Raw genomic sequence first — 67,095 nt, forward strand, 5'->3', positions numbered from 1 at the left:
TAATACATTAATCCAGATTAAAATTAAAAGATTGTGACGATTTTTAATGTTGGTTCTGCAGCGCTAAAGATGCCCCCTCCCACAGCATCACAGTACGTACGCGTATAATGCACATACCGTGCAATAGGCCAATTTGCACAAAAAAACTAGGTGGGTAAAACGCGGAACTCTCATTTTAAAAGGTCTTCCCGGGTGAATTTCGGAAAGAAAAAAATCAGAGGAGTTGTTGAGAATATAATACATTAATCCAGATTAAAATTAAAAGATTGTGACGATTTTTAATGTTGGTTCTGCAGCGCCAAAAATGCCCCCTCCTACGGCATCGGAGCCAGTACGTGTATACTGCACATACCGGGATATCCCACATACCGTGCAATAGGCAAATTTGCACAAAAAACCTAGGTGGGTAAAACGCGGAACTCTCATTTTAAAAGGTCTTCCCGGGTGAATTTCCAAAAGAAAAAAATCACAGGAGTTGTTGAGAATATAATACACTTATCCAGATTAAAATTAAAAGATTGTGACGATTTTTAATGTTGGTTCTGCAGCGCCAAAAATGCCCCCTCCTACGGCATCGGAGCCAGTACGCGTATACTGCACATACCGTGCAACAGGCCTATTTGCACAAAAAACCTAGGTGGGTAAATTAAAACGCGGAACTCTCATTTTAAAAGGTCTTCCCGGGTGAATTTCGGAAAGAAAAAAATCACAGGAGTTGTTGAGAATATAATACACTTATCCAGATTAAAATTAAAAGATTGTGACGATTTTTAATGTTGGTTCTGCAGCGATAAAGATGCCCCTCTTACGGCATCGGAGCCAGTACGTGTATACTGCACATACCGTGCATAGGCCTATTTGCACAAAAAACCTAGGTGGGTAAAACGCGGAACTCTCATTTTAAAAGGTCTTCCCGGGTGAATTTCGGAAAGAAAAAAATCACAGGAGTTGTTGAGAATATAATACACTTATCCAGATTAAAATTAAAAGATTGTGACGATTTTTAATGTTGGTTCTGCAGCGATAAAGATGCCCCGTCCTACGGCATCGGAGCCAGTACGTGTATACTGCACATACCGTGCATAGGCCTATTTGGACAAAAAAACCTAGGTGGGTAAAACGCGGAACTCTCATTTTAAAAGGTCTTCCCGGGTGAATTTTGGAAAGAAAAAAATCACAGGATTTGTTGAGAATGTAATACACTTATCCAGATTAAAATTAAAAGATTATGACGATTTTTAATGTTGGTTCTGCAGCGATAAAGATGCCCCCTCCTACAACATCCGAGCCAGTACGCGTATACTGCACATACCGTGCAATATGCCTATTTGCACCAAAAACCTAGGTGGGTAAAACGCGGAACTCTCATTTTCAAAGGTCTTCCCGGGTGAATTTCGGAAAGAAAAAAAGCAGAGGAGTTGTTGAGAATATAATACACTTATCCAGATTAAAATTAAAACATTCTGATGATTTTTAATTTTGATTCTGCCTTTGTAAAACGCGAAACTCTCAGAGGCCCATACCCATTGATTGCGTTGCCTGGGTAAAACATGGAACAATTGATACAGAAGGCCTTCCCATGAACTTGTGGAGGATATAAGACAATTGTCGACATTGCAAATAAAACATTACGATCATTCCATAATGTTACTTCGGCAGAATTCGTTCTGCAGCGGTACATTATCCCCCTATCAACTGTTTAAAACACGTGCTTCACAGAGCACTGAGTCAAAGCTGCACCCTTGGTTTGTAAACGGCATGTATCCCTGTACAGCATGTGTCCTGCACTGTTCTGCAAATACTACACACAATCATTATACGACGGCACAAACAGGTGGGAAATCTTTTATTTTCAATTCATTTAAGGGCAGATTATGGCGACTTTGGGACTTTTTAATGAGATTCGGCCCTTGCTGTACTTTTAAAACCAGTATTTCATCTTAATTTAGTGTTTTATTACCAATTCTGCAGAGTTCCGCAGAGTTCTGCACGTTCTGCAAGTTCCGCAAAATACCAATTGCCAAGGTTTTTCAAACCAAATGTGCCCATATTTTTCCTGATCTTTTTGATTGTCCTTAATTCATGTAATTTATCTGCATAATTCTGCCGAAAAAAATATTCTGCTTGATTTTCTGTACAACTCATTTTTGTATGCAAATATTCCGTCAAATGTAGCCAAAATTCGGCTAGAACGGTCACTCGATCACAGTAACCGTGCCTGTGGATCACAATACTAATAATAGAGTGTTTTTACTATAGGCCTAGATTGAAGCGTAGCAATGTATATAGCCACGTTCACGGGTCTAGGACTAGGCCTACAAATGGTACAACAAAAGTGAAACGGGACAAAAACAAAAGAAACGAACAAAGGAAAAGAAAAACTCGTGGAGAAGGAATTTTTGATGGAGGTGGGTAGACAAAATACGACATTCGCTTTAGTATAGGGCCTACGCGTAACTCACCAGTAAAGAATTTTCAGAGAAGGACCGCTAAATTGTGAAAGTTTCATCGCTGGCCGTTCATTTGGCGTGGCCTCTGTCTGCGTTAATTCCCGTAATGTGAGAAAACCTAGACATAGGAACACTAAACCGTAAATAAGTGTTCCGTTCGCCATGATTGTGGCAGGATTTGTACGCAAATACGACTCCAGAATTTTCGTCAATTCATCATCTGATCATTAAGTCGATACCGGCGATTAAAAACCCATGTCAATATATAGAGGGCTCCCTCTATAGAGGCGTGCGGCGCAAACAAGAGAGGGCGCTTATTAATCCATACAGATTAAACCACATCTCATCTCTTGAGAAGGTTCAAAGGAGAGCTACAAGATGTTGTTGTGGAGAAACAGTAGTGTGACTAACACGCCGACAACCTTAACCCTAAAGGGGCGGGGGGGGCGGAATCCGCCCCCCCCCCTACCCTCAACATTTTCCGTGATAGCCTCTAAAAAAAAAAAAAAATTCGCGACCCGAGCTGTTATGAGTTTTTAGCCTCGAGCTTTGCGCATCTTTTGATACCAAAAACATAAAAATCGAACCACGGGTTGCCGCGTAGCGAAAAATTTTCCGGCGCTACGCGCCGTGAAAACTGAATTTTCCCATATACGTCGTGTACACAGAGCAGAATTGCCATTCGTACATATGAATAATTAATTAGCCATAATTCCAAAACCCTTTGACCTATAGTCATGAAATTTCTTGGGTATGTTTAGGAAGAGTTGCTCTATGCATGTGCCGAGTTCCAAAATTTTTCGTCACTCGATGGCCGAGATTTTAGGGGGGGGGCGGAATCCGCGGTTGATTGAGCGAATTTCAATATTGGAGGCATCTCTGCGGGCCAGGCAAAAGTGGATACGAGTTAAGGATATTTACTGGTTCGGATCCAGTCATCTGTGAAAATAAAAAAGGAACAGTCGATTTGAGCGAGATGGATCAAAAGTTTTCGGGGTATCAAGAAGTGCACCCGGCCCCAAAGAGGTACGTGAGCCAGAGCCGATCGATATACATTCATCTGAGGCTAACAGGGGCACATCCAAGCCGAAGCGCAAACGCTCTCAGAACCAGAAAGAGACTCGGCAGCTGGCCTGAGCTGGCACCTCCAGTAAAGTGGCTGTCCTATGGCTTGTTCAATTGGTCGGTGAGGTCCACCAAGATCTATTTGTTGATTGACACCGGTGCCAATGACTTGTTCATAAGATCAACACTTGTACGTACTACCCGTACTACGCACTGCCAAAAGAACCGCGACCTGATTTAGAATGATGGAACACTGGGGTGAGACAAGTTGATGGAAGACCACTGAAAGTGCTCCGCGCGGCACGCATAGACCTTCGTGTTGGAGAAACTGTTTCCGACATAACTATCCCAGCTATATGTTTGGGATGGATTGGCTGATATTAACTCAAGGCAGCCTGGATTTCCGAAGACTGGAGCTGTGTGTGCACAGGGCCGAAGAGCCCCGCGGTCACATAAAGCCAGGGAGGATGAGGTCTACTGTTCAGTGTTTTGTGATACAAAGCAGAGAGTGTTTATGCATCGAAAGTTGTTGAGTCAAACTACATTCATGTACTAATTTTTGACCTATACCTCACCGACTTTAAAGACTGTAACCAGGAGCATCTATGGTCATAAGCCAAATGCCAGCTCAAGGGTAAAACGTCATCTGGAGCATATTTTGTGCCCTTCATCTACAAATTGTTGTTGTACTTTAGATGAGTTACAGTATTGATTTCAAAGCATACTATCTTCTATTAAGGGAATAAATGTGTGCTCCGGAGGTTTTTATCACTCGTTTAATACCGCTTAGAGTCTGGGTGCTGATAATTACCCGAGCCGGAGGCGAGGGTAATTATCAGCACCCAGACTCTAAGCGGTATTAAACGAGTGATAAATACCGACCGAGCACATATTTATTCCCATTCATAAATGCCTAATCCGTAAAACAAATTTCAAATAATTCGTTCAAAAAATCCCGATTTTGTTCAACAAGTTCACTTCATGCTTTTTGAAACATCCCTCTAGCAAAATAATGGAGTGTTCAGCTGGCGAGTAAGATGTAAACAACCCTTTTATGGAGATTGACGCGCGCGTAACATGTTCTGCGCGATGTCACGCAGAACGCACCTGGGGCGTTGCGTTTTGAATTTAGAACTACAAAATTCTGACTCGCTTGAAGTGTTACGCATGCCTACGTGAGGATTGTGAACGTTCAACCAATGAAACGGTAAGAGGCACTGGATGTTTAGGAGTCCACATTTTATTGTGACACTGGAAAAGTGTTTAAGACCAGCTAGCCATGTCTTTATCATCCGTTTAATACCGGCCACGTGACGGGCTCTCAACCAATAGGAATAGCTAAACTGTCTGAGGTATTTATGAATAGTGATTAATAACAAGATTTTATTCTAAATATATGAAGGTACAATTTACCGATGGAGTATAAACGCTAGAGAGTTTCCGAATAAAGGAAGCCAATAAATGGAGGCAAAATCATTAATATACCTGTACATGTACCATAAATTCTTGATTACTTACATACATTTTACCGAGCCTAATACCTTTAAGTTACAAAAATAAAAACCGGAAACTGAGTACAGCTATAAAACATGTAAGATGATTATTATAATGAAATAATTTGTGCAATTCAAAGGATAAGCCTTTTTCTTTACAACGTTCATTGTTATTGTAAGGCCTATTGTAAGATGATTATTATAATGAAATGATTTGTACAATTCAAAGAATAAGCCCTTTTCTTTACAACGTTCATTGTTCATGTAAGGCCTACTGTATATAAAATAACATAAAAAATGGCAATTTAAAAAAAGCTGCAATTAGTGATTAATAACAAGATTTTATTCCAAATATATAAAGGTACAATTTACCGTTGGAGTATAACGCTAAAGAGTTTCTGAATAGTGGATATAATAAAAATAGTGGATATTAATATAAAGCGCACGTATCCACCAGGACTGGTGCTCAAGGCGCTACATCATTATTACCCCTGCTCATTGGGCACATAAAACATTCCAAATACCATCTCAGCTCCCTGGGGAGTATACAGCTCGATGCAGCCTGTTAGGCGCAAGGAAGCTAATTCAATCACAATAACCATATCTGCCCTCACAGGTACCCATTTACTCCTGGGTGCAGAGAAGCAATGAGTGACAAAGTGCCTTGCCCAAGGGCACACGTACCATGACTCCGCGAGGACTCGAACCCACAACCTGCAGCTTTACCCGCAGACCACGAATCAGTGCCCTTAACCACGAGGCCACAGTACTCCACTGAATAAAGGAAGCCAATAAATGGAGGCCACATCATTAATGTACCTGTACATGTACCATAATTTCTTGATTACTGACATATATTTTACCGAGCATAATACTTTTAAGTTACCAAAATAAAATTAGAAACTGAGTAAAGCTATAAAACATGTAAGATGATTATTATAATGAAATAATTTGTACAATTCAAAGGATAAGCCTTTTTCTTTACAACGTTCATTGTTATTGTAAGGCCTATTGTATATAAAATTGTAACATAAAAAACACGAGTTTGAAGAAAAAAAAGCTGCAAGAAATTCTTTTTAAAGGTAAATGGCACTGACGTCTTTATCTACATCTATTTTGGCGTTTGAAGTTACACATGTATCTTATTAACCTCAACTGAAGTTGTACTACTCTCGAGCTGCAATATGTACATGATTGCGGAAGACGCTTAGAGTCACACCAAGCCGAAAGAGCAGCACTGTGCCTTGAAAGTCGACATCGAGCAAGCGTGTGAGCCGCAATAGGTTAATTATATTTCGGTATTTAAAAGGTCTTAATTGTCACCGTGACAAGACCTTTAATATACCGAAATATAACCTATTGCGGCTCACACGCTTGCTAGATGCCCTGACTCGGCTGAAGATGGCAATTAATGTAGCAGATGAGGATTACGGTGAAGCACAGACCGTAAACACTTACAACTACACAATACTGTTTGGCCAACGTTGCTTATTCAGACAGATTTTTGCTGTCTGCTATTGGCACAAGATAAGCAATGTGGGAGCTCTCTAAAGTGCTGGCCTCTGCACAGTTACAATCATGGTGAGGTCCTCAAGATGGGTCAGACACGTCTGACGGATGCATGATGACAGGTTCCCAAAACAAGTCCTATTCAGAGAGCTCACGACAGGAACATGTACGTACCGGACCTCATGGAAGATGTTTGAAATACATGTATGCCATCAAAGGGGATCTTAAAGCATTTGGGATCAACCAAAACTGTTCCTCCTCACAAAATATGCAAGATGCTCAGAATCACACCAAGCTGTGAAGAGCAGATCTGCGCCGTGAAAGGCGACATCAGCGTTGTCCGCAATTGTCCACCAGGAAGGGGATGTAACGTGACCTTTTACTTTACCAAAATAAAACCAAAAACTGAGTACATGTGATTATATAGTATATAAAAGACTAGATGCAATATTATAATGTATACATTAATTTGTTGGTATTACTCTGTTTATAATTGTTAAACGTTTTGGAAATAAATCTGGCGGATTAACCATAAAGATCCAGCAATAAGTACATGTTTTATAAACTAAATGACACGGCATCTTACTTTACAGCTATTTTGGGGTTGGAGGAAGTTATATTCTGCATCACCCATATCATCTTTGCTATCGACTTAATTGGGTTTCTGAGGTCACATTTTTCACAACAGGAACATTTGATCGGTTCTCCGAATTGGAACGAGTGCCCTTCATGGCCAGCTCAGACTTCCTCCTTACAGAAGCAGCCTTCTGTTGTTGGTAGCACAGATCTGCAATGGTATAGAGGTAGGGGTTGAGAGAGGAGTTGATAGGAAGGATGAAAACGACAATCCAGGCATAGGCTTCCGTTGGTATCTCCACCAAGCGGGCCTGTGACAGAATACCCATGATGATGACGGGTACCCAACAGACAAAATCCGTCAGGATGATGGCGGCCATCTTGATGGCCAAACGCTGTTCATCGTCCCTGCTACTGCTGCTCACCTTCTTGCTCGATGCCCGGACTCGCCTGAAGATGGCAATGTAGCAGATGAGGATTACGGTGAAGCACAGAAGATTGACCCCGAGGAACAGAGCGATGGAGAAGAACCAGGAAGCTCGGTAATCGACAGGATACGGTATCCCCACAGTGATGTTCGCCACGCCCCCAGCATCAATCTGCTGATCCACCACCTCGTATTCAGTAACTTTAGTCATCAGAGGCAGCCCGATGCAAACATCAGAGAGGCCGTAAAAATCAGATGTAGAGTCGGATGCAAGTATTGTCGGAACCAGTCCAACGATCACCGTACCAATCCAGACACACAATACAGCAATCCGAGATGACTTCGGACGAAGATGGTAATGGCTGAACGGGAAGACAATTGAAAGAAACCTGTCGATACTGATGAGTGTGAGAAAGAACACAGAAGCCTCGGTGCCGATGATGGAAATAAACCCAGCAAACTTGCACGTAGGGCTCGTCCGCCATTCCATAGACACCGTAAAATAGCTCTTTCCGAAATACGCATCAGCACTGGCTATGATCAGCATGTACAACCCCATAAGGGCATCCGACACAGCTAGATTAAACACCAGAAAAGACTGAACGATTCGACTCTCTCTGCCCGCCGTCCTTTCCCGACATCGCCACACCATGACATAGATGTTGCCGACGAGGGCGCTAATGCCAAGAATCCACATGAATACTTTGAGGACCATTTTAGGCATCAGTTCGCTGCACATGAAAAGTGGAGGCTCTGGCTCGAGCGTCTTACACTCGGACGAGGGGAAGAAACAACACAGTCTGTGGTCATCTACATACCTGCCAGAAGACAAACACCCAGAAAAGGTTACATAGGCCAAGAAGTGCAGACTGATTTAAATAATACATTCAATGGTTTCAAGGGCGGATCCAGAGCACTATTTTTTTGGGGGGGGGGCCAAACAATTTTTTGGCCCCCCCCAAAAAAAAGGGGGCCAAAAAAATTACGGCGTGGGGTTCGGGGCCCGCTTAAGGGCCCGAAAATTTTTGGATTCTAGATGCTCTGTGGTGCGATCTGAGGCAATTTCTGACCACTTTAACCTATGTTTCTTTTTTAGGAAAAGATGGTGCTGTACTCATTGCCTGCCTTTATTGCGACGTCACATTAAAAAAAAAAATGGTTTCTTTTTTTTGGGGGGGGGGGGAGGCCATGGCCCCCTTTGCCCCCCCCCCCCCTCTCCCTCCCCCGATACGCCCTTGAATGGTTTGGCGAGCAACTTATTATTATACTTACAACTCTGTCACATTATCAAGTCCTTGAAATGCATTATCTTCTACTACAAGTGGTGGCAGGCCTTCGATGTGGCGGACAATTATCCTGAAATAAAGCATTGATGGTTGGTCAAAATTTGCACCAAGTGAGGAATTCGTTTATTGAAGATTGAATTTATATCAGGAGAAGCATCTAGATAATTATGTATCAAGCTAAAGATCTCCTACTCTATGCTGGTAGATGGACTTTGAACTTTAAGTTTTTACTTCCCCGTTCAAACATGAATGCGAATGTGTGCATTCTTGTCAAGTTTGTGCTGACTGTCACTGCTGTGAATGTTAAGAGAAATAATGATCAACCAAATTTCATTGTCCTTTGTTTATTTGGTCAGATGGTGTCATTTTTGTTCATCGCTTTAGTGATAGATTGCAGTTGGAGGCCTCGACGTACAAATAATTTGTTGTCAATATGAGAATCCTTCAGCAACAAAAGTACTCACAATGTTTTCACCTGGCTGAGACCATCAAATGCATTTGTCTTGATTCTCGTCAATGGCACATCAAAAATTGTACTGAAAGTCAACAGAAGTATGGAAATCAACTTTAATTGGCAAAACAACACCATCCGCTAATTAACTAATAACACGAGTCTCAGGCGTGGCTGCTATGGGGTCTGGGGTGTGCCCCATGCAAATATTTTGAATCTACGATGCGCTCTCCTAACGCCATTACATAATGCATTTGAAATTTAACCATTTAGCTTGCCCTTAAAATCGTGCCCATTTTTGAGGTCAATTTGCAAGCTCAATTTAATCTTGAGTCAACACGGGGGCGGGGCACATCCACAGGTATGCCTTGTCAGACCACCGCTGTTCTTACTTACATTCCGCGTAGACTAGACAATTCCTCCATAGCAGAACCTTGCAGCTCTGTTATCAATGTATTTGATAGGTCCCTGTAACACAACAGAGACAACATTTGAGTGATTTCAAAAGTCCACATGGAGCAACGAGAAATAAAATTTACTAAATGATTCTGCAATCACCCTGAAAATCCCCCAAAATGCATTATTTTAATCATGGATATTCTTTTCTTTGATAATATTTGCCATAAATGAGTACAATGTGTGTTGAATTGTTGGAACAATCACTCTAAAATATAAAGCCACTATTCCCTCAAAAAACACAAACCGCTTTTTCCTGTACTGCAAAATATGCTTTGAAAGGGAGGCCCACAAATAAATAATCATAATTTTGGCTCATTCCAAAGTTTTTATACCCATGCACAAAGAAAAAATCCAAAGAAAATATCAGCTCCCTGTACAGTTTGAAGCTACCATTTCAGTGCAAAGCAGCTAAAATCAATCCCAATGACCACCTCTGCCTGCAGTCACAGGTACCCATTTACTTCTGGGTGGGGAGAAGAAATGAGTGACAAAGTGTCTTGCCAATGGACACACGCACTGTAACCCCAGGCTGGACTCGAACCCACAACCTGCAGAATAATACACACAGACTACGAGTTCAATGCTCCAGACCACAAGGCCACGGTGCATTCACAAAAAACTTCAGAAAAGATTTTAACTTACAGCCACAACAGGTTTTCCAGGCCGTCAAATGTGTGTTCCTGAATCTCGGTTATGCGATTGTTTTTTAATGACCTATTGATTAAAATATATATTTTTAAAAAGTTATGTAGATATAACTAAGGTGACTACAATTTAAGGTCAGAAAGAAACATCATCAAATGATATACAAATGAAGAAGCGAGTGACTGAAAAATGGCAATCCCAAAACTGACATTAGAATAACTGAGATTATTAAAGACAAAAGTCAAAACTCATTTTGAGATTATCTTGACTTCATAACCAGATACAAATTGTATTATTTTATAAGCCAAAAAATCTTCAGAACACCAAAATATTTGCCACTACTCACAACACTTTAAGATGTGATGTCGCTTTGAACATTCCCTGGTCCAGCTTACTAATGTTGACTCCGGAGAGCTGACTATTGATTGAGGAAAAATAAAATTCAAGAAATTTCGCTCCGTTGGAAGTCAGATGTTTTATACAAATATGTAACAACATACTTTCTGGGAACAGACAGTACAAACTTACCACGTTTATTGAAGCAATTTATTAAGGTAGAATGCAACATTTAACAGACATTAACTCAAGGTTTACATCGCGGTATACCTTGGGGCTTAACCTCTAGGTTTACTTCCAAGTTTACCTGGATGTTTGCCTCGAGGTTTAACATGATCAAGGTCTACCACGAGGTCTACCTGGAAGTTTACCTCGAGGCCTACCGCAACGTTTACCTCGCATTTACCTCGAGGTTTACCCTTGGAATTTGCCTAGAGGGGCTAGGTCTACCTGGAGGTTTAATACCTCTATATGTTTACCTCGAGGTTTACGTAGGTTTTATGGGTTTTCAATACGGTGTACCCTGGGGTTTAATCTCAATTAGTTACCGCATAAACTTGTGCATTCATCAGCTCTAAGCAACTTTACTTCAATCTTATAATTAGGGGTTTCAAAAATGTGAACATGAAAAGAGAACATGTGAAACTTAGCCTACTTCAATAATCCCGTAATCAATTTTGTTTGTTCCCCAAATTTGCTTGTTTGCTCAAAAATGTGTGACCTTTACCGAATTGGCAACTTACAGAGTGTGTGTTATTAGTGCCAAGCCCGCTAATGTCGAGGAATCCCAGCCACTGTTGCAATGGACTACCAAGTCTGAGCCCTTGTAGCTACACTTGCAACCAGCGGGACATCGATTCATATCTATGATCGCAAGAGGACAGAGTTTTAATCAAGTCAGTCACAAAGTACAATATCAGGTCATAATTAGTCACGTCACAAGTTGGGTCACAAGTCAGATCACAAGTCGGGTCACAAGCAAGGTCACAGGTCAGCTCAAGCAAAGTCACAAGCAAGGTCACAAGTCAGATCACAAGCAAGGTCACAAGTCAGGCCAAAAGTCAGGTCGCAGGTCAGGTCACAAGTCAGGTCAGAAGTCTGGGTCACAATCGGGTAAATAAAAATCAGGTCACAAGTCAGTTCCGAAATCGGGTCACAATCGGGTATACAAGTCAGGTTAGAAGTTGGGTCACAATTGGGTACATACAAGTCATGTCACAAGTCAGTTCAATAATCGGGTCACAATCGGGTATACAAATCAGGTCACAAGTTGGGTCACAAGTTAGGTCACAAGTCCGGTCACGCAGGTCAAGTGAACTTACCGCACTGAATTTCGTCGTCAGACTCTGGGCAGTTCTCCTCTCCGTCACAAACTTGCGCCAGTGGAATGCACTGCGCCTGAGAAAGGTTGCCAGTGAAGGAAGAAGACATTGAACTGGTGTTGAGGTTGTTGCACTTGAAAAAACCTGGGCAGAAGATGTCGTCTGTTGCAAAAAAAAACGTGGGAGGGAAAACATAATGAAACCTGTGAAGTTGAATACTCACTCGTCGATCTACGTCTTTATGACACAACGTTTTGTTTGACAATGAGGCTACAACATTACAGATGGGTCTCAGTATACGTGGAGTCAAACTGCGAGCGATGTACCTGCGTACAGTGCTGTAGCTGCATGAGCTCATCACAAATTCTATTAAAAGTCCAGTCACAAGTCTCGACTGGCACTGACACTTGCCTTCTACTTTTGTGGCCCAGGTCCCAAGTCTGCATGTGTATGGATTCCCCCGCATTTAAACCATTAGTACTAGTGCTATTATATGTAACTCATTATACCGTCCCCATCCACCCCTGCACTGTATGGCTTTGATGGGTTTACCAAGGAGTAAATACAATGTAATACATGTTATAATGGGTTATCTGAGGCTTGTGAGCTACAGTGAAATTCCTCGTAGAATTTCTGACAGAATCCTATTTTATTTCTATTTACAATAGCTTCTTTACCTATTTTTTGACCTATTTTCTCCTAGAAAATAGGTAAAAAATAGATTGTATTCCTATTACATCAGAATAAGTAAGTACATATGCACTATTTTATATCTTTTTTTCTTGTCGCCATCCTATATTATTTTTTTTATTTTTTTAAACAGTATGCTATTTTTCGACTATTTTTTGGAGACTTTTGTTTTCTATTTTGTGGGAATGAGAATATTTCATGTACATAACGTGTACGTATAACAACTCGCAACCATTATTTGGGAAGACGCCAGTTTCGGAAACAAGCTTCCTATTTTAAAAAAAAATAATAGCATCCAATTTTTAAAAAATAGCAACCTATTTTACCACTATTTTACCTCTACTTCTTTTAAAGCAATTTCTTTCACTATTCATTTTTTCCTATTTTTGGGGTTGACGAAATACAATGGAAAAAAAAGATTTTTAAAAAACATATTTTATAGGGAAAAAACTGTTTGTTTTTTTATGGACCCCTCTTAAAGAATCGTTGGTTCCATTACCGGAAATAAGTAAGAAAACTTTGAGATGACAGACCTACCGCAATTAAGTTCATCTTCGTAATTTATGCAATCAAGGAAACCATTGCAGCGGGAAGAATTGGTGACACAAAAGCCATTGCCGCAATGGAACTCATCAGGTTGACACAGTGCTAAAAAAACCCAAGAATCACATGAATAATAAACTTATGCTACAGCTATTTCAGATTTGCCACAATTTTGGATATTTTGCTGTCATAATTTTTTTTCTTCGCCGCTTGTTTGTTTCTGTTTTAGTGACATGACATAATAGGCAAAGTTTTTTAACAAATGTTGGGTTCACAATGTTTTATCAGAACATCTTTAAACTGAACAGTGGCTTCCTGAAATGACACCACAGCAACAGCGCCCATATTTGTCAGGAAATGCATGGACAATTTGAAATATAAAAAAGGTGCTTTCAAATTAAAATTAAATAAATTTGATGTCGAATAGTTTTCAAAAATTTAAGAGGAGTAGAAAGTTGCACAAAATGTGAGCCCAAATAAAATTCATGTTATGAGCACGTGCTAATGCTCATTATTGTAAATTAAAATAAAACAGTATATGGACAGTTCTGTCAATTAATGCATGTAATTGCTGTCATTTAAAGGGAATGTACATCATTGGCTTTTGCTGTAATTTCAAAAGTGAACTATTTGAGGGGTTAGTATGATAGATCACATATTGGTTAACTGACATGTATGAAATTTTGTGTTCAAAAATGCTGGAAAAACCAAGAAAAAACAAAAATGTTTAAGTTGTCTGGCTCCCTGACTCCACTAAAGATATTAAAAATGGATCAATTTTACAGATGTCGGAAAATTGTAAGGTAAGGGGACCAGTCTAGCTGGCCTGCACCAGCTCATGAACATGTAACCAATAGCAAACAACATTTGGACTGAAAAAAAATGTAATTTAGGAGCAGTAGTTGAAAATAGTAAGGTTTTTCCAACGGTGGTCGGCCGACCACCGTTGGGAATGTATACAAAAAAAAAAGATTCTTGAAAATGACTTGACACCAGGTGCCATAATTTTACAGGATGCTTAATACTGTCACATACCAACAACCTAGTAAGGTATTTCGTAAAAGCTTGGTAGTTTTATGCTTCGATGTTTGCAATATTGTATTTTCCATTTAAAAGTAATATTGTTAAATACGTTGAATTTTATATATGTAGTAATTTTATTCTAAAGCGAAAATGAAAACTAAGGAACATAAATCAGAGACAAAGAAGGGGTTTTGCAAAAACTTCTCACAAGACAGCACACTGAGAATGGCTGTGATACTTGGTACGGGTACAAGATTTATGATGATCTTGAAATCTAGCAAGTATGATTGTGCATTATTGCAATGGAGAATCCCCAACCTCGATCCCCGTGGGTCCGATCTTGCTGCGCCATGTTGTTTCCCATCATGCCTTACGCGATCAGTGAAGGAACGGAGGAACGCACACGCGCCCATGGAGTCGAGGCTGGAGAATCCCCACCAGCCTAACCACTGAAAATGGCCTTGACACTGGGCAGCAGACTTACCCTCCAAATCCTCTTCTTTAATATGATATATCAGAATGGAGAACCCTCGACGTGCGATGATAAGATCGGTCTTCATTTCCAACATGAGAACTCCGTCATCATGACGCCACGTCACCGTCCGCCTCGAGATATCCGCCCCCGTAAGACGGAAGAGCTCTTTGGGATCCTCCCCATTGCTAAGAAAAACGACCTCCAAGTAATCGTACCTTTCCTCCATTTCGAAATCCTTGATCCGCATAGTGACTAGTTGCTTCGACTGACCTTTGATGTACCAGATGCAGTCGTGGTTATTCGGGTACCGGTCTGGGTAGCGCGGTGAATTGAGGTTAATGAGATCTATGTCGACGGAGATGTTATGCGGTCCACAGTCATCTGTTTTTAAGTAACAATAAAAAATAATGGTACAGTTCAGAACTGAATGAATTCCTGAAGTACGGAGTCCGGACAGGTAGAAAGGACAGCAGTTTGGTACAAGTAGTATGGATGCAGTACTTTATCGATTGCCGAAGATCACAAGTGCAATATCACACATTGGTCGCCAGCACATCACACGCCAATTAATTCACAAGTAATTAACAGGGGATGAAAATTAATAACAAAGGAATGCCTTGAATTGTTACTATTCATTGGTATAGCTTTTAGTTGACCAGGGACTGGATGGCATCTTTTCTGTTTTACACATGTAACACAGCTGGGCCCATTTCTTGTCTCTCCTTACCGTATGCAAAAAGTCCCTGCTAACCGTAGCAGAAAATTCTGTGCTTACGGTGAGCGAATTTCACGCGTTACATAGCGAGGAATTTTGGCTTCTGCACATGCGTACATCCCGTAACTAAGGATTCTTACCTACAGGGTTAGCACAAAATTGTTGTGCTAGCGCGGTTATCACAAAATGGTGATCGTAACCGCGGATTTCTGTGGTTAGCAGAGCCAAGAAATTGGGCCCAGATGATGCAGCATGGGCCTCTTCAATGAATTATGATCATTTGATTTAGTTGCGTTTTGTTCATTTCCATTAATAATAATACCACTCAACTCCAAAGAAGAATGGTCACAACTTTACCACGTGAAGTCTAAACTCAGTGGATATAATACTTTTTGAGAAAACAGTAAAAAAGACCATGAACAACCTTTTGATCGCGAAACACGATACCGTCAAAAGAACTTTCAACTGTTGAAAATTTATTTCTTCTAAATAACTGAAAGCTGGATTGAATAATTTCACGGGGTGTTACGTACCAGTGTATACGATCTTTAGTAAGTTTTTTTATAATACTTCTGTATTTTTGAGATAAATGCAAATGATCCTGCATGCTCTTATCAGAAAGCAGTTGCGAAACGATTAATGAATCCATAATATATGCTTACCGCAATGAAATTCATCTGATCCATCTGGGCACAGTGCAAAGCGATCACAGGTGACGTTATGTGCCAAACAAATCAAGCCAGATGAGTTATCCTTGCATTCAAATTCATTTTGTTTGCAAGAAACTGCAGCAACAGAGCAAAGAGAAATACAAATGTTATGCAGTAAATTCTACAAAACTTTACAAAACAGCACAACGCAGTAAGCACTATTTCACAGTGTACATTTCATTCACGTCACATTCTCAAACGTATAGTTGCGTTGCATATGCCTAAGTCTGGATCCTACACAACAACTTGTGGTTTTGACTTTGTCTTTTTTTGGTAGCGGAAGTTATACAGTGTACATAACAGGCTTTCAAACAGACCCGGCAGGTGAGAAAGTCGAACAGTAGGATCAAAATTTCCAAAAAAAGAGACAAGGACTTTGGAGGATAAAATCAGGAAAAAGTGTAGGACTTTTGCAGGCTTTCAGTAGTTTTCGTTGATACTCAATCCACCATCCACGGCATCATAAGCCTCATTTGGCATATTCTTTACTCACAACACTTGTGCTCCATCCTCAACTAGAATCTTGGAAGTAGAACCCTTTATTGTGTGATTTACAAATGACAATTTGAACACTGTTATGAAATTATGAGATTTTATTTTTCGAAGTCATGGGACAAAAAAAGTAGGAAAAAGTAAGAAATTCAAGAAAAAGTTAGGATAAGTATAAGAAAAGGGTAAACTAGAATTATATGTCTGTTTGATGAACAGAACATAGGACTTTTCTGCATCATATTTTTCATGAGTTAATGGTTTGTTTTGTCCATTTGCAATCAGAAAATGTATATGCAAGAACATAGTTCCATGACTAAGTTCTCAAAACAATAGGACTTTAAAATATGCACCTTTAAGATGACGTCTCATGAACCATGATGACGCCATAATGACGCCACTCCAATTTTTGCCTGCAACACGTCCCTATCTATATGTTCATACCAAATTCCAACCCAATCGCGCTTACAGTTTCAAGATATAAAATACTAACATATACACATTTAGGATGACGTCACATGACCATTGATGATGTCATATTAAATAACATCACTTGTCTAGGGCCAACTTAACCTTAGTCTTTGTCTGTGCCTAGTTTGAAGTCAATCAGCTTGCATTTTATGTCATATTTTGCTGGTAGAAAAAAATGTAAAAATTAATAAAAATAATAAAAATCAGGTGATGACGTCATCATTACCACCAAGTTTCAAGATGATCGGACTTAGCATTAATATGTGATTTACGAAATTACATAATTCATGTCATCATCACGTCACAAACTTATCAAATTTGTGTGCAAATCTTTAAGACCCAACATTCCTTTTACAAAAAGAATTTTGAATTTGACTTGTTCTGTTGATGAGATATGGCTGAAAGGTCCAAAAATTCAAAAATCCATATAAAATCACTCGATGATGTCATCATTCCCAACTATGCGGAAAAGCCAAACAACATCAGAACAAAAAGAAAGACTTTTCCGCAACTATGTATGCGGAAAAGTAGGAAAGTACGAATACTTGAAAGCCTGCCCACATACCCATTGCATCATCAATCAAAGTTGAAACTCACCTTCAGATCTTTCTTGTGTGATTGTTACCTGGAATCCGACGCGGGTTATTGAATAATCGCTTGTAAACTTCATCCAGGCTATGTGGTTGTTGCAGAAAACCGCTAGACTCGTCAGGGAACTGCTAAAACTACCAATAATGGAGGAATCATTGGAGGGTGCGTGGCCATTGCCGATGGTAACCTTGTCGTGGTTTTTCTCGGTATGGAAATTGGAGAACCGGAAGGATATCGTGGAGCCTACATCAGTTGTGATGAACCAAATGCACAGTGCATTGTTGGGATAGTCATTTGGGTAATACGGCGAAGTCAGTGTTGCTGAAGTCTGCGTTAAGTCAAGGGTGATGATGCTTTCTCCACATGGAACTGTGAAAGTTAAAAACAATGGACGAAAACATCAGGAAAAGGATCCAAGTTTCTGGTAAAAACCAAACAAATAAGTTATGACTGTGCCACGAAATGTGCAGGATTGCAGAGTGGAACACCGCTTTAACAAACATTGCTACACTAAACATCGTTATATGCCCCGTGCACGAACAGCATATAGTGGCAATGCATTCGAGCCCCTCTTAGCGCTCTCCCGAAACTGCCCCTTTGTCACCGTTGAGGGGGTACGTACTTGTGCACAGAATCTATATGGAGTCTATATATATGGACGAATAAGGACACGCGTGATCACTTTTCACACACGAGGGCCCCTTCCATGGAGAAACCATTGTGCAAGTTATAGAGTTAAGAAACTGCCCTGTGAAGGATTATCTTAACAATAGCCTGCAAAATGCTTTTACCATTTAATGGGGCCTCCGTGGTATTTGTTAGCATGCCTGGATTGGTACATAGGTACTTACAGCAGTTCATCTCATCCCACAGATCTAGACAGCCAGGTATGGCATCGCATTCGTACCCAAACCCAATGCAACCACCTTCTGGACACCGGTACTGATGTTCATCGCATGGCCCTGCCAAGGGACACAAATCAGTATAAACTAGGTTTACAAATCCCTCGATTAAGTACGAGTACAGATCCGACAGTCATACAAAACTGCGCCATTATTTTAGTGGGAAGAAGGGGGTATCGTGCACCCTCGGAAATCAATTTCTAATTGACGTCTCTAGTTCAGAAAAAAATGCGTCGAAAACGATTCGCTAATATGTGTCAGTGGCATAGGAATATGCAAATTAGTGTCGCCATTACTGGAAAAATATGTTTTTGGCATATCTCGGCCAATACTGCACATCACTACACAAGTAGGCCTAAGGTGTCTAAACCCATGTTTTGAGGGTCAAATATCATTCTTAGACCATTCCTGTAATAACGTTAATGGTCATGTGTGTCCTTGACATACTTCCCACCCAACTACATGGGTAACACATGCACGTCAAAAATGCTACACTGCATGTTCAAGCCATATTCGCCATAAACGCACGTGCATTTTTTTTAAGATGGAATTTTGCGTCGGGGTGATATAAATCAAACTAGAGATTCGCGTTTGTTGAGTTACAAACGCAGAGTGGTCGGGCAGACAGCCTTTTTTATGCCCAGGAAATTAGGAATTACGTATATATAGAACAAAGGATCACGAAATTAAATCCCAATCCAGTACAATCAACTATTTTAATACAAAAATGTATCTTAAACGGTGTAGTAAAATGCTTCTGCTTTTGAGTTATATTTGGATTTTATTGCACTTCCGGTAACACCGGAAGTGAAGGTCAAGCGGTTTTGTGTCCGGGGACAAAACATGTTTCTTACGGCATAGTGTATAATCTCATGGAAAAACGAACACGATACTCTATTTAGTTCAAAAGATATAGCGCAAACTATTTTGGCAAAATTTGCCCTTAAATCGCTTGTAATTTGATACCTGATGACGTCATGATGACGTTTCAAAATGTATAACATCTTCTTAACATGGTTCAAGTTCACACTATGTTTTATGATCATACCATAAACCGTTCGGAAGAAATTTTACTTTGTTTTGATTCCAAGCTAACGTCTTCATTTTGAATTCACCTAAATTTGACCTTCCGGTAGCCCCAGAAGGAAAGGTCAAACGACTTTGACTTCAAAATCAAAAATGTTTATCAAGGTATTGTCCATAAGACCTTAAGTATGAACTTGATCGTGTATTTAGTTCATGAGTTATAATTCACGGAAAATTGTCATATTTTGACCAAAAATCGCTTGTAATTTGACACCCAATGACGTTGTCGTGACGTCAGAGTAACATGCACCACTTGGGATGAGGGTCGATGTATATTGAAAGTTATAAGTTCATATTATAAACCGTCTAGGAGAAAACCCGCGGAGAATTATTGTCAGGGGGGAAAAAAAAACCCAAACAAAGAAGATTTATGAGAACAATTCCAGACAGTGGTCGGGTTGTGCCCGACCACTCAATTAGGTTTTGCCCTTCACCGACGTTTAAACACTGTATACACAGTGCGTCACCTCCCGAGTGAAAATCACACGGGTGGGACTCGAACCCACGACCTCCCGCCTTCTAGTGCAGACGTCTTACCACTCGACCACCGAGCCAACTGATCGGTTGGCTGGCTCGAATCTGATGTACATAGCAGTGGGTACCGCACAAACTATTATAAGATGGAATTTTGCGTCGCACCAAGTATACAGTGCATCGCACTGAGTATACAGTGTTTAAACGTCGGTGAAGGGCAAAACCTAATTTGATTTATAATCGAATTTGTTCACGTATGTCGGATATAATAACAGCTTTAATTGATTGGTCAAACCACCATGGGGTGGAGCCTAATGGAGTGTTTGATTATGTTGAATCTGAGTCTGAGTCCCGAGTCACTTGTTCGAGTCTCAGTCTGAATCACAAGTCACTTTAATCGAGTCCGAGTCCAATACATAATCTGAAAACAACATAAGCAAATAGTGTAGATTGAAGATACTAACCACAGCCAAATTCATCCCCTTTCATCGGGCAATGTGGGTAACCATCGCAAACTTGATTCCGTGGTATGCAGGCAAGGCCGGATTGGCAAGCAAATTCAGCATCGTTACATTCTGAAGGGGAAAAAAACCCGCAAAGCAAAGAAAGTAGAAGTATTTCGTCCGGCAACTGCCAGAACAAATGTATTTACTACATGTACAGGTAGAAATACATGGTGCGTGGTTAGGATTCTTGACTCCTGCCGAGTCAAATCCTGCCGATACTCGATCGTATGTTGTATATACTTGACGAAGTGAATGTTTCTGCCCGCAACTTGTCCGGAACTCGTCCCGGATATTAAGACGGGTGCATACCTATGTTCCTCGATATGTTCCCCAACCCTAACCCTTTCCCTAACCATAGCCCTAAGGATTTTGGGGAACATGGGTATTGGGGAACATAGGTAATGTGGAACATAGGTATTTGGGAACATCGAGTAGACCCCATTGAGATGACCCTTAATAGCCATATTGGTTCTCTGACTTTATTAAAAAAAGAGTAAATCTTCGAGTCATCGAACTTACCTACTGGCCTTAGTTCCTCGATTTCCAAGCTCACACGATTGGCAGACGTCATCCTAGCAGAAATGACCAGCCCTATCCACAGATCGTTAGCCTCTGAAATTATATGCAGCTTGGTATACGTGCCATGCCTGCTCACCACCTCAATGTTCGAAAACTGTACTTCCCCGTGACCGAAAAATAAAGCACTGTTTTCCGATAACATGTATTCCCTGAAGGTGATCTTAATGCGATACCCCTCCGATGCGGTGACGTACCACACGCAATGTCGGCCCAACGGAAAGTTGACGTCGTCCGGCTCGTAGTTCATTTGATGAACGAAATAGTGGCCGTTGGTCACATTGATGGTGGAGATTCCACCGCAGTGCTCTATTTTTGACAAGAAACAAAGTTTCGCTTTGTTTTTTTTTGCTACATAATAAATGTATTTGCCTTATCCCTATGTCTGCATGTGCTTCGCAATTATTAGCCCTGCTCATCAGGCCATATGAGACCATTTCTGCACCAGATTGAGATAAGCGCAATCTGGTCTCTACCCCTGTAGATATCCATTTGTCTTGCCCAAGAACACCAACCCCGTCAGGGTTCAAACTCACGCATGTCCACGCAGCAAATCCAAGTCAAAATATGGTTTTGAAACTCACCGCAGCCGGTTTCATCAGTGTTGTCGTCACACGTAAGCACCCCGTCACAATGTTTAGAAGCAGGTATACAAAGTCCAGACACGGAGCACTGAAATTGATCTTCTCTGCAAGGACCTAAAATAGAACACAAACAAATACCCCAACAAACACCCCAACAAACACGCAAACAAACACCCCAACAAACAAACGAACAAACACCCCAACAACCCCCCCAAACACCCAAACAAACAAACAAAACAAAACAAACAATCAAACAAACACCCCAACGAACGGATACAAAAATGAAAGAAAGTGCACGCCTTTTCAGACTGATGTTCCAGAGTCGACCCGAACTAAAAAGGCATTTAGAGTAACATAGGTCAACCAAAATAGATTTTGGTTTCAAATAGGTGAACATTATGTTTCTATATAATAAGACTTTATCATGCACAGGGGGCCTCGGAACCTCAAGTCGCTTGAGGAACGTCAAGTCTCTCCCAGTTACAAACCTGACTTGTGGAATAAAAGTACCACTTGAATAATCCAAAGAAGAATGTTCAAAACCTAACCAGTTGAAATTTCAGCTCAGTGTTTATTATACACTTTCCAAAAAGACAGTGACAAACCATGCAAAACCTCAGTTTTGATCATGAAATACGACTTAATATTACTCTTTATTTCGAACGATCATTCAATTGACTGATCATTTGTTTTATAAAGCAAGTCAGACGGAATAAATTCACGGGTTGTTTTGTACCAGTATAATTGACCTATCACGGTAGAATCGCGTTAGCGTAAACGCAGCTTGTGAAAAATTGTCCAATTACATGACATACAAATGGACGCGGAACGCGCAACATCCGGGACAGACAAAACTTGGCGTACACAATTTCCATAGGGTTGTCTAAGGGGTGTGGCTAACTCGCAAACGGCGATAGGTCAATGAGCTCCGTGCGCTAACAAAAGAGGGCGCTTTTTTATCTAGCAACGACGTCCCATGGGCGGGACATTTCGCTGGTTGACGCGCACTGTTCCTTGTGTGTGACGCTCGTACACCAGGGGATTTGTTCTATGTACATGCAGTTGCCGAGCGCTTTGCAGGAAATGAATTGCAGTCAGGCAAGATGGCGTCGGTCGGTCACCCCCAAAGAGCTATATTAAAGTTATAGTCCATTATTTGTAATTTGTGCATTTTGTTCGTTTGAGGCAACAAAAGTGCTCAAAATCTAAAGAAGGGTACTGAACAACTATATAAAGTTTCAGCTCAGCTTCAGCTGTATATTCTGAGAAAAACAGCATTCTATGATCTCAATTTCAAATCAAAAGTTGCTGAATCATGTTTTGAATTGCGCCTGAATTCAGCGTCCGAGACACGTTCTCGCTGAGCCGAATGCAGCTACGCGATGTCGCGCACTGATCTGACGAATTATTAGCAACCGGGGGTGCGTGTGCGTCGAGCCAATGCTTGCACGCGTTTCGCCGAATAACAAAACGAACTACTAATTTAAATTTTCCTACGGTGCGTCTTAAGAAGCACCATTGGAAAGGCCTTCTTTCGTTGATTACTTCAAAATGACAGCTTGCCAGAAAGAATATTTTCACAGGGAGTTTAGTCCCCTTACTATCTTTCAACCAAGTATGTTTTTCAACAATAACTACGCCAGCTACTTTTAGGATAGCTGCAAATGATGGACTATAGATTTAAATTACTAGAGCGCTAACTTCGTGTACAAAGTAATGCCTGCTGGGCGCATCCATGTTTGTGCACAAACCTATGGAGACCTAGAAATTGTGTACGGCTTTTGTACGGCTATTTGCATATTTGCGTTTGTATTCCATATCGGTGCGTTATCGAAGCCAATGCGCCCAGAACCAAAACGCACGATCAGCAAATGAGCGTGTCATTTTGCTCTTCGCAAACAGCTCAACGCGTACGCGTATTCGCTGCAGATGCTTTTTGCCGTCACCTTTTTTGAATCGTCAATGACGCGCTTAAGTTGTTTGTATGTGTTCTACTTGCGCGTTGCATGTAAAGTACACTTTCAAAATTCAATCCATCTAATTTCATTATGTTCTACAAACACGCACATGAATTCAAAATGTCTGCGCCAAGGACGGCTTCAAAGTGTTTCCGCACGCAGAATGGCGAGTTAGCGCTCTAGTAATTTAATATTATACAAATAACGAATGTTTGTGAGTGCGATGGTAAGAATAATTTCATGAGGTGACAGATTGAATGTTCTATTCCACGAGGCGAAGCCGAGTGGAATAGAACATTCAATCTGTCACCGAATGAAATTATTCTTTCCATCGCACGAACGTAAAACATTCGTTAATTGTTTTGTACAACACCTGAATAAATTCTCGTCATTTGATTGGTAAATTATAAACTACAATTATTTTGATTTTAAAGATGTTGAACTACCCCTTCACGAAAATGTTTGAACCCAACGCTGTAGCGCTGGCTATTTGGAACAATAGACGCGAAGCTGAACGCGCACACCAGCATGCATTTTGCACGCAAATACCGCGTCATGGAACAAGCGCAAAGTGAAACGGTATAACGCATGGGTATAACGCATGGTCGCAGCGTGCATTATACCGAATAATAATATGTCACGTGATCTACAATTCACCAATCAGATGACGGGGATTTATTCAGGTGTTGTATAAAGCTCTATGGTCACCCCCAACTGTACTTCCTTTGCCGGTGAGGGGCAGCCTCGACTCCAGGGGCGCGTGCTCGTTCCTTACACTAACCCCTGGCTGTGATGATGACGTAAATGACACTGAATGGCTATTCACAGCGTACTGCGCGGGCATTTCGAAGATTGCACGCCGGGCGCGCCCAAACGCGCTCGCGCTCGCGTGCTAATTTTTGCACGTAACGTCACGTACGAAAAAAATATATATGATTCGCAAGTCGCGAAGCCTGTACGATACAACCTCGTCCCCAGTGCTTACTTTATTTCCAACCTCGTTTCCAATAGTAAACCCTGGATAGGAAACTTTCATCCTGTATCCTGATTCGATACCTCAATTGGCTAGAAATGGATTTTATCGTGTACTTGGTGTTGTTATTCACAACGTGCAGTACGTGTTTTCGCAATCATTCGTCCACGCCTTCTCGAAAATATTCATTTCCTTTCCAGTTTGTTAATATAAATATGAAATGTGATACTGCATGTTGTCTCGTTAAGATCGTAACAGTTTAATTAAAATGAAATCATGTTTTCGTAACTCACGCCATGCTCGCTGCGACGAATTGACTCTGTTTTTACCCCAGACACCGCATACAAAAACAAACGCAAATGTAACGCACAGGCAGGCACCAGACTACTCCTAATTTGCATACGTGTTCAAAAATCTTGCACATGCAAATGATCCAATACCAGGGTGAGAGAGCAGGTAGTGATGGGCGCGTACTGTTCGACACCCTGGGTACGAGGTTGTGTACGATAAGGATTATGTCAGCCGCGTTTTTCGCTAAAAAAAAAACCCTGTATCTGTGGTTGTAAAGGCACGAAAGGTGTACGTACATTTAATACAAATCTTTGCTAATTAACACAACATCCAAACGTTGTGTTTGAAATATTGATTCTTCAAAATCACAACTTTTAACATTTTAAAGATGGCGCCGGCACGTAAAACGGATAAACTGCAGCCCTAATTATAATGTACCGTATTTTGGTATATTTAAATTACACAATTCCAGGGGTTACGATCGCGCAAGGCATGATTGGAAACAACATGGCGCTGCAAGATCGTACCCACGGGGCACGAGATTGGGTAAGGGGGTACATGTGAACGGAGCGGATAGGTCTCGTTCAAATGACGTCATTTCCTACAGACCATCCACGAACATCGGTATTTTGAGGGTCAACTTTCAAAACGCGCATCAGCTGCGTCGTATTTCGAACACACTTCGAGCATAGATATAGAACTTAAAATAGCAAAGTTCTATATCTATGACTTCGAGCAACAAGCGCGCGTGTTTGGAACATTTTTACCACTGCGCAATGCGTGCTTGATTGTGTAAAATACGCAGTTGCAGTTCTCCTATAGAAATGGCCGTCATTGAACGAGCCCTATAGTTATTCCAAGTTACAGTCCATCATTTGCAGCTATCCAAAAAGTAACTGACGAAATTATTGCAGAAAAACATACTTTGTTGAAAGATAGTAAAGGAACTAAACTCCCTGTGTAATTATTCTTTTTGGCATGCTGTCATTTTAAACAAATCAATGAAAGAAGGCCTTTCCAACGGTGTTTCTAAAGACGCACCGTTGGAAATTTCCGTTAGTAGTTTTTTTTTTATTCGGCGAAACTCGCGCAAGCGTTAACACGGCGCACACACGACGCCCAATTCAAACATGATTCAGAAAATTTTGATTTGAAATCGAGATCCTAAAATGCTGGTTTTTCTCGGAATATACAGCTGCCGCTGAGCTGAAAGTTCATCAGGTTAGTTGTTCAGTGCCCTTCTTTAGATTTTCAGCACATTTGTTGCTTTAAACGAACAAAATGCACAAATTACAAATGATGGACTATATACCCTTTATAATAGTTCTGTAGGCTACTTTTTGATAATTGCCAATGATCTTGTATGAAGTCAGTTATGAAACTGTTAATGAATCTGAATTCTCTTACCGCAGTTCGATTCATCTAATTCATCTGGACACAGCAGCAAGCCGCCACAGGTGTCGTCACGTGCCAAACAAATCAAGCCAGATGATGCATCCCGGCATACAGATTCATCTTGTCCGCAAGAAACTGCAGCAAGGAACAAAATAAATCACATGCAAAATTCTGCAGTCTGATCAAACTTTACACAATAGTAGTAACCTATTTTCAAGCACAATTACACATTGAGCATTTCACTTACGTCACATTTCGCAAAAACTTTTGCGTTGCATAAGTCTGCAACCTACGCAACATTATGGCTTCGACTTTGTCAATTTGTGTAGTCGAAGTCACACTGTACAGGGCGAGTAAAAAAATTCCCTTTGGATACGTTCTTTTCTCCAACAAAAACGGGAAAAGGTTACCAGTGTTTTCTTTTCAGCCAATTAACATTCGATCTGGGTATTGACCGCAGTCAGTAAAGGTTTCCCTGATATTCAACCGTGTTTGAAAAGGATACAGGCCTTTCCTTGTGACTACCCCACAACACTACCAACACAATGCTCAGAATATGCCTTATGCTATCAACACAATGGCAACAATGGACCATTGTGTATAGCTGTGCCCGTGCCCTAACGCGTGTAATAGCTCTGCGGACCAGCTGCGGTCTTCTGAGGATTTCAACAGTAATATGTTGGTGTAGATCCTGCAGGTTGTTTGGCACAGTGCGGTACACCCGGGGTTTTTGTTTTTGTTTTGGTTTTTTTTTTACCACAAGGCATATCTGGGCATTTACAGCTAGAAACACTATTGATTAATAGAGACTGCTAATGGCTTGTCGCCCAGACAGCGATTCACCTCCCTACTGAAGCTGGCCACATTCCTGATAGTGGATATGAGAGAGTTCCATATTTTGGCCGTAGTAGTAAAAAGGACCTTTGATGGCTGACTCGGTTTGATCTTGGTACCTCCACTGCCAGGTTGTGTGGTCAGACAGACTGCTGTAGCCTTGGATCTGGAATATACCTGCTTGGCATCAGCTGGCACAGAAGTTCTGGAGCCTCCTGAGAGAAAATACGATGGGATAGGGTTGTTGCGCCTACTGCTCTGCGGTGACTCAATGGATGGATACGATGGTCTAGGTATTCATCTCTAAAGAGTCCGATGATACGCTTAGCTCTGTTCTGAATGGAATCAAGTTGAGCAAGGGAAGTGGGTGTTGCATTAAGCCAGGCAGTACTCGCATACTCCATCTTAGAGCGTATCGTAGCTTTGTAGATAATGGCTCTCTGGCCCAGCAAGATATAAGGAGAGACTCTTCTGAGAAGTCCCAGCTGCTGACCAGCAGACTTCACCACTTTGGTAACCACAGGGTTCCAAGACAGGTTATTGCTCAGGGTGAGGCCCAGGAGATCCGCTCTATCAACTTCTTCAAGCGTAGTGCCGAAAAAGCTAAGGGGAGGATGAGTAACTACAGCATCCCTACGATTTGAGTTGTTGATCGTTTTACACTTAGCAGCTCCAAATAGCACATTCCACGTAATAACCCATGTCTCGACCTTGTCCAGGTCTCGATTGAGGGACATATATGGTTTGTCGGGTCTAATGAGATGTCATCCAGGAAGATAATAAACAGCAGTTACAGGGGACCCAGTACGGAGCCTTGAAGTACGCCAGCGTTAATCATCTTCTCACCAGATTCATTTCCACTCGAGACAACCTTCAGTAATCGATCTTTAAGATAGTCAGTCAACCAGGCATGCATTCTTCTAAAAAAAACATATGCAGCAGGCTTAGCAAGCAGACCGGGGTGCCAGGCATGATCGAAAGCTCTGCTGATGTCAAGGCAGATAACACGTGCTTCTTCCCTGCTGTTAAGTGTGTTTTTGAGGCTCTGAGAAATGTAAGTTAGGGCATTTGATGTGGAATGTCCTGGTCTGTAACCAAACTGTCGTTGGGAGATCAAACGGTGTTAGTCAAGGTACCTCCACATCTACTTGCTGATGAGCTTCTCCATCACTTTTGAGATGACAGATAGCAGAGAAATGGGCCTGTAGTTTATCTCCTTTCTTATGGCATGGTATGGCATTTGCACATTTTTATTGGGCTGACATGTGTCCGTTGTCAAAGCACAGCTGGAAGAGTCTGGCCAACAGTGTGGCTAGCTCATGTGCAGCCTTTTTTCGCACAAGGGCTGGTATCGTCTGGGCAAAAAGCTGATATCCAGCCTCATCAGTTGTTTTTGTTCACTTTGTTAGGCCAAAACACGATCTCGGAACAGCAGGAGAAAGACCTGGTGCAAAAGTTTTGGAACGGCTTTGCTGTTTACTTCATCGGGTATGGTAGACTTTTCGCTGAATAATAATAAAAAACATTCAGCTTTATCCTCTTAACTGATGTAAATTTGTCTGTTGGCCTTCAAGACCGGGATTTCAGTCTTGCCACCCTCTCCTGCTTGTCTGTGGGCTGTCCACCACCAGCTTTTGGAACCAGATTGAAGTTCAGTTACCATCTTTCCCCTTACTCTGTGCTTCTGTGGAGCGATGGCCTTCTGAGATGTATAAACGATTTGTTTCGAGCCTTGTTGTACTTGAGGCGAGATTCAGGTGTTTGCAGAGCTCGCCATCTTCTCAATGTGCGGTTTTTCCTCTTCAAGGCCTTATCACAATCATCATTCCACCACGCAGGATGTTCAACAAATGAGTAGATTGTCTTATGTTGAAAATAGCTACGCATTGCATTCTGGATGGTGTTGGTTATGTTTGAACATGCCACTTCTGTATCATCTTTAGTTAGAAGCTTATCCCAGGGTGCAGCTGCCAGGTCGTTCAGGAGTCCTGTCCAGTCTGCCTTTTTGTAGACCCATGTCTGGGAGGAGAGGGTTCTGACAGGGGAGGGTTCTGACTCTGGAGGCCTCCAGAGTAACCATGATGAGATAATGGTCAGAAGTTGAATATTGCAGTCGGTTGGTGTAAAGAGGTTTGGAGCATCTGTCATAATTAGATCCAGGCAATTTCCATGTTGGTGAGTGGGGCCATGAACATTGAAATACCCCAAAGAAAAAAATCTAAGGGGGTAAGTTATTGTTATCTTGGCGCCATTTCGTGCGTATTTTACGTTGTTTCTAGACTGTCCGAGCGTTTATAGGCTGCCGTACCTCCGGTAAGTGTTCACCATATTGACCTACCGTGTCTTTTACGTTACCAATATCATAGCGGCGTAAATCCCAGGGTGGGGGGATATATTTGGCCTCCGTAAAATCGAATGGGAAGGGGGGCCCTGATACTTTTTTTAAGGGGACTTGTTCAGAAAAAGGCAACTTGTTAAAAAAGCAGGGCACTCTTGACAAAGATTGGGGAGGGGGGTAAGCGCTGGTGAAAAAGGGCATTGGAATGGAAAAGGGCAGTCTTTAAAAAAATGGGGGGGGGGGGGTAAATACCCCCTTACCCCACCCCCACCCCCCACCCCACCCCTCCCGCTGGCTACGCCTATGCTGATCGGAAGTTCGGGACATTAAAAGCTTTTAATGATAAAGCCAGACCTAACACGAAACTGCGCTTTGCGAAAAGGGCATCATTTTTTTAGCCTTGGCTGCTTGTCCTTGTATTCATCAGAAATGGCACATCGCCAGGCAAATATAATGCCATGTGCAAAAAAACTGCAAATAACTGAAATCATACCTTATCGGATTGTTGAGATAGTGTGACCACAAAATTGCCTCATTAAATATTCATGACGTCGTCACACGAACAAAAAGAAACTGCACGGTAATAAACGATAATAATTGAAATTGGGAACAGCTAACAATTGGCGTGCATTTCCATGAAATAAGCTGCACAAAACTTCAGGAGTCACCACCGGTAGATTATCTATGCAACTCACCTTCAGATCTTTCTTGTGTAATCGTTACGTTAAATCCGATCTTGGTTACTGAACCATCGCTCGCAAAATCCATCCAGGCTGTATGGTTACTGGAAAAGATGGCGAGACTCGTCAGGAAACCGTTAAAACGACCAATAATGGATTCACCATCGAGGGGTGCATGGCCGTTGCCAATGGTCAACGTGTCGTGTGTTTGCTCCGTGTTGAACACGGAGAAACGGAAGGCTATCGTGGAGCCTTCATCAACTGTGATGAACCAAATGCACTGGGCATTGTTGGGATAGTTGTTTGGGTAATAAGGCGAAGTCAGTGTTTCTGAAGTCTGTGTTGAATTGTTGAGAGTGATGTTTCTTTTGCCGCAAAAACCTGTAGAAGATAAATTAAACTGTGGATCACAAAAAGGACTAATAGTAGAGTCATTTTCCTGGAATCCGTGACCATGTTGCAGATACTTTTTTTTCTTGATGGATTGACAAATAGGACCAATTTTAAGGAAAAAAAATAGCTCCTATACACCTCCCAAAAGTGATGGCAAACTTTTGTTATAGCACTTTTATTCAAAATGGCCGCTGACGCCATATTAAAATAGGCCTACATAAACAAATGATATCTCGGGAACCAAATGAGCCATATTGATAATGAGGTGTCGATTCCCACTATTTCTGGCATAACAAATCTGCTAAAATGGTATTCATTACGTTTCGGACCATCGTGATCTCAAAATTCAAAATGGCGGCTGGTAGTCATCTTGAAAAACGGCATCTAGTATATCTCTGGAACCAGATGAGCAAATAGACAAATGCTATTTTCAATTAATTCTGGCATTACAACCCATCGGAATGGTTCTTTTGACGTTCAGGGACTACCATGACCTGCTATTTGAAGATGACTGCTGTCCGCCATCTGTCAAAACGTCAATCTGCAATATTATCTCTTGCGCCAGAGGCTCTTGGTATGAGGAGCCATCCCATTTAAATCCACCACTACCTAACTTATTTGAGTGGTTATTTTGAGTTTTATCTTAATACCTATTTCTTTCTGTTATAACTTCTAACAATTTGTTTTAAATTAATTTGTTTTACTGGCTTTGGTAAATTTGTTCTCCATTGCATGTTTTTTTTTATTTACACGTGTTTTGCCTTACATTGTTGCCATGGGCGTCGCCAGGATTTTTTCTAGAGGGGGACAAAGCACATTTTTTTCCCAAAATCCCTAAATTTTCCTGCATTTTCCTGATTGATAATTTTTTCGAAGGTTGGGCAGGGACATTTTCCCGGCCCCATTAAATTAACCACAATATGAGATCGCGCCTCTCCCCCCCCCCCCTTTTGGCCTGTCGGGGGGGGGGGGGCAAGCACCCCCTCTTACCCCCCCCCCCCCCCTCACGATGCCCATGATAGTTGTCATTTGATGATTTTGATTGTTTATTTCACGTGCGATTGTAATGAATATGTTGCTTATCATTCATTTTGGTTAACAATTCGTTAATGTTAAGTATTGTTTTGTTTAACCTCAGTATACAGTTTCATATTTTTGTTACTATGTATTTACTTTTAAAGTGTGGCCTTCATTTAGTCCAGTAAATTGGCCATATTTATGGGGCTACAATTGACAAAAACATGAAAATACCCGACACTCATGACACTGTTGACACTGGCCATGCTGGCACAGACATGCCAGACATGACAAAATACCATCAATGTTTACCCTGTAAACGGCCGCAAAAGTACTACATACGTCACCTGAGGTACAAGAATAGATCAGAGATTAAGATAGATGTACTAGTGTTTACTTACGACTCGGATGAAAAGTGAAATGTTCCCGTTTATCGGCGAATGCTTCGGTCGCGATAACCGAGCGGACGCCATTTTGAATCAGCTGGCTGACCATTTCCGAACGTTCACAAAAAAGGCGATAAGTTGAGTCCAAACATGGGTTTAGCACTTAAACAACAGTCAAATTACTCACCGAGCAGTATGTCACTGTACACGTGTGTTTTAAATACACCATAGAGCAGTACGCACTGACGTGACAACGGCAAGTAGAACTGTTCAAAATAGGGCGCTCCGTCGTTCTTTCAGGCCGGACGCTGTTTCACCCGAGGGCCGTTGCCAAACTCAACAGGACGGACACGTGTTCTGTTTCGCGCATGCGCAGATCGATGTTTTCGCCCGGCTCACCGTCCTCTTTGTCTACCGTCCCGAATCGAAAGCTTACTATTGACTTTGGGATGGAAATACACCATACGATAGGGACTTGCATTGGTGAATAAAATCTCTCCCTGAGTTTGTACCATGTGCAACATATATCTCATACATACGACACATGTATTTTAACGCGTACGTACGAATTGTATGTCATACATACGACATACGTACGACACGTACGTCGCAGGTATAACATATAAATCGTACCTATATGTCGTATGACATACAAGTCATACATACCAGTTACAATAGATATGTCGCACGTACGATATACAAGTCGTACTTACAAGAAATGTCGTATGTACGACATAATCGACAAGTCGAACGTAGGAGTAAAAATTCATATGTTAATGAACACACGGGATATTAAGTCCTTATATACGACAAAGTCGTATGCGACACATATCGTACCCTGTCGACTCGACATATCGTACGCACGACATATATGTCGTACCGTCACCTGTCGACATTATGTCATATGTTTGATATGTCATACCCTGTTGACATATTATGTCGTACCCTGTCGGTATATTAGTCGTACTCTGTCAACATAATATATGTCGTACCCTGTCAATATAATAGTCGTTCTGTTCTTATTCCTCCATGATACGACATATAACTTATAAGTCGTTCCATGGTCGTTCATACAAGTTAAAATCAGTCTTAAGTTAGCTGAAGGAAAGATCATTTTTCACATATCCCTTAGACAGCCTAGTAGAAATACCCCCCAAAAGTCAGCGGTAGATATACTCAATAGTGTGAGCGCCTTTTTTGCCGCTGACCGAGAAAGCGCAGCGTGTCTTACCGCATAGCTCAAGCCCGGTCGGTGCCTACAGTTGACGGCCCCGACGTGGTCTCTGTGCACGGTAACATCTTTTTTTTGCCGTCGTGCGGTTTGTAGGCCGTTCGCCGTTTTGTGAAAAGTCTCATTTTTGATCATTTCATTTCATTTTCGACCCAAACTATGTATAACTATATAAATATTATTGTACTCTTATTTAAGATATCAAGGGGGTGACCGGTGTTTTACAATAATTATTGTAACCTTTGGTCTCATTATGCAATTTAATAAATATTCATTTTTTGGCAGCCATTATCCAATGAGAGAAGACTATTTACCATTGCGCCTGCTAATTATCATATTGAGCAAACACTGTTGCGTCAAGGCTATCTTCCGCCTCGACTTTCTGTACGGCTGTTTGCGGAAGTGTGTGTGGGGTGTACACAAAGCACACGCAAGGGTCGTTGAGGCTAACGGTATAGTAATAGTTTCGCGGCGCACGCTGTTTGCGGAGCGGGAACAAGCTCGTATGGGAACAAGCTGATAGCCTTGGTGAAGGCTAGGTGTGTAGGAGCTTTTATTAGGTGTTGGGCCTTGAGCCCAACACCTATTGGTTTTGTAATAATTTACTGTTTTTGTTCTTCTCAGCATATTCTCAGCAAATCCTTCTCCAGAACTGTTTGGAAAAATGGAAACATATATGAACTTCATTTGTCAATACATGAATGCCCAATCCACCGCAGACGCGTTTTTTTGCAATTACGTAATCATGACGCCATCATGGGTCACGTGACGTCACTTGAAAGTTTAATAAATTGAATCTTTGAAATTCCATATAAAATCAACCGTGAGAGACCGGAACCTGAAATTTGCGGGAATCGACATGGTAATACATGATCTTCATTACACGTAAAATCACGTGACCCTTCCTTCCGGTCGAAACCGGAAGTGCCTAATAATTTAAAAGTGGAAACAGATATGAACTTGCTTTTAACGATTTAGGTGTCTGCCTGGATTGACCTTTCAAAAAAAGTAATGGGTGACGCCATGAAGTGTTGGAGCGCCCTCTAATGGCAGGTTAAAAAACGTCAAAAACGCATTTTCACTTGATGTCTGTGGCAAAGTTTGCGGTAATCGCTTCAAAATTAATGTACATGATGACCATAATGCAGACAACACCTGTGCGCGAAAAAAATTGATTACGTCATCAGACCGGAAGTTACAATAAAAATACCTTTAAATCTTAAAAAATTGCTAGAAAATATACCGTGATAGATATAATAAAGATTTGGCTGTATACAGCACAGTAAATATAGCTCTGGAGCTTTCTGGTAATGACGTCATAATGACGTCATCAAGTGTCGTATTACAAGCAATCAAAGATTTCTAGGTTTAATCTTTGAAAATCAATGTAAAATCAACCGCTACATATTTGATTTTGTTCTTTATGGCAATAGATACAATATTGCAGGGTCTTCATTTTCGGTATTAAGTGCAAAATCACGTGACCCCTCCTTCCGGTCGAAACCGGAAATGCCTTATAATTTGAAATTGGCAGAAGATACGAACTTTCTTTCAACGATGTGAGTGTCTGCCTAGGCTGTACTTCAGAAGCATATTATAGGTGACGTCATAAAATGTTAGAGCGCCCTTTAGCGGCAGGTAAAAAAAAACGTGAAAAAACACATTATCACTTGATATATGTGGCGAAATTTGCGGTAATCGCTTCAAACTTAACATACCTGATGAACTTAATGCAGAAAAGACCTGTGCGCGAAAAAAAATTGATTACGTCATCATACCGAAAGTTATAAAGAAAAGACCTTTAAACCTTAAACAATTGCTAAAACATCAACCGTGACAGATATAATGAAGATGTGGCTATATATAGTACAGTTAATATAGCTCTGGAGGTTTCTGGCCATGACGTCACAATGACGTCGTCAAGTGTCATATTACAAGCAAATAAAGATTTCCATATTAAATCTTTAAAAATCAATATAAAATCAACTGCTACAGATTTGATTTTGTTTTTTATTACAATCGATACAATATTGCAGGGTCTTCATTTTTTGTATTAAGTGCAAAATCATGTGACCCTTCCTTCCGGTCGAAACCGGAAGTGCCTTATAAATTGAAATTGGCAAAAGATGTGCACTTGTTTCAACAATGTGAATTTCTGCCTAGGGTATACTTTACAAAAATATTACAGGTGACGTCATAAAATGTGACAGCGCCTTCTAGCGGCATGTTGACTAAATAAAACATGGATTAAAACATGCATTTTGAGTTGATGTGTTTTGAAAAGTTTGCGGTAGTCCATGGCTGAACACCGTGTGGTTGTTCCTACAACCTCTAGTTTTCTTTAAATTGGTCCAATTTGTCAAATCCATCAAGAAAAAGAGGTATCCGCAACCTGGTCACGGATTTCAGGACAATGCTTCACTATAAGGTTTCTTGTAAAACCAAACCATATCTTTAATTTCAGGAATGTCAGTGTTTTTTGTGAAGTCTCGAAGTATAAATTGTTTTGGTGCCGATATCCTAAAAGCAACGATCATCCTTGTCCAAGATGTTTGAAATAATTATTGAAACGTTGAATAGCATACCAATTTTCATGAAATCATTCGTAATTATATATTACACAAATGTAATTAGTTGTGTAAATCTGCGGTGAGCGACATAAGTTACATGTATGCACTGTTCCGTAAAATCAGCTGCACAACAACTTCAGGAGACATTCCATTATCTTTTCAAGTTGCTACTCACCTTCATAGCTTTTTTGAGTGATCTCTACCTCGAATCCGATCTTGGTTACCGAAGAATCGCTGGTAAACTCCATCCATGCCGTGTGGTTATTGGAAACGGCGGCTAGACTCGTCAGGGAACCGCTAAAAAGACCAATAACAGAGTCACCATCCGAGGACTCGTGGCCGTTGCCAATGGTCAACGTGTCGTGTGTTTTCTCGATATAGAACACGGAGAAACGGAAGGCTATCGTGGAGCCTTCATCAACTGTGATGAACCAAATGCACCGGGCATTGTCGGGATAGTTGTTTGGGTAATAAGGCGAAGTCAGTGTTTCTGAAGTCTGCGTTGAGTTGCTGAGCGTGATGTTGCTTTTTCCGCATGGAACTGCGGAAGAAAATAAAAAACAGTTAAAGGAAAATCAGAAAAAAAATACTAGGTTTCCTGTAAAACCAAATAATACGCTTAATTTCAGGAATACCAGTGGTTTTGCTCAAGGGACAGAAAAAGACTTAATTTAATCAGAATGTGCACAAGCCCCAAGAACAAAACATTGTCTTTGGATAACATGGATCCGAGGTGATTCTGATGCGGTATCCGGCCTGCGACTAGGCGGTGATGTACTGTACGCTGCTGCACGGAAAGTTGCTTGAAAAACGCTTAATGTCATCTGTTTCAAAGATGGCAGGGGAATAAAGAAGAATTTCATAGGCTATGTTGAGCCAGTGTTAGCTTCTTGATAATAGTCCGGCATGCTACTTTTGGGATAAATTGAAAAGATCACGCATGCCTTTAAGTTTAACAGAGTTTAAGTCAGTTGCAATGATGCTTCATGAATCCGAAATATACTTACGGCAGTTAGATTCATCTGATTCATCTGGGCACAGTGCAAAGTTATCACCATCACAGGTGTCGTCACGTGCCAAACAAATCAAGCCAGAGGATACATCCTGGCATGCAAATTCATCCTGTCCACAGGAACCTGCATGCAGCAAAGAGCAGAATAAATAACAGGTAACGCTTGCAATCGATTCTCCAAACGTTGCACAATGACAGCAACTTATCAAGCAAAATATTGTGCATTGCAATTACGTCACATTTTGCAAACACGTTTGTTTGTTGGGTCTTTTTTTGTAATTATAGTTTGTTTGTTTGTTATGTTTTGTTGGGCTGTCGGGGTTGTTGGGCTGGTTATTTGTTTGTTTGTTTGTTTTTCATTTGTCTGTTGGGGTGTTGGGGTGATTGTTTGTTTTTTGTTGTTGTTTTTTAATGTTTTGTTTGGGTTTGTTTGTTGGGTAGTTGGGGTGTTCGTTTGTTTGTTTGGTTGTGGGGGTGTGTGTGTGTTTGGTTTTTTTTGCTTGTTGGGGGTATTTGTTGGGTTATTTGGGTGTCTGTCTGATGGGGTACTTGTTTGCTTGTTGGTTTTTGTTTTTTTTATTGGAGGTATTGTTTGTTTGCTCATTTCCTGTTTATTTGTTAGGCAGTTTGTAATATTGTCTATGTTGCTTTTTGTTTCTTTGACATGTTCAGTTACTCGTGTGATGTCTTTCTTTAATGGAGTCTATGTATTTCAATTTCGTTGCACCTTGATGTTTGGTCTGTGTTGTTGATATATAGGATTATATTACATTTGCTTGCCATTTTGTTCCAACTAAATTTTTGCTCTGTTTTTATTTTTGTTCATTTACTTTTCATTTACATTTTTATATTTATATTGTATAGATTTTATTTAGTTTTTGTGTAGACATTTCGAGCATGGGTAGTCAGGCCTTAGGGCTACAGTGTTTAAGTACACTTTTGTTTACCCTGGCCGGTTTGGAATATTTTAATGTCCTTGTTTTCTGTCCCTCGATCGCCTCTCCCCTGTCAAACTGTCCACCCTCCCTTCCCTCCCCCCCCCCCCCCAACCCATTCCTTCTCGCACCCTTCAGTCTCATCTGGTCATACTTTTTCAATTTCCAATTATTGTTTACTTTATTATAAATGTTTGCTTTGTCATTGTAAATTTGTTCATTTGTTGGCCGAGTAATAACGTGTGCGTTGCATAAGTTTGCAATTTACGCAACAAATTATGACTTTGGAATATGGACAATCAAAAACAGACACCCTATTTAGGCCAATTAGTCTGTATAGAGTCTAAATTCATTGGTCACTGCCAAACTTATTAATGTTTACGTATAAGAAAAGTAACGTCTTTAATGTACACGAGTAAGTATTATTTTGTCCTTGACAGAAATTTGAGTGAGACCGCCTGCTTCTGAAGAATCACACAATTTTTTTTTCCAAAATGGCAAGCATAGCTGATCCAAAAACTGTTTCGCGATTGATGTCTTAAAAGCAACGATCATTCTTGTCCAAGATGCTTGAAATAATTATTGAAACGTTGAACAGCATACCAATTTTTATGAAATCATTCGTAATTATATATTACGCAAATGTAATTATAGTTGTGTAAATCTGCAGTGAGCGACATAAGTTACATGTATGCACTCTTCCGTAAAATCAGCTGCACAACAACTTCAGGAGACATTACATTATCTTAGTTGCTACTCACCTTCAGATCTTTCTTGTGTGATCTTTACCTCGAATCCGATCTCGGTTAGCCAAAAATCGCTAGTAAACTCCATCCATGCCGTGTGGTTATTGGAAAAGACGGCTAGACTCGTCAGGGAACCGCTAAAAAGACCAATAACAGAGTCACCATCCGAGGACTCGTGGCCGTTGCCAATGTTCAACGTGTCGAGTGTTCGCTCCGTATTGAACACGGAGAAACGGAAGGCTATCTTGGAGCCTTCATCGACTGTGATGAACCAAATGCACCGGGCATTGTCCTTATAGTTGTTTGGGTAATAAGGCGAAGTCAGTGTTTCTGAAGTGTGTGTTGAGTTGCTGAGAGTGATGTTGCTTTTTCCACATGGAACTGAAGAAAATAAAACAGTTCATGAAAAATCAGAAAAATACTAGGTTTCTTGTAAAACCAAACAATAAATTTAATTTCAGGAATGCCAGTGGTTTTGCTCAAGGGACAGAAAAAGACTAAATTTAATCAGAATGTACACAAGCCCCAAGAACAAAACATTGTCTTTGGATAACATGGATCCAACGTTATTCTGATGCGGTATCCGGCCTGCGACTAGGCGGTGATGTACTGCACGCTGCTGAACGGAAAGTTGATGTCTGGTTCGTAGCTAGCTCGTAAGTTTGAACATGATTTGAAGAACGAAAGATTGGCCAAGATTCAACATTCCACAAAAGCATGCTTTTTTGAAATAGAAAATGTGTTAAATTTTGAAAGAGAGGGTAACTTAGATTTATCCAGGGTAACATGTTTTACATGTGCTATTTTAAAACGAAAGTGATGATAACAATAATGCGATGCTTGAATAACGCTTAATGTCATCTGTTTCAAAGATGTGGGAGAGAAAAAAATAGCATATGTGGAGCAAGTGTTAGCTTCTTGATAATAGTTTTGCATGCTACATTTGGAATAAATTGAAAAGATCACGCATGCCTGTAAGTTCAACAGAGTTTAAGTCAGTTGCAAAATGCTTCATGAATCCGAAATATATACTCACGGCAGTTAGATTCATCTGATCCATCTGGGCACAGTGTAAAGCCATCACCATCACAGGTGTCGTCACGTGCCAAACAAATCAAGCCAGAGGATCCATCCTGGCATGCAAATTCATCCTGTCCACAAGAACCTGCATGCAGCAAAGAGCAGAATAAATGACAGGTAACGTTCTGCAATCGATTCTCCAAACTTGGCACAGTGAACAGCAACTTATCAAGCAAAATATTGTGCATTTCATTTACGTCACATTTGGCAAACTCGTGTGCGTTGCATAAGTTTGCAATTTGCGCAACAAACTATGACTTTGAAATATGGACAATTAAAAAAAAACTCTATAGGCCTATTAGTTTGTATAGTCTAAATTCATTGGTCACTGCCAACTTGTTAATGTGACGTAAGAAAATTTATGGCTGAAACGTACATGAGTAAGTATTATTTTATCATTGACAGAAATTTGAGTGTGGCCACCTGCTTCTGAAGAAGCCACAATTTTTTTTTCAAAATGGCTAGTAGCATAGCTGATTCAACAACTGCTTTATGACCGATGTCTTAAAAGCAACGATCATCCTTGCCCAAGATGTTTGAATTATTGAAAACATTGAACAGCATACCAATTTTCATGAAATCATTCGCAATTATATATTACGCAAATGTAATTAATTGTGTAAATCTGCGGCGAGCGACATAAGTTACATGTATGCACTCTTTTGTAAAATCAGCTGCACAACAACTTCAGGAGACATTCCATTATCTTTTCAAGTTGCTACTCACCTTCATAGCTTTCTTGAGTGATCTTTACCTCAAATCCGATCTTGGTTACCGAAGAATCGCTGGTAAACTCCATCCATGCCGTGTGGTTATTGGAAATGACGGCTAGACTCGTCAGGGAACTGCTAAAAAGTCCAATAACAGAGTCACCATCGGAGGACTCGTGGCTGTTGCCAATGGTCAACGTGTCCCATTTTCGCTCCGTATTGAACACAGAGAAACGGAAGGCTATCGTGGAGCCTTCATCAACTGTGATGTACCAAATGCACCGGGCATTGGCGGGATAGTTGTTTGGGTAATAAGGCGAAGTCAGTGTTTCTGAAGTCTGTGTTGAGATGCTGAGGGTGATGTTGCTTTTTCCGCACGGAACTGCGGAAGAAAATAAAGCAGTTAATGAAAAATCAGAAAAATAATATATTGCTTGTAAAACCAAACAATAAGTTTCATTTAAGGAATGCCAGTTGTCTTGCTCTAGGGACAAAAAAGAATAAATTAATTGATTAAGAATGTGCACAAGCCTGAAGTATTAAACATTGTCTTTTGATAACATGGATCCATTCAAGTTGATTTTGATGCGGTATCCGGCCTGCGGCTAGGCGGTGATGTAGGCCTACTGCACGCTGCTGAACGGAAAGTTGATATCTGGTTCGTAGCTACATGTACCTCATAAGTTTGAACATAACTGGAAGAACGAAAGATTGACCATTGGTCACATTGCATGATGGTGGAGATTTCACCGCAGTGGTCAGTCAGTTGCTAAGTGATTCATGAATCCGAATTATGCATATACCGCAATTAGATTCATCCGAGTCCGGGCACAGTGCTTCGACGTTTCCCCGACTTTCTTCGTGCACTGTTGCCAAACATCTTTGTTTGTAACCTTCAAACTCAATCAGTTAAATACTTTCTGTCTTTCTCCTAGAATGCTGTTGCCCCGAAAATTATTCGCCGAAGGCTGCCTCGCAAAGCCACGCAACCGCCCTGTCGTCTGCAAGGTGAGGTGCCGAGAGGCCGCCTTGGAATCGCTGAAGAAGGCAATTTTCCAGATATTTTCTATCGTTTCCACAGTACTGCAGGTACTAAGAGGGGACACTGATGCTCCACTTATGGAAGGTAGACATGCAGGGTCCAGCGCCAGAGCGGAACGGGTTAACTTTGGTCCAAGAGTTACTTGAGAGGTGCATGTCAGGAGTTGAACAGTAGGCTCGGCGATCAGTATACTGTATCGATCCTTACATGGGAGTCCGTTGTTCTGGTTTCTTTATGAGCTGGTTTTTATCGCCAATGTGCACCCCGAATCGCCTGTTTGCATGGAGGACTTCGATTATCTGACATGTCCAGGGAGACAGCAAGTGAGACGGACATTTTGGTGCGCAGGCCCATTGTGCCACATATCGTATGTTGCGGTGAGGTCTAAAAAGAACGCACCGATTTTCAGATTTGGTTGGTAGTCGCTCTCTATAATTATATGTAGTAAATGCCAGCACCTAATCTGCTGTGCTGTGGCCGCTCCTGAATCCTGCTCGATCAGGGGAGAAAAAAACACCGACAAGAATTAGTGGAGCGATGTGGTTGAGGATCACTGTTTCAAGGAGCTTGTAGCAGATGGAGAGGAGCTAGATCAGTCTGTATTAACTGGCTGCTAGCTTCGGGTCTTTCCCAGCTTTGGGTACGGCAATGACAGCTGTTCTCCACGTGTTGGGGATCTATTTGTCATAGATCACCCGGGTGAGGGATTTGCTTAGCAAGTTGATGGCTTGGTGTCCCAAGTTCTTGATGAATTCTGGGTAGGCCCTATTATACATCTGGTCGTACCCTGCGGCCTTACCTGTTTCCAAATTCCTAACTGCGCTAGTGACTTCGAGTGGTGTGAAGGATGAGGTAGACTAGGTCATACGAGTTTAAGCTGTTTTCATGCTTGATGAACCTGTTTCTTGATTTCTTTCTTTCTTGTGTGGACGCTGGGTCTGCTGGAGGTTGGGATTGGCTGTTGTCCCACACCGAGTTAGCATAAGAGTTTACAGCTATTGCGGTTGTATAAGAGTTTACAGCTTTTGCGGCTGTATAATGTGTGAAGTCTACACTGCTTGTTGTTTCTTCCCATGCCCGGCGACTATACGTCTGGCATCATTGAGGGCCGGAATGAGTTATCGGAGATCTCAGCGTTTTCGGTACCTACGTACTGTACTCCGTCAGATGTTGTCAGCATTCTTCATCATATTGAGGCAAGGTGTATAGATCGCGGTCTGAAGCCATGGGGAATATGACGTTTCGCAGCTTTTGAGATAGCCCGGGGGAAGCGGTCATAGGCTTTGTTGATTGGAATGTTCTGGGGGATGCAGAAAATGCTTCACTCCAGGTCACTGGTGAAGCTTGTCCAGTTGGCTTTTCGGACGTTCCATCTTGGTTTCTGGACGGATTTGATGATGGGCAGTCAGATTCCGATGTCGATTGCGCACACGTACGATGGGTCTGTGTTGGACGCGTGGAAACCCAAGAAGGGCATTTGGCTGGAAGCTTAGAGCCATCCTTCCTTCGATGAGACCCAACAGAGGTCTGGAGAGTGATGCGTTACCCAGCGAACCGATCTGATAGACTCGTGTTCGCCATTCCTGTCGTTGCTATTGTAGCGTGATGGGGTGGGCCGACACCAGTCTATTCCCCTTATTTGGTAGTGTTTACTTGTAATTTCTTGGCAAGGAAGTCAGGTCGTGTCAGCGGACAATGTCTCGTGGTTTTGGCGGGAGTGGCCGCCAATCGGAGCGCGCTCGCTGTTGCTGGGCGGGGCGAGGCAGGCCGTGACCGCACTTGCGATCTGTGTTTCCCGTACCCGCGTATGCGTGATTGGTGTTACCGGGCAGAGGTGAAGGGTTGGCGGCCAATCACGGCGTGATTGGGCGTGGCGTGCCGTGGTACTTGAGCGCATGGTCGGCCGGGCGTGAGTCAGTTGCGTGAGTCGGTGGCGTAAGTTGTTCCTCACTTCTGTGTATGGAGCGGGTTCAGTAGTAGTGTACGAGTGAAATTGCAATTGTCCGTGACGAAGCTAGCGTTTGCTTTGGCGAGGCCGTGTGTGGTGCAGTGTACCGGTGTTGACGCTGTTTCGGCCTGACTTCTCGTACCCTGGTTGAGCGATTGTACGGAGCGCAGAGCCCCGTGGTGTGACCCAGTTAGCCTGGTAGGACCGAATTGCTTTATCATGTAATTCCGTGCATTTTTGTACAATTGTTGCAGTTGAGTGTTTGACTTACAGAGTAGGGTGACTAAGTACAGGCATAATGATTGTTGTCGTGGGTTCACAGAGACGTGCGATAACATAGAGGGTCGACCCAGAGGTTGACATAGAGGCCTGGGAGGAATAGTCACAGGTAGTCAATAACTGTACTCGGTCAAGTTTATTGTCACACGGGTTTTGTCGTGTACTGATCAGCTAAGGCGCTCAAACTTATAACAATCCAACGATAATAACCTTATAAATCAAAGAGTTCCCAATTAAGTCAGAATTGTCCGTAAATAAATTAGCCAATCATTTCCTTTCCACAAAGAGAATTGTGTATTCCTGCGTCCAATATTTCTGCAGTTTCTTCGTCTGTTTGTTCATTTCTGTACTAGAGTAACAGGGCCTGGTAATCAGTATCCAACTGGGCGGTAGATTTCCACCAAAACGAGCTTGCATCCCTGGGCCTAGAGGCTGCTCGAAAACTTCCCTAGGTTCGAGGCAGAAAACATAGTTTGGGGTTAACGGAACTTTCACCTCAGTCGGTGATTGCCTTCCCTGACCTCTGGTTTAAATTGACCTCGGGAGATTCCGCCACAAATGGTGTCAGAAGTGGGATAGTTGGTGCTGATTAAAGAGTTGGCCAGTAGAAACAAATTGCGTCTTGTTCTAGAAATCAAGCAGGATTTTGAGTACAGTGATTTCTGTGGTTGAAGAGTAATCATAGAAAGAGACAAACATGAGTCAAGAGAATACTTCGAGTATTGAGAGTGAACTGCAGAAGCTGAGATTAGATGCTCAATTTTTGCAATGGGAGAAAGAGTTGATGGCTAAGAAATTAGAAGCCATGAGAGCCAATTATGAGGAACCTTCCCCGGTGGGAAGTATAGACAAAAAGAGCCAAGAACAGGGGCCAGTGCGGATCGATTCGGAAATCGAGTTCCAGATGCCAAGAGAGAGTTCTGGTTATTTTTCCCAGGGAAAAGTTGATGGCTAAGAGAATGCTCGATGGAAAGCCTCCGAGGTTGGCTAGAGTGTTAGATACCGGGGTGGAACAGAGGATCCACGAATTGGAGAACGGAATGAAAAGTTTGGCTGGACTGTTAACGGAGTTAACGAAACAAATCCAAGAAAAGAGTGACCTAGTGGGGAAACCTGCTGACCAGAAGTCACAAAAGAGTGAGCAAAGTGTTAGGAAATGCTTCAATTGTGGGGAGCGAGGTCACTTTGCGCGAGAGTGCAAGAAACCAAAGAAGAGTAGTCCAAAGCATGATGGCTGGAAGTGTTTCAATTGCGGAGAGCACGGCCACATTGCCAGAGACTGTAACAGACCCTCAGGGGGAGAGCCTGGGGCAGGAAAAGTCGAGCCAGCTGCTCGAGGGGCCCGTAGGCACCTCGGAAGTGCTAGAGGGGCAAAGAGACGATGGAGAGATTGCAAGGGGGCCATAGGAGAGAAGCGGCGAAAGTATGAGGAGGGAAAGGTAATTACGTTACCGAACCCAAAGAGTGATGCCCGCTTTGGTTTGTTTGTAGAGGGTGTAGTGAGAAAAACCAAGTGCCAATTTTTGGTTGACACTGGTGCCACAGATACATTAATTAGTAGTACAGTGTATTATGAGATACCCAAGGAACAGAGACCAGTCTTAGAGTCAGACAATGTGAAAGTGAGACAGGTGGATGGAAGTTCCCTGTCGGTGTTAGGAGTCGCCTGGGTCGAAGTTCAAGTTGGACGAACAACGCACCCAGTCAGGGCGATTTTTACAGAGATGAAGTATCCCGGAATTCTGGGCATGGATTTCTTGTTGCCCACAGGGGGTAACTTGGATTTCCACACCAAAGAGTGGAGAAAAAAATGGCGAGAGAATTAAATGCACTAGTAGTGCTGGAGAGCCATTTGTTGGGAGAGTGGTAATTGCTGAAGCAACTGTGATTCCATCTGGTTCTGAGGCAGTAGTGCCTGGCACTATTGCTCACAGAGGAAAAGAGTGGGCTGGCCCAGCCATAGTGGAACCGCTAGAGGGGGGCGGAGATTTAGCCCAGAAAGGCTTGGTGTTGGCCAGGTCACTAGTGGAGTCAGGGAACCAAATTGTTCCGTTGCGGCTGTTCAACCCAGGAAAAGAGAAAAGAGTGGCGCGAAAAGGGACCACTGTGGGATTAATTTCCACCGTGGACCCTGAGACAATAAGAGGTGAGGCACATGAGTCAGAAGAGGCAAAGGAGGGCTTGCCCCCATATTTGCAAGACTTGTATGCAAGGAGTAGAAACCATGTAGAGATCAACTATCATGGTCAAGTTAAGGAGTGCTTGATAGAGTTTCAGGATGTTTTCTCCAGCAGTGAGCAGGATATTGGTGCAACTGATGCCGTGAGGCATCACATTGATACTGGAGAAGCGAGACCAATAAAAGAGAGACCGAGACGACACCCCGACTGTGTCCAGAGAGAGATACAGAGACAGGTCATTGACCTGGAGAAAAGAGGTGTGATAGAACCCTCGGATAGTCCGTGGGCAGCAAATGTAGTGTTGGTAAACAAGAAAGATGGTACCAGGCGTTTCTGTATCGATTACAGAAAGTTAAACGCGGTAACTATCAAAGACGCGTATCCGGTACCTCGCATTGACGAGACTCTCGATGCGTTAGGAGGTGCCAAGTGGTTTTCAATACTTGATCTGGCCTCTGGATATTGGCAGGTCGCCTTGGATGACGACGCCAGCCAGAGGTCATCATTTGTTGTTAGAAATGGTTTGTACAGATGGAAATGTATGCCATTTGGGCTCTGTAATGCCCCGGCTACATTTGAAGACTAATGGAGAAGGTGATGGCAGGACTCCAATGGGAAATCCTGTTGATCTACCTGGATGACATTATTGTCTATAGTAGAACAGTCACAGAGATGATAGATAGGCTCAGGCTTGTGTTCAATAGATTGAGAAATGCAGGACTGAAGTTAAAGCCAAGCCAATGCCATTTGTTTGAAGAGTCAGTGGCCTATTTAGGGCACATAGTGTCATCCGAAGGCGTGGCCACGGATCCAAAGAAAGTTGAGGCGGTAGCCAAGTGGCCTGTTCCCAAGAGCGTGAAGGATGTAAGGAGCTTTCTTGGCCTTGCATCCTATTACAGAAAGTTCATTCAAGGTTTTGCAGAGATAGCCAGTCCTTTGCATGCCTTGACAGAGAAGTCAAGGGAGTTTGAGTGGAGCGAATCATGCCAAAGTGCGTTTGATGACCTCAAGAGTAGACTTCAAAGAGCCCCCATTTTGTCCTACCCCATTCCAGAGGGAGACTTCATCCTCGATACTGACGCAAGTGGCGACGGTATCGGAGCGGTGTTGTCCCAAATACAAGAGGGAGAAGAGAAAGTGTTGGCGTATGCCAGCCGTAAGTTAACCAGACCAGAGCGAAACTACTGCGTCACAAGCAGGGAGTTATTGGCAGTAGTGGTGTACTTAAAGAACTTCAAACAGTTCTTGTACGGTAGGAAAGTCACTGTCAGAACCGACCATAGTGCGTTGAGATGGATCCTTAATTTTAAGAATCCGGAAGGACAGATGGCGAGATGGCTTGAGGTGATTTCAGAGTATGACATAGAAGTACAGCATAGAGCTGGAAAGAAACACGGCAACGCGGACGGGTTGTCTAGGCAACCCTGTAGACAATGTGGCCGAGAGGAAGTGACGTCACAAGAGGACAAGACATTGGTTAGAGGCATAGAGGCCAAACCAAGTGTCCCACTAGAGGCTGTAAGGAAAGCCCAGTTAGAAGATGAGACGATACGTTGGGCCTTAGAGGCCAAGGGAGAGAGCAAAGATCGTCCGGAGTGGGTAGAGATTTCCCACTTGACGGCGGCCCATAAGACGTATTGGTCCTACTGGGACCAGTTGAGTGTGAGAGAGAAGGTGTTGCATAAAAGGTGGGAGTCTGATGACGGTAGAGTCGTGATATGGTTACTAGTGTTGCCACAGAGTTTGAGGAAAGAAACCCTGAGGGAGGTGCACGGTGGACTGCTTAGTGGTCATTTGGGCATAAAGAAAACCCTTGCCAAAGTAAAGAGAAGATATTTTTGGCCAGGTATGTCCGCAGATGTTCGCTCCTTCATAAGGGGTTGTGACCTCTGTGCAAGAAGAAAGTCCCCTGCGAAGAAAGGGATTGCACCCTTGCAACAATATAGAGTGGGAGTGCCCGTAGAGAGAGTGGCCATAGATTTGCTTGGGCCACTGCCCAAAACAGAGAGTGGGAACCAGTGGATTCTCGTAGTGGGTGATTACTGTACAAAATTGATGGAGGCCTATCCATTGCCTGACGCAACGGCGTGTACAGTAGCACTCAAACTGGTGCAAGAGTTCGTGTGTAGATTTGGAGTACCACAAGAACTCCATTCTGATCAGGGCACCAATTTTGAGTCAGAAGTCTTCACAGAAATGTGCAAGGTCTTAGGAATTGCAAAGACAAGAACGACAGCATACAATCCTAAATCGGATGGTATGGTCAAACGGTTTAACAAGACACTAGTAAACATGGTGGCTGTGCTGATTGACCCACAGAAGAGGCATAGAGACTGGGATAGATTCCTCCCTTATGCAACCTTTGCGTATAGATGCACCCCACAAGACTCCACAGGGGAGTCCCCCAATATAATGATGTTGGGGCGAGAAGTCAGTATACCAGTTGACCTGGTCACCGGTAGTCCAGAGACAGGGTTTGACACTCGGACAGACTTTGCAGAAGAGTTGCGAAGAAATTTGCAGAGTGCACATCAGAGGGCTAGAGACTGTCTAGGGAAAAACTCCCAAAGACAGAAGAGAAACTATGACAGAAGAGCCACCCATAAAGGGTTGAAAGAAGGAGAGTTTGCCTGGCTACACAACCCGGCTAAGAAGAAACAGTTGTCCCCTAAATTGCAGTTGAGATGGGAGGGACCGTGGCTGATAGTTAGGAGATTGTCAGATGTGACCTTCCGAATACAGATACGGAAAGGGGGAAAAATGAAAGTGGTGCATTCTGACAGACTGAAGCCATACCAGGGTGAGAAACTGGTACCCTGGAGTCACTCTCCAAAAGCATGTGAAGAAGCTCCTCAGATTGATAGAGCAGGAGAAAACCCTCGAGTCGAAGTGACAGAAGAGACTCCTCATGTTGAGGAAACAGAGAAAACAGAGCAAATAGAGCAAGAAGAACCGGAAATAGAAGCTCCGGTAGAAAATGGGGATGTTCAGATAGAGGTTGACCCCATCAGAGTGCCAGAGAGGACCAGTATGTCTCGGAGGAACCCTCTATCCGTATGCCTGTAAGATACGGATAGAGTGGCAGACTTTGATAAAGATGTGGATGTGGTAGTAACAGTTTTGTTTTTGTTTTTGTTCTTGGTTACAGAGCCAAGATGTCAAGCAGAAAGAGGAAGGCCAAGGAATTCAAGTGCCGAGAGTGTAGGGAGGTATTCTCACAGGGAGACTCCCTATGGGACCACATCAGAGGGGCACATGGGCCGATTGAGTACCTCCATTGCCTACGGTGTAGATACAGAGCTACAGCCAAGCACACGCTCCAGAGGCACTTCGAGAAATTCCACGGTGAGCACCGGGACGAGGCGGCAGCCATAAAGCCTCAGCTGGAAAGGCCAGCTGAAGATCTCCAACTTCTCAGAGTTGAAGCCAGAGGCGGAGAAGGGTCCGAAGAGGACCGAGCACAGATAACAGACGAGGAAGTGGCGGTGCTGTCACTGTCCCCCTGCCCCATTTCTGCCTTGTTGGCAATACCAGAGCCACAGGAAACTTCAGCTCCAGTCAGAATAGCCCCACCTCTCGGAGGGAAACCTCGAGGCATGTTGGCCATGCAACCGCCAGCACCCCCCTCTCCGACCTCCACACACTCATCTATGCCACCCCTAGAAGAGATGACCCCCTCCCCCTCCCGAAGTGGTCGTGACTCACCTCCGTTGAAGATGAGGAGACTCGTCACAATCCGAGTGAGGACGACCACCGAAGTGATCTACCGCAACAGGGTCGCTAAGAGAAACGACGAGGTCGCCGAGCATCTGCACGAGACAGAGCTGGACGCTGCACTGGAAGATCCTCAGGAGGACGGGACCCAACTAGCAAGTCCTTAGGGCCAGTTAAAGTTTATTTAGTGTTAGTAGTTGTTTTTAGTTTTAACAGTTGAAAGAAGTTTTGTTGGTGCTATTTAGTGTGTAAAAGAGAAGTTATTTTATCTTTAAAGTTTTAAAATCAGTGATTATTGCCTTCATCTTGTTTGAAAAGAAATCCGTCCATTGGTTAAAATGATTCCCAGTTAATTTTGGATACTATTCGAGTTTAAGTGTGATTTTCCATCTGTCTTATCCCTAAAATTATCTGCATAAATTGTAATCTGTTGATACAAAACATTTCCTTGTATAAAAAGGAAAACAATCAGGAAAAGTACTTTTATCTTTGCCGAGGATTCATGATTTCTAAATAAATTGTGTGGTTCAAATTCATTGTAAGGAAAACTTTACCATGTATAAGCTAAGTTTTGTATAAAGAAAAACAAAGACTTAGTTTTGTGTAAAGAAAAACATAACAATAATTCTGTGTAAAGGAAAACCTAAGCTTCATTCTGTGCCAAAGAAACACATAGTTTGGTTTTTGTGTAACTGAAAAACATCAATTTACTTTTGTATAAAGGAACACATAAGTTTAGTTTTGTATAAAGAGAAATCATAAGTTTAGTTTTCTATAACGAAAAACATAAGAGTGAATTTTACGTGAAGTTTAAAAAGCTTGTGCATATTTAATTAGCTAGACTGGTGCCGGTCACCCATCTCGTGGCTGGGTTCAAGCTGGTTTGGACTGGGACAGTCCAAGCTTTGCTCGGGTCTGTGTGGCGTGATGGGGTGGGCCGACACCAGTCTATTCCCTTTATTTGGTAGTGTTTACTTGTAATTTCTTGGCAAGGAAGTCAGGTCGTGTCAGCGGACAATGTCTCGTGGTTTTGGCGGGAGTGGCCGCCAATCGGAGCGCGCTCGCTGTTGCTGGGCGGGGCGAGGCAGGCCGTGACCGCACTTGCGATCTGTGTTTCCCGTACCCGCGTATGCGTGATTGGTGTTACCGGGCAGAGGTGAAGGGTTGGCGGCCAATCACGGCGTGATTGGGCGTGGCCCCGCTACCCTTGCCGTGGTACTTGAGCGCATGGTCGGCCGGGCGTGAGTCAGTTGCGTGAGTCGGTGGCGTAAGTTGTTCCTCAGTTCTGTGTATGGAGCGGGTTCAGTAGTAGTGTACGAGTGAAATTGCAATTGTCCGTAACGAAGCTAGCGTTTGCTTTGGCGAGGCCGTGTGTGGTGCAGTGTACCGGTGTTGACGCTGTTTCGGCCCGACTTCTCGTACCCTGGTTGAGCGATTGTACGGAGCGCAGAGCCCCGTGGTGTGACCCAGTTAGCCTGGTAGGACCGAATTGCTTTATCGTGTAATTCCGTGCATTTTTGTACAATTGTTGCAGTTGAGTGTTTGACTTACAGAGTAGGGTGACTAAGTACAGGCATAAGGATTGTTGTCGTGGGTTCACAGAGACGTGCGATAACATAGAGGGTCGACCCAGAGGTTGACATAGAGGCCTGGGAGGAATAGTCACAGGTAGTCAATAACTGTACTCGGTCAAGTTTATTGTCACACGGGTTTTGTCGTGTACTGATCAGCTAAGGCGCTCAAACTTATAACAATCCAACGATAATAACCTTATAAATCAAAGAGTTCCCAATTAAGTCAGAATTGTCCGTAAATAAATTAGCCAATCATTTCCTTTCCACAAAGAGAATTGTGTATTCCTGCGTCCAATAATTCTGCAGTTTCTTCGTCTGTTTGTTCATTTCTGTACTAGAGTAACAGGGCCTGGTAATCAGTATCCAACTGGGCGGTAGATTTCCACCAAAACGAGCTTGCATCCCTGGGCCTAGAGGCTGCTCGAAAACTTCCCTAGGTTCGAGGCAGAAAACATAGTTTGGGGTTAGCGGAACTTTCACCTCAGTCGGTGATTGCCTTCCCTGACCTCTGGTTTAAATTGACCTCGGGAGATTCCGCCACACTATTGTATCACCAGATGGTGTGGTGGCTATTGAAGTCGCCCACATAAATGGCTGGGTAAGGTAACATATGTAACGGTAGCGTTGGTCCAAGCTGTAGGAGGCTTGTAGACATTCGTGATCGAGTAGTCTCCAACCGAGATAACATCGTAGATGTTGGACTATCTACAAACGATGCATCAGTGACGATGGAGCGGACAAAAGTGGCGCGGCAATATTTTTCGTGGCCTGAGGCTGCAATTAATGAGATCAAAGTTGGTGATAGTGAGCCTTGATCGTGGGTCTTCGGTAAATATTCTACTAAAGGAAGAAAAACGACGTTGACGAATTAAATCAACGTGAACTTACCATCGCACAATGCACCATTCGCCAGGATGATCAGAAAGAAAATGCGCCATTCTTGATGATGTCTCCTCCTGGTCTGCATTGTTGAACGAGGCACTAACTACTATACTGCCTTATGCTTTACTTGTAAAAAAAAAATAGACGGAACAGTCGGGCGACACCTACTGGAGAAATAACAAAAAAAACTACAATATCTGAAGAATCGGTCACAAATTTAAAGGATTATTAATTTTGCTCTTTTTGCACTTTTTTGCCTTTACTGCCATACGTTTCAAGTGGGCCCGGTTTTCCCGGTTTTACAGTCCAGTAAGAATTGACGAGGACCCTGACATTTCGTTAACAGGCATATTCTATTGGCAATGTGTTAATTGGCACTCCATCTTTCTCGCAAACATTCAACCACAATCAACCTTCGGGAAATATGTTAACTAATTAAAAAAAAAAAAGCGCATGAACATATACTGAAAGGCACGTATTTCCGACACCTGAGCGAAATCCTACTCTTTGTCTGGGCAAGGATCCTTGCTTCTTTTCAATTCAAAAAAATATAAAATAGTAAATTTAAGAGCGTCATTGTTGTCATCGATACTGTTGTAATCTTCGTCATTAAAATACCGAGTGGTTACTCCCCTCAAAACTGTTCCAAATTTCAAGAAGAGATTGCCCTAATAGATACCAAAAAGTCAATTCCATTTTTACCCTGCCGAATTTCATTTTAAAGTGGCGTAATGGGGGAGCCCCCCCCCCCCCCTCATTGAGGACTCCCTCACCCAAACCCCTTTTCGAATTTTGGGAGACAGAAGTAAGCATTTTATTGTTCAAATTTATTGAGAGCCCCTACTCACGGGCGTTGCTGGGAGAGGGGTTGTCACACCCCCATTAGTCTGTTTTGTCGGCAAAATCATGGTGCCGTCGGCAAAAATGAAAATGAAGAAAGGAGAAGGAAGGGGAAAGGAAGGGGGAAGAAGAAAAATGGAGAATGGAAATAATAAACACCGCTGCTAAAATCCGGTTCTGTAACCCATGGTAAAAGACTGTACATTCTGTCATGCCGGCCGCGCGAGGTCACTTCATATGGCGGTTGACAGCTACAGCTGTGCAAAACACACGCACATGCTCGCTCGCAGGCAGTTACGAATTGAGCTGATTCTTAGTGACGACTAAAAAATCATGGATCAAGCTAAAGAGGGCAAATCTCGAAAGAAAGTCAAGCTACAGTTTTGCTGTGATGTTTGTGATGTAATATATCAATTTTGATGACCCACCCCCATCTCCCTACACTCTAAAAAACTGAAGCGTTGAATTTTAACATTTTCGAAGTGTTACTACCAAAACAACCGCATTTCAAATGTTGCAAAAGGTTATTCCAACTCTTAGTAATGCTAAAGTTGTCCAATTCAAGATGTGACTTTTCACATTTTAAAAGTGTTGTGAGCTTTTCTGCATAGACGCATGCGCAGTAATGTATTAGGCGACTGAGCATTTTGATTGGATAGTGAGTTCAGCGCGCCGCGCGCGCGCACTAGATATTTTTTCCGTCCGAGCTCCAATATGGCGTTGCGTTCCTCCATAAATTTTTGTCCTACACATCGACCAACATCGCCGACCATCACGATATAACCATCTGAGTAAAGGTGATATTTTTTATACTGAGATATTAGCGTAGGGACACTGCACATTTTGATGTTAATACTACTTTTACATCGTACGAAATTGACGGATAATTTTAGACCTAATTCTAACAGATGGGTGTCGCTATACATTGTAGGATGGGTTGCCAGATTATCGCGGTATTTGTCACGTTTCTCGTTCGGAATACAGATTGCCCACTAACCTCTTCGAATTGTCCTGTCTTTTGTGTAGTATAACTCTTCCTTTTCAAATTAATATAAAAAAATCTGACGGTGGTGCGGTTTATTCCGTGTACGATGCCTGTGAAAATAGACATGCGCGGAGTGTGCGAACGGAGGTGGGCTCCCTATTATCGCGGTATGCGGGAAGTGGTTTTTATAATGATCCCAACTTTTTTATTCGAAGTTAATGTTTGACCAAACCATCCCCTGAATAAAGTCTGATATTTTCCCTGTAACGTTCAAGATGATTACAGACTATATTTCTGCAGGATGATTTCTTAAGACCCTGCCCTTCCCCTGAAAGGAGAACACAAATTACTGAGGCAAGTCTACTGATTGGCGATTGGGGGCGCCATTCACTTTACACGGTGTGCCGTTTTATTTTCGCTAAGGCGCAGTGCTTATTTTGATCCCGTAAAAGTTATTACGATTTCGCGCTGCAAATATCGTCGTTCGACTTCATTTTATATATTTGCAGCTGAAGAATGGGAACCAGACAATGGAACTTTCATAGACAGAGCACAATTAAAGATTAATGTTTAAATATAAATGGTACCTTTTAGCAGACACGGTGAGGGAAAATTTGCAAGTTTTGGAAAACGTTAATATTTATTAAAAATCGTTAAAAGTCCCGAAAGACACAACATTTTTTATACAACTCGGCAAAAAATCCTCAATGACTGGTGAACTGGATAAAAATCGCCACTTGAAGGAGTTTTGGCAACGTCAAAAAGAGAAATTTCCCATGCCGCGATAATAGGGATGCCGCGATAATAGGGAGTCCGACTATACGTGTACGTACATATACATTTGTTTTTGCGTGATGTATCGACGATGTAAGTACGTATCTTACAATAGAGAGAAGTATGACCAATCTTTAATCTAGTCCAAATTTTGGGTGGTATTACGTAGAGAACTCTCATCCTGGACGTCAGTCGTAATGCAATGAAGGCCGCACCTGGGCTACAGACAGCACGTACGCACACAACACGTTACGTGCAATCACTGCATGTCAAAAAGTCACACACAATAGCGTCAAAAACCGTAAAATGCTGTCGCAAAGACATATAAAAAACACTGAAATCCTACTCACCCGGACACCAAGGGGTGGGCAGGAGTTCCTCCTGGTCACCAAGACCAGTCTGGAGTCTCAAGGCTTAGGTTTTGAGTGTCGTTTGCTGCCAGAAAAAGTACTCTGTTCGTGCAGCTTCAACCATCATGGAAAAAGAGGACATAACAAGCTCCCGCGGAACCAAATAACACGGTACGCTAGTTTATATATCCGTGCGCAGTAAAATGTACGATAATCATTACTTAACTAAAGTCACCGAATCAATATTAGGAAAAAAGATTCAATATAATTTATAAAACAATTCTGGATGGTTATCCCTACCCAAATGTGTGTAACCTATTATTATTGGAAAAAGTGGTACAATAACTACTTTCTCTACAGGCGCGGCAACACTATGAAGTATGCAGTAAACAAACTGCTCGGTGCTATGCTACAAGGCGAATTGAACCGTTGAACGTATGGGCTACAAGATGCTGATCCCCACAAAAATAAAAGTCTATTTACCATGGACAGCCTTCTGTGACAACACAGAGTCAAAACATTTAACATCTACATGTAGATACCATCGAGTTATTAAAACAGTTTGGTTCAAATTCAACCACACATATCCCTCATAGAAAATCTCTGGCAAAATCCTGTTATTCCTATTTTAAATGCATTTAAAAGATATTTTCTCCTAGAAAATAGGACAAAATAAGTAGACGCAGATGCACTATTTTATCCCTGTTTTTTGTTGCCACTCTACTTTATTTATATATATTTTTAATACAAACTATTTTTTGACTATTTTTTGGAGACCTGGATATTTTATTAGGGTCCATGGACTATTTTTTGGCCATTTTCTGGACACTAAGACACGGTTATGAGAACCATGGCCTATTTATTTCCTATTATGTGGGACTTCGAATAATATCTGAAATCAATGGATTATTTATTTCCTATTTTGTACACAATCGGAATGACAAGCACTTAATTTGCATACCAGATAAGAAACATCCTGTGTGAGTGGCAAGTTTGAATTTTGTCAGTTGCATTATGCGAGCCATTTGTGAAGTGCAGTGAAGATGTGTGCAACGGGGGCAAGTATCTGGGGTTAAAATGCATTAAAATCACTTTAATGGAGTGACAAGTGCACCACATGGTTAGTGATTTTCCAGGACTATTATGAGTAACATTCATGTGCCTTCAAGCTATATTTGGCTGAGCACAAGCATGCACAGTCATAGCATCCCAGTTCAAATAAAATAGAGAAAAATATATTTCTTTCATATTTACAATACATTTTTTTTTAAAATCAGTTGTATTTAGCCACCCCAACAAAATAGGAAAAAAATATTTAAAACATGAAAAATATATTCTTAGAAAATAGAGCCAGAGGTAAAATACAGGTAAAAATAGGTTGCTATACATGAAAATACAAGTCATGTAGTATACATGTACATGTCCATGTACACAATTTCAACATCTTTAGCAGTCCTACGTACATGAAGTGAGCAAACAATACGACTGAATAATAATGAGCTCCGTGCGCTAACAAAAGAGGGCGCCCTTTTACCTAGCAACGACGTTCCATGGGCGGTACATTTCGCTGGTTGACGCGCACCGTTCCTTGTGTGTGACGCGCGTACACCAGGGGATTTGTTCTATGTACACGCAGTGGCCGCGCACCCCCAACTGTACTTCCTTTGCCGGTGAGGGGGTACTTGTGAACGGAGCGGATAGAAAATAAAAAGGCTATTTACCATGGACAGTAATCATTCCGTGGCAATACAGGGTCCAAACACTAAACATTTACATGTACATGTATATATACCATGAGTTATTAAAACAAAACGTTTCTTTGTCCTAAATGTGTGGGTCTGGTAACAGTTAATACGCTGTGACTGATCATCATTACGGCCATGTATTAAATTTCCGTAAAGTACATAAAATGACGATGGGATACTGCAACAATTACTCCCTGTCTGCGTGCACATTAAATTACATCTCGTACCAAACAAGATCACACTTTAAAGCTGCAAACCCTTTGTCAATTTGTGGGCAAGTCCAAAAATTCGCGCACGCTATGTCCCATACACAACCAAACTTTTACCCCTTAAGATATTCATGAATTTCAGTGGTTTTTGTTATTCTACTGAAGTTTAGGCTTCTGCAAGGAAAATACCCAAAATAAATTCTATGTTTTGCGATAATTGATAAGGGCCCCTTATTTAAGAAAAATGGCTTTACGTATGAGACAGAAACGGGCTTTTCCTTGGACTTACACCTTATAGTCACGACAAGGATACCATCATACAGCTATGATGTCATCTGAAGTGACTGTTAACTGGTTTAACTGGTACCAAATTGACTGGTGAATTGTAAATTGTAACTCAAAAGCTGTTCCACATTTCTGAACCTGTAAGCAGCAATCCTATTATAATAAAATGAATTGTCATATAAATGATTTCATGTACAAATAGACGAATGGCTATACTCACCTACACAGAAACTCCTCCACCGTACAGTACTACACACGTACCTGTGGCTGGCTTTAACAAACGATGCTCATTTTCTCTCCCAGAATCCAAATGTAACACTGCAACACTTAAAATGTAAATTGATGAGAACGGAATCCAACTTTACTACCGAAGGCAAAGGCGCACAAATGATGAAACCACTTCCGCCCAGACCCTATATCTATGGTACAGCTGACGTCATGATAGGCAGAATTGGACAATACTGTTACGCCCCCTATAGCTCCCGTTTCCCATAAAATGTGGATGGTTGGCTTCCTTTTGAAAAACTGAGCAAATCACATGATATTAGACTGGAGACCTATCATCAAAAGACACGAGTAAATGATGACTGGCAACGTCCTCGTGTTTCTACTATCTTATTGGTTGCCCTAGTTTTTACAACTGTGCTGTGCCACCTCCATTATAGTTTGAATGGCCAACTTCTTGGTTAAAATAAAATTAAGTCGGTTAACACTTGTCTATTTTGTCCGCAACGGCAAGAGGAATTACCACTTCTCCATAGTACAGCACATAGGCTTATACAGCGACACTCATGTTTCACACTTAACACAGCACCCTACTGGTACTAGTCTCGGTTCTCAACGCTCCTTGTTGATAGAGTAATTTTCCTGATATCCGTTACCATGTTGCGGATACCTTTTTTTCTTGATGGATTTGACAAATTGGACCAATTTAAAGAAAAAGATAGCTCCTATACACTTCCCAAAAGTGACGGTAATAAGGCGAAGTCAGTGTTTCTGAAGTCTGCGTTGAGTTGTTGAGAGTGATGTTTCTTTTTTCCGCAAAAACCTGTAGAAGATAAATAAAACTGTGGATGAAAATCACAAAAGGACTAATAGTAGAGTCATTTTCCTGGAATCCGTGACCATGTTGCGGATACCTTTTTTTCTTATTGGATTGACAAAGAAAAGGGCCATTTTAAAGAAAAAAATAGCTCCTATACACCTCCCAAAAGTGACGGCAAACCTTTGTTATAGCACGTTTTCAAAATGGCTGCCGACGCCATGTTGAAATACATAACAAATGATATCTCGGGAACCAGATGAGCCATAACGATAAATGAGGTGTCGATTCCCACTATTTCTGGCATGACAAATCTGCTAAAATGGTATTCATTACGTTTCGGACCATCGTGACCTCAGCATTCAGAATGGCGGCTGGTAGCCATCTTGAAAAACGGCATCTATTATATCTCTGGAACTAAAGAGGCAAAATAGACATATAAGATGTTATTTTCAATTAATTCTGGCATTACAGCCCATTGGAATGGTTCTTTTGACGTTCAGGGACTACCATGACCTGCTATTTGAAGATGACTGCTGTCCGCCATCTTTCAAAACGTCAATCTGCAATATTATCTCTTGCGCCAGAGGCTCTTGGTATGAGGAGCCATCCCATTTAAATCTGCCAAAACCTAACTTATTTGAGTGGTTATTTTGAGTTTTATCTTGATACCTATTTTTTTCTGTTACAACTTCTAACAATTTGGGTTAAATTAATTTGTTTTACTGGCTTTGGTAAATTTGTTCTGCATTGCATGGTTTATTATTTACACATGTTTTGCCTTACATACAGTTGGCATGGGCGTCGCCAGGACTTTTTCTAGAGGGGGGCAAAGCACATTTTCTCCCAAATCCCTACATTTCCTTTTTTTTTTTTTTTTTTTTTTTTTGCTCCCCCCCCCCCTCCCCCCTCGCGACGCCCAAAATAGTTGCCATTTGATTATTTTGATTGTCTATTTCGCGTGCGATTGAAATAAATCTGTTGCCTGGACGCAAATGAGATATAGGGGAATGAAATAATCTTGGTTCTTTGCTGCAGCCAAAAGCAGCCATTATTTGACCCAAACTTCTTGGGATAACCAAACGATGGACCATCACTATGGTCCCTTAAATTTGTTAGTGGGCACACCTGACCCGAACCAGTTAGACCTTTACTTTGGTCACATAGACGTTTTGGTCAAGTTTCCTGCTGAAAAGCTGCAACGCAATGACGGCCGCCAAGCCTCGTGGTCTAGGCTAAAAACCCAGGCCCTTGGACAGACCTTTCATCTGATTGGTCAGGGTTAGATATCATGAATCTTCATTGGTCAATCTAAACCTCAAATCTGCATATCAACTAAATAAGACCATATTTGGTAAGGAATTTGTTTCCTTCGGTTTCTTGCGCAATTGTACTGAACGTCAACGCAACTTCTTCAGATTTCGCAACCAACCCGAGACAAAGGCTGAACGTTGTTTGTTGCGCAAATCAAAAACGACATAAAAACTTTAAAGTGTACCAAGTATAAAGCATTTTATCTTTCAGAGATAAAATCAATTATCATGCATGTGGTTAACAATTCGTTTATGTTCACTTCCTTGTGTTTGATTTGTTTTTATTTATTCGGCTGATTCATCTGTTTATTTATATTTTTGTTTCGATTTCGTTTTTACTTTAAATATTGATGCTTAGCTTTGATTTATGACTAGTTGCATAATAACAATTTGTTTTTAAATTTATTTGTTTTACTGGCTTAAGTAAAATTGTTCTCCATTGCATGGTTTATTATTTACACGTTTTGCCTTTCATATACACTCAACCAAAAAAGAAAGTCCCCCTTCCAATACTTTTTGTCTAAATCTACTGAGCACTTTTCGCTCAAATAACGTACAGAAATTCCTTAGCAATCCAGCCATACTCTTTATTTAGTCAAAAACAGTGCTCAAATGTACGAATTAATGCAATTTATGACAAATGATACCAAAAACAGTTGCCCTTCTGTATACGTGCAAGTTGTGTTTCACACTAGCCTTGCACGTATGTGCAACTTTTTTTCGGTACCATTTGTCATAAATTGCATAATTTTGTACACATTATCACTGTTTTGGGCCAAACAAAGAGTATGGCTGGATTGCTAAGGAATTTTTGTACTGATCAGTCGCAATTTGAGCAAGGCGTGCCCAGTAGATTTTGAGTTAGAGAAAAATGTATTAACGGGGACTTTATTTTTTGGTTGAGTGTATACTGAGTGACTATTGTGTTAAAGAATACCAATAGTAAGTCTCCCACTTCTCAGTGAGATATTATCCAAACAGTCATCTTCAGTACAAGACTTCAAGTTCCTTGGGTGCGCTGTAACTCTTCACCGTCTCTTCTGCTCTCCATTGTCAACGAGTTCTCAGATGTTCATACAATCCACCTGAACCAGTAACACAGTAACATTGAATAATTGTAAAACATTATCCTTTCGTCGTTTCACAACTCAAAATGCAAGTCGTTTTTACAGAGTCTGTGACTATTGTTTCATAATTCTTATATAGGTTTTACATTATATGTTTATGAATTACAAAGGCCTGCATTACAAAGACTTCAAAATGTTGTGTTATTTAAATTCAATCAACATTTATTCCCCATAATGCCACAAGTTTTATAATACAAATAAACAATGCCATTTATTACACAAGATCAAACATGTAGCTATGTAGGCAATTATACAGGCATCTTTCAAAGCCGCGGGCTTACATGGAGATGCCTTGACAAAACAAAACCGGAATGTCAACTCACCTGTTACAGGAACTAACAATCAGACAACACAAATGGAGAACATGGGATGACTGTATAGATGTAAGGGTTAGAGAAAATAGAAAATGCCATCAATGAATAATCTTGCAACTAGTCATAAACCAAAGCTAAGCATCAATATTTAGGTAAAAACGATATCGAAACAAAAAGATAAATAAACAGATGAGTCAGCTGATTAGATAAAAACAAATCAAACACAGGGCACGTATGTTTCAGCCCCATGGACCGTGCGTGCATTTAGTTCGTCTTCTCACGCATGCGCAATGGTTTCCTCCGCGTCGTCGGCTTGCAAACAGCGGTAGCAGACGACGCACTGAACGATTGTCTGGTTTTCATGCCTTAAAATGTATCCTTCTCAAACGTACTTAAAAGATGATTCAAACCAAAAATTATCAGTAGACCAAGTGAACAAAGATATAAATTGTCTCTACAGTGTGGTAACGGCGCTAAAAACCTTTTCAAATATAAAAAAAAAAACAATAACTATGGACAAAAAACGTACAAAATGAAAAGGAAAAACATCGTTCGCTTTTGAGTTTGGTTTACACATTTTGACAATTTGCCGGGTTTACCTTAGATCAGCCGTAGTACCATCGGAAAGGATGATAGATTATTTTCATTTTACAGGTGATTTGATGTAAGAAGGAAACCTGTAGCTTATATAAATCGTCATTTTTCGAGTAAACCCATTTTGAAAGCTTCGTGCATAAATACACTGGTCCCAGTGCCCTCTGTGATCGTACTTAACTGCATTTCAGGGCCGGGAACCAGTCAGTTGTAAATCGTTTCAGTTAAATCATAAATGTATACATTTCCAACGCGTCGAAAGATTACAAACGGAGCGCCGTGGCGCGTGGCGCGTGGCTAGCCATGTTGACGTGCCAGATTCCAGGGTCTGTGTACAGGTACGTGCACACTAACGTTACATTCAACGAAAAAAATGTATAACGTGAGACCTTACTTTTCTCATTGAAACGGTTTCCGACTTAAATGTAGCCCGACTGCGTCTGGCCGTACAGTACTATCGCAAGCTCTGTAGTACGGCCAGACGCTGAATGCTTCCAAAAAGACTGAATTTTTTTGGCCGCTGATGTAGCGATTTTGCTACATCTTTTGATCGAGATTATCTTTTCATCCAGGACAAACATTTCCACAGTTAAGGTTCTTAATCGTAGAGCAACTCATACCTTTTCGAAAAAACGTTATTTGGTCTCAATATTTTCATTCATCTGGCCAAAAGACGACTTTCAGTCATCATCTTCCACAAATATCGTCCCAAAAATGCTCCCCCATGCGATTTCAAAATGGCGGCCGCGCTGTAACTCATGAATATGCATGAACAGTCTGTCACGTATGACCTCGTGTTTTTGGACGTGCGTGCGGCGGCGCCGTACGTGCATGTACGTACATGTACATGTACATTACTTGTAGACAACAGCCCAGTACGTGCATGCACACGTACGTCTGCGCGGCGGTGTGCATGCACGTACTGGGCTGTTGTCCAAAAACACGAAGTCATACGTCACAGACTTTCATGCATATTCATGAGTTACAGCGCGGCCGCCATTTTGAAATCGCATGGGGGAGCATTTTCGGGACGATATTTGTGGAAGATGATGACTGAAAGTCGTCTTTCGGCCGGATGAATGAAAATATTGAGACCAAAGAACGTTTTTTTCGAAAAGGTATGAGTTGCTCTACGACTAAGAACCTTAACTGTGGAAATGTTTGTCCTGGATGAAAAGATAATCTCGATCAAAAGATGTAGCAAAATCGCTACATCAGCGGCCAAAAAAATTCAGTCTTTTTGGAAGCATTCAGCGTCTGGCCGTACTACAGAGCTTGCGATAGTACTGTACGGCCAGACGCAGTCGGGCTAGACTTAAATGATATTTATAAATCGCACTTTCCGTGGCATCCTTTACCATTTTTCAGTGAAGACAAGTTTACAATTACTCGGCAAAACTGAAAAATTATCCCCTAAACTGTCGCCTGTTTTGAATTTGTGACCCAATATTTTCGTACTACACGACACGGAAAAACAAAAAAAAATGCATCAAATACTCTCTGTGTTTTTGCGCTAAGGTTTGCAAAAGTGACTTTGATTGCCTTAAATTCCTGTCCACATGGAAAGAAAAAATTATCAAAGTACTTCGAGCGTGATGTTGACCGATACTTCAGTGGGTCAAACTGCGACTGCAGGCATCCATGTTTGCTGATATCAGCATTTCATATTTTGAGTGCGCATGCGCGCAAACTAAATGAGCGGCTGAAACATACGTGAGGGAAGTGAACATTAACAAATATTGTTAACCACATCGATAAGCAACAGATTCATTACAATCGCACGCGAAATATACAATCAAAATATTTAAATGGCAAGTGTCATGGGCGTCGCGAGGGGGGGGGAGGGCAAGCAAAAAAAAGGAGAAAAAAGGGGAAAGGGGCGAAATCATACTGTTGTTAATTTTAAGGGTTGGGGGCAGGGGAAAATGTCCCTGCCCACCCTCGAAAAATGATCAATCGGGAAAACGTAGGAAAATGTAGGGATGGGGGGGGGGGGAATATGCTTTGCCCCCCTCTAGAAAAATCCTGGCGACGCCCATGTCAACTATAAAAGGCAAAACATGTGTAAATAATAAACCATGCAATGCAGAACAAAATGTACAAAAGCCAGTAAAACAAATTAATTTAAAACAAAATGTTTGAAGTTATAACAGAAAGAAATGGATATCAAGATAAAACTCAAAATAACCAATCAAATAAGTAGTGGCGGATTTAAATTGGACGGCTCCTCATACCAAGAGCCTCTGGCGCAAGAGATGTTATTGCAGATTGACGTTTTGACAGATGGCGGACAGCAGTCATCTTCAGATAGCAGGTCATGGTAGTTCCTGAACGTCAAAAGAACCATTCCAATGGGTTGTAATGCCAGAATTAATTGAAAATAACATCTCATATGTCTGTTTTGCTCCTCTGGTTCCAGAGATATAATAGATGCCGTTTTTCAAGATGGCTACCAGCCGCCATTTCGAATTTTGAGGTCACGATGGTCCGAAACGTAGTGAATACCATTTTAGCAGATTTGTTATGCCAGAAATAGTGGGAATCGACACCTCATTTATCGTTGCGTTATGGCTCATGGGCCCAATTTCATGGAACCCGTAACGGTTAGCGAGAAATCGCCGCTGACTATAGCGGAAAATTCCGCGCTAACGGTTAGCGTATTTCACGGGTTAGCAAGGAATGTTGGCTTGTGCGCATGCGTACTTCCCGTAACTAAGGATTCTGTGCTTACAAGGCTAGCGCAGAATTTGTGTGCTAGCTCGGTTAGCACAAAATTGCGGGCCGTTAGCACAAAATTCGGCGTTACGGATTCCATGAAATTGGGCCCTGTTTCCCGAGATATCACTTGTTATGTATTTCAATATGGCTCAGCGGCCATTTTGCAAAAAAAGTGCTTGAAAAAAGTTTGCCGTCATCACTTTTGGGAGGTGTAGGCCTGTAAGAGCAATTTTTTCTTAAAATTGGCGAACTTGGCCTAGCTGTGATAGCGGTTCGTGCGTAATAGCGGTTCGTGGCTGATAGCGGTCTGTGTGTCATAGCGCCCTCTATCAGCGATGGTTCGTGATAATGGTTTTTGGGTGGGTTGATTGTGTGCTGGTTGAATAAAAATACAAAGAGCGTCGAGAACCGAGACTTTTTACTGGTACGCGCGTAGATATTTAAATTAGGTTGATCACTGTCAGATTCTCCGCTTCGCGGTACGTGAATTCTTAAATTACGAATCCACACTTGCGAGTGTATTCTCCTTAACTGAATCTATGGGCTCCATGCACAAGTGCCCCTTCAACGGCCAGAAAAGGAGAGTTGGGGGTGACCTAGACTGGTTCCCGGTTCATCCACTGCATATTTCGAATGATCCAAAGTTATTGGGGCGGAGATTATTCTGATTACCACTGAGTTCCATTGTTTTGGAAATAGTATGTAAAAACCTTTTGGGGACAGTTCGGGGGAAAAAAATTGTGAACACAACCAGACATATTCCCCGTCGCGTTTTTTTCCATACTGGCGAATGGGTGGCACCAGTGAAAATAGCTCAAAAATTTACTTTTTTTCCAAAAATGGATGGTTTTTGCCCAAATCTGCAAATTTATGCGAGTTAGAGTATTGATTGATGTTCCTCTTGCATCCAGATGAATTTCTGCCTTGTTTTGAGAAAAGTCAATTTTTGGCCGATTTTGACTAAAAATGTAAGGCCAACCCCTTGCATTTTTTTCAATTTTGGCCAAAAAAAGAAATTGCTTGAAAGTTGCTAGAAAGATGCCTTAAGGGCCCTGAAACGCATTCCAAATTGATTGCTGGACAGATGTGCTATTAAAGGGGAAATTTCGTCGCAATATTAGGGTAAAATCGCTCCAAAATGGTTTTTCCCAAAAATGGATGATTTTGCCCAAATCTTTAAAATATAAGGCTTACCCCTTGAAATTAAGCCAAACAAATGACTTTTCTCCAAACTTTTCAAAATTTCGTCTGATGCAATACAGCAATAGGAGCATCATCACTATTCAAATACCCTAATTTTTTAAGATTTGGGCAAAATCATCATTTTGTTTGTGAAAAGAAATATTTTTTGATAAATTTATTGACGCAAAATTGTCGACACATTTTCTTTCTTAAGAAATAGCACATCTGTCCAGAAGTAGAGTTGGAATGTGTTCTGAGGACCTTTAGACATCTTCCCTGCAAGTTTCAAGCAATTAAATTTTTCGGCCAAAGTTGGAAAAAAAAATTCCCTTACATTTTGGATCAAATTGTGGGGGGAAAATCTACAAACTCTTCAGAAATTCGTCTGGACGCAAAGGGGCTGCTAGCCCGACTGCGTCTGGCCGTACAGTACTATCGCAAGCTCTGTAGTACGGCCAGACGCCCGATGCTTCCACAGAGACTGAATTTTGTTGGCCGCCGATGTAGCGATTTTGCTGGCCGCCGATGTAGCGATTTTGCTACATCTTTCGATCGCGATTATCTTGTCATCCAGGACACAAATTTCCAAAGTTAAGTTTCGTAGTCGTAGAGCAACTCATACCTTTTCGAAAAAAACGTTGTTTGGTCTCAATATTTTCATCCATCTGGCCACAAGACGAATTTCAGTCATCAGATTCCACAAATATCGTCCCCCATGCGATCCCCCATGCGATTTCAAAATGGCGGCCGTGCTGTAATGTATGCAATCTGCAGGCGCGCCCGCACAAACTCATGAATATGCATACAGTCTGTCACGTATGACCTCGTGTTTTTGGACGTGCGTGGGGCGGGGCCGTACGTCCAAAAACACGAGGTCATACGTCACAGACTGTTTATGCATATTCATGAGTTACAGCGCGGCCGCCATTTTGAAATCGCATGGGGGAGCATTTTCGGGACGATATTTGTGGAAGATGATGACTGAAAGTTGTCTTTTGGCCAGATGGATGAAAATATTGAGACCAAAGAACGTTTTTTCGAAAAGGTATGAGTTGCTCTACGACTAAGAACCTTAACTGTGGAAACGTTTGTCCTGGATGAAAAGATAATCTCGATCAAAAGATGTACCAAAATCGCTACATCAGCGGCCAAAAAAATTCAGTCTTTTTGGAAGCATTCAGCGTCTGGCCGTACTACAGAGCTTGCGATAGTACTGTACGGCCAGACGCAGTCGGGCTAAGGGGCTGCAAGCAATATTCAAAGATCCAAAATGTCCAAAAAGGCAAAGTGTTTTTTTATTTTTGTAATAATTTTTTTTTAATTTTTAAGGGATTTACCCAACAAATACACAACATAACCAGAGAATCATTCGAGATAAACATTCATCATTGTTGAATCTTTTCTATGCATTTGGATGTGTAACGCTATTAACTGTTTTTTAATTAATTAAATATGGAAATATAAGAGTTGATCAAAATAAAAAGTATCGTTTTGACTCAGTCTTCATCAATACATTATTTTCCCCACAAATCATAGGGGAAAATACCCACAAATTACCGTGGGAAGAAAATAAAGAAAAACAAAAATTTTAAATA

The 67,095-nt window shown here is 41.7% G+C and overlaps 3 protein-coding genes across 3 annotated transcripts; all 3 read right to left on the reverse strand.

Moving 5' to 3' along the window:
* Positions 1–6,909: 6,909 nt before the first annotated feature.
* LOC119725001 (G-protein coupled receptor GRL101-like) lies at positions 6,910–21,265 on the reverse strand. The gene is made up of 15 exons (XM_038196367.1): positions 21,214–21,265; positions 20,653–20,763; positions 18,578–18,688; positions 17,733–18,095; positions 16,128–16,250; positions 14,760–15,131; positions 13,247–13,357; positions 12,020–12,181; positions 11,441–11,561; positions 10,708–10,779; positions 10,359–10,430; positions 9,654–9,725; positions 9,271–9,342; positions 8,793–8,876; positions 6,910–8,338 (listed from the first exon to the last, which is right to left on the reverse strand). Exons 1-15 carry the CDS (start codon positions 21,263–21,265, stop codon positions 7,162–7,164), a joined length of 3,075 nt encoding a protein of 1,024 aa, XP_038052295.1. The 3' UTR covers positions 6,910–7,161.
* Positions 21,266–26,460: 5,195 nt separating this feature from the next.
* Positions 26,461–38,701, reverse strand: LOC119725002 (tolloid-like protein 1). The gene is made up of 5 exons (XM_038196368.1): positions 38,629–38,701; positions 36,928–37,056; positions 36,096–36,461; positions 30,339–30,704; positions 26,461–26,606 (listed from the first exon to the last, which is right to left on the reverse strand). Exons 1-5 carry the CDS (start codon positions 38,699–38,701, stop codon positions 26,461–26,463), a joined length of 1,080 nt encoding a protein of 359 aa, XP_038052296.1.
* Positions 38,702–40,411: 1,710 nt separating this feature from the next.
* Positions 40,412–52,166, reverse strand: LOC119725003 (low-density lipoprotein receptor-related protein 12-like). Its single transcript, XM_038196369.1, has 2 exons — positions 52,029–52,166; positions 40,412–40,785 (listed from the first exon to the last, which is right to left on the reverse strand). Exons 1-2 carry the CDS (start codon positions 52,105–52,107, stop codon positions 40,412–40,414), a joined length of 453 nt encoding a protein of 150 aa, XP_038052297.1. The 5' UTR covers positions 52,108–52,166.
* Between the last annotated feature and the right edge of the window lie 14,929 nt (positions 52,167–67,095).

The sequence above is a fragment of the Patiria miniata genome, unplaced genomic scaffold (genome assembly GCF_015706575.1).
Source record: "Patiria miniata isolate m_02_andy unplaced genomic scaffold, ASM1570657v1 HiC_scaffold_18, whole genome shotgun sequence".
Lineage (NCBI taxonomy): Eukaryota > Metazoa > Echinodermata > Asteroidea > Valvatida > Asterinidae > Patiria > Patiria miniata.

Excerpts from the sequence above, each read along its gene's own strand:
- LOC119725001 (XM_038196367.1), bottom strand. The coding sequence starts at position 21,265 with ATGACGTCTGCCAATCGTGTGAGCTTGGAAATCGAGGAACTAAGGCCA. Across the intron at positions 18,096-18,577 it reads GTGGGATGAGATGAACTGCT|TTCCATGTGGAGAAAGCATC; the intron begins GTAAGTACCTAT and ends TAACTTTCACAG. Across the intron at positions 12,182-13,246 it reads CGAAGATGAACTTAATTGCG|ACGACATCTTCTGCCCAGGT; the intron begins GTAGGTCTGTCA and ends TTTTTGCAACAG.
- LOC119725002 (XM_038196368.1), bottom strand. The coding sequence starts at position 38,701 with ATGGAGTTTACTAGCGATTTTTGGCTAACCGAGATCGGATTCGAGGTA. Across the intron at positions 30,705-36,095 it reads CACTCAAAAAAGCTATGAAG|GTTTTTGCGGCAAAAGAAAC; the intron begins GTGAGTAGCAAC and ends TATCTTCTACAG. Across the intron at positions 26,607-30,338 it reads TACACAAGAAAGATCTGAAG|TTTCTTGCGGACAAGATGAA; the intron begins GTGAGTTGCATA and ends TCCTTGCTGCAG.
- LOC119725003 (XM_038196369.1), bottom strand. The coding sequence starts at position 52,107 with ATGCAGACCAGGAGGAGACATCATCAAGAATGGCGCATTTTCTTTCTG. Across the intron at positions 40,786-52,028 it reads GAATGGTGCATTGTGCGATG|TTCCGTGCGGAAAAAGCAAC; the intron begins GTAAGTTCACGT and ends TTTCTTCCGCAG.